The sequence below is a fragment of the Pristiophorus japonicus genome, chromosome 3 (genome assembly GCF_044704955.1).
Source record: "Pristiophorus japonicus isolate sPriJap1 chromosome 3, sPriJap1.hap1, whole genome shotgun sequence".
NCBI lineage: Eukaryota > Metazoa > Chordata > Chondrichthyes > Pristiophoridae > Pristiophorus > Pristiophorus japonicus.
The window spans coordinates 318,785,560-318,857,648 of NC_091979.1; the positions used below are offsets into that span (position 1 = coordinate 318,785,560).

General features: G+C 46.2%; 2 protein-coding genes across 2 annotated transcripts; both read left to right on the forward strand.

Annotated features, from left to right (window-relative positions):
* Positions 1 to 21,315: 21,315 nt before the first annotated feature.
* Positions 21,316 to 22,731, forward strand: LOC139259603 (interferon-induced protein with tetratricopeptide repeats 5-like). The gene has a single exon (XM_070875090.1). The coding sequence runs from the start codon at positions 21,373 to 21,375 to the stop codon at positions 22,729 to 22,731; it is 1,359 nt and encodes a 452-aa protein (XP_070731191.1). The 5' UTR covers positions 21,316 to 21,372.
* Positions 22,732 to 36,990: 14,259 nt separating this feature from the next.
* Positions 36,991 to 45,945, forward strand: LOC139259604 (interferon-induced protein with tetratricopeptide repeats 5-like). Its single transcript, XM_070875092.1, has 2 exons — positions 36,991 to 37,129; positions 43,288 to 45,945. Exons 1-2 carry the CDS (start codon positions 37,125 to 37,127, stop codon positions 44,738 to 44,740), a joined length of 1,458 nt encoding a protein of 485 aa, XP_070731193.1. The 5' UTR covers positions 36,991 to 37,124; the 3' UTR covers positions 44,741 to 45,945.
* The last annotated feature ends 26,144 nt before the right edge of the window (positions 45,946 to 72,089 follow it).

Below are 72,089 nucleotides of genomic sequence, written 5' to 3' on the forward strand. Positions count from 1 at the left end.
ATAGCGATAACAGCAGGAGCTCAAGTATATAAGACGGTAAAAGATATATAATGAACTGCAAGGTCACTGAGGAACATGTCATAATAGGAGCGGGACTCCGCGATGTTGGACCTAAAAAAATATGGACTGAATTGCAAGCCTTAATGTGTGCCTTCCAAGTTGTGCAACTGCCTCTCATTCAATGGCAGCCTTCCTGCACTGGTCCCCCTTATGTGATGCAGTGCAATCGCCTGATGACAGGACCCCTTAAAGAGACGCATCATATGTGGATGGCAAGATATTCCTCAGACAGCAGTACACCTGAAGGAGATTTGTCTGTTTCTCAGCAGGTACCCCAGACGATGTAAAAGTGAGACACTGACCAAGAGTTGGTGAACAATGTGACTGTATTGAATAGTGCAGCATGCCAAAGTGACAGAACATGCAAACAGTTGAATGCAACAAATGTACATTATCTCAGAAACCACTCAAGTCACATTCACAATGAACCATGTGAAACATCAGATACAACTTAATGAAGAGTTAACAACATCACCAGCACCAACAGCGAACCCTCTACCCACTACCACCACCTCTCCTTCCCCCCATCGATGCGAGGCCCATTGTCCTCTTGTCTTCACCATAGCGACACGCACCCCTGCCCCTCACCGCCTCTGCTGCATGACGTTGTGTAGGAGGTCAGCCGGAGCCCTGCTGCAGTGTTGGTCTTTGAGAGAATGTAGGGGGCGAGATGGAAGCCGCGGGCATCTCCGGCTCCTCGGGATCTGTCGGCCTCCATGGTGTGGGCTCGGGGTTTGCATGACATGTCCCGAGAGCAGCGATTGCCGCATGACCTCGACAGAGTCGGGGTTGTGTTCCACCGCACTAATGAGCTGCGACGTACTGGCAGTATGCTGTTCACCAAAGGTGGCGATGCTGGCAGCTTTCCCAGCCATGGTCTGCAGCACATCTCGAGCTAGGTCGACGCTTGTCCTCGACAGCTGGACCGTTTCCTGAATTGCTGCGAGCCATCCTCCATCCTCATCGGAGTGTTGCATTATCCTGGATGCTTGCGGCTTGGTGGCTTTTCCGGCTCGGCCTCTGCGCCTCCCAGCACTTGTTCCTTCTGCGTCCAATTCGAATCCCAAAAAGTCGGACCCCGAAACCAATGTTGGCCGAAAAGGTGCCACACATGTCAGGAGGCTGGAGTCCTCCTCTTGCAATTCCTCGAACTCAAGTGGTTCGAAGACTGGAACTTCTCCCTCCTCTCCCTCCTGGTCTTCATGTCTCTGGGTGGCGGAGGTGGATATGGGGGAGATGGGTGATCTGGGGGGGGGTGGGGTGGGGGGAGTGGGGGAAGGAGCTGGTGTGTTGAGCTGCTGACGGTGTCGAGGTGGAAGGCGGGTTGTTTGACACTGCCTTTGTGTATCAGAGGTGGATGGGGTGCATTGATCGGTGCTGTCCCAATCAACATCTGCAAGTAGAAGACAACATTTAGGTGTATAGCTGGAGGCTGGGCTTGCTCAAGCTGACATGTGGTCCATCACATTTTACATTCTTACTTCAAGGACTTCCATCGTAACATGAGCACATCATTAATGGCTGACACACTGTGTGTTAAAAGGCATTTGACTTAACATTGCATGACCTTGCATGACATGAGAATAACACACATTAGAGATTAGTATAAGCTTACCATGCTCCAGCACAGATCTGCAGCACCCTTTGTGGTGGCACAGGGGTGGTCACCCACCAATGCCAAAGTACGCTCCTCCAGGTTGCTCAACTCGATGACATCTGGTGGGCCCTCTCCCGTGCCACTCAGGCTTGATGCGTTGGCTGATCTTTTCTTCTGCAGAAAGAAACGTTGCAGCCTTTACCCATTTTGCTCCTGCAACACACACACACACCACACACACACACTCTCACACACACACTCTCACACGCGCACACACACACACACCACACACACACTCTCACACACACACACTCTCACACTCTCACACACACACTCTCATACACACTCTCACACACACACACACACACACACACCACACACACTCTCACACTCTCACACACACTCTCACACTCTCACACACACACTCTCACACTTTCACACACACACTCTCACACACACACACTCTCACACACACACACACACTCTCACACTCTCACACACACACACACACACACACATACACTCTCACACACTCTCACACTCTCACACACACACTCTCACACACACACACTCTCACACACACACACACACACACACTCTCACACTCTCACACACACACACACACACACTCACACACACACTCTCACACACACACCACACACACACAATCTCACACACACACACTCACACACACACTTTCACACAACACACACACACACTCTCACACACACTCTCACACACTCACACACACACTCTCACACTCTCACACACACACATACTCTCACACACTCTCACACACACTCTCACACACACACACAAAAACTCTCACACACACTTACACACACACACTCTCACACACTCTCACACACACACACACACACACTCTCACACACACACACAAAAACTCTCACACACACTTACACACACACACTCTCACACACACTCTCACACACACACACACACACACTCTCACACTCTCACACACACACTCTCACACACTCTCACACACACTCTCACAGACACACACACTCTCACACACACTTACACACACAGTTACACACTCACACACACACACACACACACGCACACTCTCACACACACACACTCACACACACACACACTCACACACACACACACTCACACACACTCACACACACACACTCTCACACACACACACACTCTCACACTCACACACACACACACTCACACACACACACTCTCACAGACATACACTCACACACACACTCTCACACACACACACTCACACTATCACACACACACACACACACTCTCACACACACACACTCTCACAGACACACACACACACACTCACACACTCACACACTCACACACACACACACTCACACACACACACACTCTCACAGACACCACACACCACACACACATACACACACATAGACACAACTGCCACAGAACCTTTTGGAGCAGTACTGGAGAGCAACAATAAATGTTTACTCACTCTTGTGACACCACCGTTCCATTGTTTCCGACACTGGTCTCCCTCCTGCACAATGTTATCCACTGAGGACACGGTCTCAGCAATCTCCCTCCAAAGGTGGGTGGTGGAGCTTGCCATGACCATCCCGGGCGAGGGCTTTATAACGGCGCTCCACCTCACATACCAGTTCCTGCAGCTCCTCCTCATTAAACCAGGAAGCTCTGGCCTTCCCTCCATCAGACTTCTTGGAAGCTTTTTTTGCACTCATAACTTCCCTCGGAGGATGGCTGATAATGATTTTGTTTCTCTCTCTCCAAATATGAGCCCTCTGCAACCGGCGGGCGCCAGTGAGTACAGAGCGTTTATGACCATGCGCAGCTGTGCAGTCAGCCCCAATTGCAGCAAAAGCGATGTCATCGCCCACAAAAAACGATTAAATAAATTGCAAATCTGGCACCTGCGCAGTGCACGGCCTCCGGTGTTTGCCGAGTCGAGAGACCTGCGCCTACTGCCCACTGCTGCCATGGCCCGTTCATGTCCACTCCCGCCCGCCGACTCCCACGACCTGCTGCTCCCGCTGCCGCTGACAGAACCGATGGGCGAAACTCCCACCCGACTGGCCCCAGCGGCAGCAGGAGGGCAAACGCTGAAGTTCCACCCGGGGACAACCGAGAAATGGGCGGGCCTTAGCTCTGAACAAGTTCGGGGCCCTTAATCTAGTTACTCAAGCGTGATCTATCTTGTATTTATGATTTTCTCATTGTTCGTGTTAGATACTAATAACATCACAAGTTCAGAAATACAGATTTAAAAAACAACAAACACTTGAGCAAAAGAACTGGATGTTTCATTCACGTTGCATCCTCTTTCCACCCTTCCCCCACCTTCACATGGTCCATCTCCAACTCTTCCCTTCCCTTCCTCAACTCTGTCTTCATTTCTGGGATAGTCTATTGACAAACATTCACTATAAGCCCACTGACTCCCATAGCTACCTGGACTATACTTCCTCCCACCCCGCATCTCCGTCGCGTCCGCTCTGACGATGCCACCTTCCATACTAGTGCCTCTGACATGTCTTCCCTTTTCCACAACCGAGGATTCCCCTCCACTGTGGTTAGCATGGCCCTCGACCGTGTCCATTCTATTTCCCACACCTCTGCTCTCACCCCTTCCCCTCCCTCCCAGAACCACGACAGGGTTCCCCTTGCCCTCACCTTTCACCCCACCAGCCTCCACGTTCAACGGATCATCCTCCGCCATTTCCGCCACCTCCAGTGTGACCCCACCACCCAATCATACCTTCCCCTCCCCTCGCAGCGTTCCGAAGGGACCGCTCCCTCCGCGACACCCTGGTCCATTCCGCAGTCACCCCCGGCATCCCCTCCCCTTCCCACGGCACCTTCCCGTGCAAGCGCAGGAGATGCAATGCCTGACATTTAACCTGCTCCCTTCCCACTGTCCAGGGCCCCAAATACTCCCTCCAGGTGAAACAGCGATTTACTTGTACTTCTTTCAATGTAGTATACTGTGTTCAGTGCTCACGGAGCGGTCTCCTCTACACTGGGGAGACCCAGCGTAGATTGGGTGACCGCTTTGCGGAACACCTCCATTCAGTCCGTAAGTGTGACCCCAAGCTTCCGGTCGCCTGTCACTTTTAATCTCCGCTCCATTCCCACTCTGACCTCTCCGTCCTCGGCCTCCTATACGGTTCCAATGAAGCTCAACGCAAGCTCGAGGAACAGCACCTCATCTTTTGTTTCGACACTTTACAGCCTTCTGGACTCAACATCCAGTCCCACAATTTCAGACCAGAACCTCTGCCCAGCTTTTGTTAACTTTCCTCCCTTTTTTTCTGAACCCCCTTTTTTCTCTTTTTCCCACGGCAGCTGGTGATGGCTCCACCATTCACACCCCATCTCGACTCATCTTTTGTTTCCTAACTTGTGCCATTACCATCTCAAGTCGGCCCATCATCCCTGTTGTCTCTCTAATCTCTCCTGCCTCCCACCCCATCACAGATCTTCCCTTTTGTTCCCCCTCCCCTCCCCCTTTCAGTGCCCCTGAAGAATCTGTTACATCGTGAACTTTCCGCTTCTGGCGAAGGGTCACAGACCCGAAACGTAAACTCGGTTCCTTTTCACAGACGCTGCCTGACCTGCTGAGATTTCTAGCATTTTCGGTTTTTATTTCAGATCCCAACATCTGCAGTATTTTGCTCTTTTATTGGCTGTTTTATTTGTTTCCCCTTGGAATCTGAAAAAATTCAGGTGTTTTCATACTTTCTACTCTCTCAACAGTTCAAGAGCAGTTCTCATAAATAGACCCTGCCCTTACGACGCATAATATGGAAATTTCCCATATAATGTCTTCACAGTGATGGCTAACAATGGGGGTAACAATAACCCCAGTTGCAGTAACCATATTCAATGGATTTACATGAGATAACTTTCAGCATCAAGAATGGGACATTTAAAACTGGGGACGTTGGATCAGCTGCACAATATATACACGTTCGATTTTCCTTTCCATTGAAGTCAGTAGAAAGGAAAATCAGGCAGAGTGCATAACAGGCCCCGATCCATTCGCACCTGCATTGCACCCCTGCTGAAGTTGAATGTTACCCCCACAGTCTCGTGCTACACTACAGGACTTGGTTAGGTTCAATGTGAAAATAGAAAAGGCTAATGAAGAGTGAAAGATGGGGTGCTGGACTGCAAAAAGGTAACGTTCAGCAAAATAAGAAGTGATCTGCTTTGAATTAACGAGACAGAAAGTTAACAAACAGTATGATGAAGCTACAGGCCAGTCAGCCATGGGTGGAGCGGAAGTTTTTGGAAATCATTATCGCAGACAAAATAAACTTTCGTTTGGAAAGGCCTGGTTTAATCAATATTAAAGGCAAATTGAGTCTGACTAACTAGAGTGATTTTGTTGATGCAGTAACAGAGAAGTTGATCAAGGTAGTGCAGTAGATGTTGCATAGATTGACTTTTGCATGGCATTTGACAAAGTGCCACATAGGAGGTTTGCTAAGAAGATTGAAGCCCATGGAATGGGGGGAAAGTGTCAGCATGGATGCAGAATTGGCTACGCAACAGGAAGCAGAGGGTGGTGGTGAATGGATATTTTTCAGACTGGGAGATGGTCTGCAGTGGTATTCCCCAAGGGTCAGTTTGGGGTCCATTCGTTTTTCAATTTTTATAAACGACCTAAACTCGGGTGTAAGAAGCAGCATTATAAAGTTCACCGATGATCTGAAACTTGGCAACGTAGTTGATAGCAATAAGGATAAGAACAGAAGAAATAGGATCAGGAGTAGGCCATACGGCCCCTCAAGCCTGCTCCGCCATTCAATAAGATCATGGCTGATCTTGACCTCAACTTCACTTTCCCACCCTATCCTCATATCCCTTGATTCCTTTAGTGTCCAAAAATCTATGCAAGGCTCTGCCTTGAATGTACTCAATTACTGCGCATCCTCTGAGGTAGACAATTCCAAAGATTTACAACCCTCTGAGTAAAGAAGTGTCTCCTCAATAGCCAACTCCCTCTCCTGAGTCGATGGGCTAGACTTTCCCTAAAGGCCCTCAACGCTGGATTGCCTGCTGAGAAGAACTGCTAACGTTTGGCAAGAAAAGCTGGTGAGAATTTCCATTTTTATGTTTAAAGTAAGTAAAACTAATCACCCGGCGAGAAAATGGGCATTGCACACTCATTGGCGGTGGTGTTCTCGGCGGGTAAGTGGAAAGCTAGCAACATGGGCGGTGGTTACCGGAATGGACGGGAAGTACTAAAATTTAGTCTGAGGCTGCGGTTGGGCCTAGGGGAGGGAGGAAATTTTTTTTTCAATTGTCATTAAAAAAAAATAGAAAAAATGTACAAAGCATTCCCAAGACAGTTTTAAACCTAATCGTCATTTTAAAAATTAAAAATAAATAAATAAATAACCTCTCACTTACCTTTCTGTGTAGGGTACCCCCTTACTGCCCTGTTTAAGCAGCTTTTACAGGGCGGTTCCCTCGGCGATCTGGACGTTGGCGGTTGAGGCCAAACTTACGCCCTGGCAGTTGTTCTTGGCATTGCATGTGGGCGGTTTGGTCCCGGCGGGCATTTTCAGATGTGGGCGATACCATGAAGAAACTTAAGTGGAAACTTTCGCCGGGCGGAAAAACAGCGGTACCACTGAAACAATCGCCGGCAATGAAGACGAGAGTCGAGCCCTATGACCCCTAATTCTAGACTCCAGCCAGCTTCCCAGCAACTACCTCTCAGAATCCTTATGTCTCAATGAGATCACCTCTCATTATCCTAAACTCCAGAGAATATAGCCCATTCTACTCAATCTCTCCTCATAAGCCAACCCTCTCATCCCAGGATTCAACCCAGTGAATATTTGTTGCACCCCCTGTAAGAAAGTATATCCTTCCTTAGGTATGGAGACCAAAACTGTATAAAGATGTGGTCTCACCAAAGTCCTTGCTCTTGTACTCCAACCCCTTGCAATGAAGGCCAACATTCCATTTGCCTTCCTAATTGCTTGCCACACATGCATGTTAACTTTCTGGTTTCGTGTTCAAGGACACCCAAATCTCTCTGAACACCAACATTTAATAGTTTCTCACCATTTAAAAAATATTCTGTCTTTTATTCTTCCTGCCAAAGTGAATAACCTCACATTTCCCCACATTAACTCCATCTGCCACCTTATTGCCCACTCACTTAACCTGTCTATATCCCTTTGCAGACTCTTTGTGCTGTTCTCACAGCTCACTTTCCCACCGAGCAAACTTGGATACACTACACTCAGTCTCTTCATCTAAGTCATTAATACAGATGGAAGACTTCAGGATGACATAGACGGGATGGTGAAATGGGAAGAAGCGTGGCAAATGGAGTTCACTGCAGAGAAGTGTGAAGTGATGTACATTGGGAGGACTAATATGGAAAGACAGAGCATCCGAAATCCGGAAACCTCGGGACCGAGGCCGTTCCTGATTTCGGATATTTCCGAATTTTGAAACGTCTTTCCGACGTCCCGAATCCGGAAACGCCCGGGCCAAGGTTCGTGTATTTCCGGATTTCGGAACGTCTTTCTGACTTCCCGAATCAGGAAACGCCTGGGCCGAGATAAGAGGGAAGTGGGGTGGAGGATAAACGGAGCGGGGATTGATGGAGCGGAGGGTCAGCAGTGAGGGATCGGCAGTGAGGGATCAGCAGTGAGGGTTCGGCAGCGAGGGATCGGCAGTGAGGGTTCGGCAGTGAGGGATCGGCAGTGAGGGTTCGGCAGCGAGGGATCGGCAGCGAGGGTTCGGCAGTGAGGGGTCGGCAGTGAGGGGTCGGCAGTGAGGGATCGGCAGTGAGGGGTCGGCAGTGAGGGGTCGGCAGTGAGGGATCGGCAGTGAGGGATCGGCGGCGGAGAGTGGGCGGTCGGGAGAAACCTGCGTTGAAGACCAGCTAAAAAGGTAAGTTAAAATGTTTATTTTTAAATTATCTTTCAGTGATTTAGTAGGTAAGGGTTTTGTGAATTTTTATTTTTTGTTTTTTGGAATTTTTGGGGGATGCTTTTCCCCCTTACAGCGGTAATCGGTTGAAAAAAATGCCTGGATTTCGGAACATTTTCCAGATTCCGGACGACCCCGCCACGGATTGGCCTGGTGTCCAGATTCCGGAACGTTTCGAATTTCGGAACTCCAGATTTCAGACGCTCAAATTGTACCAGGTAATGACTATCTCCTACAAGGGAGAGTTTAACCACATTCAACAGCATTGCCATCACTAAAACCCCATCAAGAAAAAAAATCAAATAGCAAGTTACTATTTAAATGGAGAAAGATTGCAAAGTGCTACAGTACAGTGGGACCTGGGGGGTACTTGTGCATGAAACACAAAAGGATAGTATGCAGGTACAGCAAGTGATCAGGAAGGCCAATGGAATCTTGGCCTTTATTACAAAGGGGATGGAGTATAAAAGCAGGGAAGTCTTGCTACAGCTATACAAGGTATTGGTGAGGCCACACCTGGAGTACTGCGGCAGTTTTGGTTTCCATATTTACGAAAGGATATACTTGCTTTGGAGGCAGTTCAGAGAAGGTTCACTCGGTTGATTCCGGGGATGAGAGGGTTGACTTATGAGGAAAGGTTGAGTAGGTTGGGCCTCTACTCATTGGAATTCAGAAGAATGAGAGGTGATCTTATTGAAACGTTTCAGATTATGAGGGGGCTTGACAAGGTGGATGCAGAGAGGATGTTTCCACTGATGAGGGAGACTAGAATTAGAGGTTTGTATCCTCTCTCTCTCTCTCTCTCTCTACTTCTCAATCTCTCTCTCTTTCTCTCTCGCTCTCTCTCTTAGGGCCCGAAATTGATGACCCTACCGCCGGGTACTGCCGGGTTGTTTGGCGGTATTTTTTGGTTTTGGTCTTCCATTCATTGGAAGTTTCATCAGGGCCTTTCGCCGGTGGTTTCAAAATACCGCTGGGGAGCAGACCGCCAGCGTGCAATGCTGGGAAAACTGCTCCCGTCCGAGTTTGGTGGGAGCGGTGCTCCGTACGTCTTGGAAAAAAAACGTCCAGTCGGACCAGCCTCTTGATGGATGGTAGGTATGAAACCCTGCCAAAAAAGGTAAGTGAACGTTTTTTTTTCTAATTCTTTTGCAGCTGTTCAGTGGGAAAGGGTCCTCGGCATGTTTTCCGATGTTTTATTTTTTGAAAAAATATTTTTTGTGTTTTCCCCCCCGCACCCCTCCCTAGGCCGACTCAACCCTCGGACTTAATTTGACCCAGACCGCCGAGAATCCACATGCAATGCCCATTTTTCCTGCTGGGCATTTTTTTTCCTATTTTTTTCACCAAACTTCCGCCCAAAGTACTGTCAAGATCATAGCGGTCTTTTTGACGGTAAATGGGCAGAACATGCCTCTGATCAATTTTGGGCCCATATGATTCTATGTCCAAAATTATAGCATTCATAATTCAAGATCAAATTAGTGTAAACTTGGAGCTGCATGGAACAATCAAGGACAGTCAGCCTGGATTTGTTAAAGGCAACTCAATTTGACAAATTTAATAGGTTTTGTTGAATAAAGTAATTGCATTAATAAAATAAATGGAGTAGTTGTACTTCATATGGATTTTCAGAAGCATTCATAGGATGCATGTTACTTAAGATGGAAGTGAAATAAATCATGTAAGATCCCAGAGGAACCCGAGTTCTGAATGATTCAAAGTTGACCCGTATTAGTGACAATGATTTCACTTTATTCAGCATAAGCAAGTATTCGAGCAGCAGTTTACAGAGTATAATTGAGATTTATATTATCCCGTTATGCTCTGGGTAGAAATTGCAGCTGTGAGCTGCACCCTGTGTCTCTTGTGTCTCACTTTATCTTTCGGGTGTCTTGTTGATTCCTCCTGAAATCTTCTACCCTTTGTGGCTGTCGAGACACCCTTCTTATACTCTCATTCAAAACCAATGGAGTCCTCCTGAATCAATCATTGGCTTCCACCCAATTCCTCAAAATCCAGTCATAAAGATGCCACGTCTCTGCTTACTCAGGTCCTGGTCTACGACCCCCTTATTTTTGACCACCAAGACTCATTTCTGGGGTAGTTATGGCACCCAAAAGAACAAGTCTGAAAACTGTAGAGATACTGCACCCTTGGTGGTCCTGTGAAAAGGCCTATGTTTTAGCTCACTGCCAGACATCATGACATTCCAGCATAGTTGCTTGCATCTGCAACTGACCTTGGTTCCCAGGCTAGCTCCAATCAATGCCTTATCTTCATTGTTGGCTAATATCCAACTTTCACCAACAGCTCCAAGCAGCCCACCAACTTTGCATTTCATGATGTTTTCTTACAGCATCTGATGCATAGCTTTGTGGCCTGTTCTGGCTCTATTTTAACCCACTGATTAGTTGCCCATTGATGGAAAGGTGTGCTTTACTCCATTTTAGGAATATCTTCCTCGTTCAAGGAGCATGTAAGGTTCATTCTCATCCCAGACCGCCTGGGTTGTGACTTAGTCACAGACTATTAATTATAAGCAGAAGTGTTACATGTCAAATATAATTCAAGTTATCATTGCATACAGTCGATGATCACAGATTTTTATAAATAATTCTTAAACACGATTATAAATTCGTTACTGATGATTATATGACACTGTTGTTTATAAGATAATTTTTATAAAATAATAAAACAAGCATTCTAAAAACTCAACTCATCCATCATAATCTTACAGTCTCCGGTTCAATGGGGAGGAGGTCCTGCTCCTGCAACTCACTTAGTTTCTTTTTTAAATATAAAAAAATATATGTCTTAGAACACTGTTCCCCCTTTAAGGACTCGAGACTGCTTTCTAAAATTGCAACCCTTAAGAAAAGGCTGCCTTGCTCCAGGGATGTTGCAGCCGCGTTACATTGGGCCACCTGCTGAGTGCATAGCCCGAGGCAGCGCGTTCCACACCAGGTTTATCACTGATCATTCATTTCAGCTCTCAGCACCAAAATAACGGTGCTGCCTGCGATCTTTTTACGGGTGTGAGTAAACCTTGCCCATGGTGACACCGCCTGTTTTCGGGCCTGATTGGATTTCTAGGCCTATGGGCTAGACTTTTCACTTTTGTGCAGATCGCCCAAAAATGGGCGTTATTTCCAGCGTGGGCGGAAAAATAGGTTTTGAGATCGCCGGATTATCGCCCATTTTCAAAACCCTAACTTTCCATTTTTTAAAACGGGCGTTACTGCGAGCGATCTGAAATGGACGTTAGCGTTAAATTTTTTTGACCTACTGTCGTAAAGTGTCACCGTCCATAGCAGCGGCATGGCAACACTCGTTTCCCGCGTTTACAGAGGTCAGGGGTCATCATTACATGCGCAGAAGAGGAGACAGAGATAGAGGGAGCAGAGAGGAACTGAAAGCATGTGTGGGTGTGGTGTGTGCTTGTTTGGCTGTTTTGGGAGGCTGGAGGGAGATTTTCGATCAGCAGAAAGAATTCTGAGCAAAAATTAAGTTGTTCCCACTGAGATATTTGCGGAAATGTAGTTGTTATAATGGAAGGGATTTAGCAGGCGAAAACAGTGAGCTGGGAGAAGAACAATTGGGAGGATGAAAAAGAATGAGGAGATTCTCGGACGAGGCAAATGTCTCCCTCATGCAGAGGTCGAGTCACGTTGGGGTCAATTGACCCAGGGTGGCCGTGGGAAACCCACCCCAAAGGCCTACCAGAAGATATGGGCTGACATAGCCGAGGTGGTCTCGTCGGCGACCAATGAGGTGCATGAGGGCAACCAGTGCCACAAGTGCTGGAATGACCTTGTTGGACCCGCCAGAGTATTACATTTATTTACATGTACTTATATATTTATATAGTTTGATATGTAAGTGTAATGAGTGATTAAAATCAGATGTGATGTCTTGCACTTATACCGAGAATGTTGTACTCAAAGCTTGCATTCACGTTGTAAGTCTTTAGCTAAAGAATGAAAAGATTCATTATAACCATGATTACATTTGTTGGTTATGTGTTGTATCAGTCTCTGTGATAGTACCTAGCAATGATATCACGCAATGATCTCACACCATGTCGTGCTGGTGTTACCTTTTACAGAAGGAGCTTTCCAAGAATAGGGCCAAGCAGAGGCGAACGGGTGGCAGGTCACCAGTCATCATCGAGCTGACAGACATCGAGGAGCGGGTGCTGGCACTAGTGGGGAGCCACCCCCGGTTGGCCATGCAAGCAGCAGCAGAACCTGATGTGATGCCACGTGAGTAAAGTATACACCATTGCGTAATGTAAAGTCAATAGATGCCACACCCATAGCCAACCAATAATATATGATAGATGATTGATAAAAGTGTTCTCTAAATAATGATGGCCTCATGAGAATCATTGCAATGCAGAATTTGGTGATGGTCATGAAATGTCTGTGATGATTTTGATAACAGTGATGCTTTTGTCACGCATATGCTGCATATGCACACCTTGTGACCCTAGCACCCCCTTCTCCTCTAATAACCTCATTTGTGTTTTGCAATTCAGCCAGCAGTGCGGCCCCAGGCAAGACCACCGAGGCCAGAAGCTGGGGGCCGGACTCGCCGGACGATTGGACACCTGGTGCTGAGGAGCACCGATTCTCGCCCATGGATCTGCTGGGTCCATTCTCCACAGACGATAGTGCAGACTTTGAGGAGCCTGCATTCCACCCCAAGGCCATCTAGTGCTCCTGCGGCTATTCCCAACTCCACGTGAAGGTACCGGGCCCAAGCACCTCGCCACAGGGCACCCGAGGCGTCCAGGACGGCGCCGACCAAGCGGAGGTTGGTTAGATGCGGCAGGTCTGCTCCACGGGCGGCAGATCTGAGTGGGGACATGGTAGACTTGTCCAGGAGGAGTGTTGACATATGTCAGCAGATCCAACAGTCAACGTGGGGCATATCCCAACAGCTGGCCAGCATGTCCGCCACCATGAAGTTCCGCGGATGGCGGAGGCCCTGGAGGCAATAGCCAGGAACACTGGTGGCAGAGGCCTTCCAGTGGTCCCGGAGCACGGCACTGCACCCCAAGGTGCCGCACCCCCATTGCCAACCACACATGCAAGGCAGGGGGAAGAGCTTGCTTCTGGCTCAGAGCATGTTCCCATCTTGGGACCGTCCTCTCCCGTATCCGTCCAACCACCAGATCTGCTGTCATTCCCCCCCCCTCCCCAATGAAGCAGTGCCTGAGGAGCTCCTCGGCCAGGCAGCATGGAGTCAGGAGGGGAAGGGGTAGAGGTGGGGAAAAGAAGGGGGGGAGAGGGAAAGTGAGGTGCATGGCCGCAGGTGATGGCTTGGTAATATTTCCAAGTTGTTGTAGCAATTTGGTTGGGAGGTTTGGGGGAAGGCGGGAGGGGCTACCTTGTTGGTTTGCATTTGCGTTCTGTGTTGCTGGAAATGTTGACCATTTGATTGATGTAAATGTGATAAATTTGTTGCGTGGTGGGGTGGGGTGGGGTGGTGTGGGTGTTTTTTACAGTTATAATTATGATTTCACACAAATGTATGGATTAAATTCTTTTTTATTTAACATAACCTTGTTGCGCATTGTCTCTGATAGGTGCACCGTTACACACTGGTGATTCCTTAACATGAAAGGGTATAATTAAACTTAACTTGAATCAACTTAAACTTTAACTGTCACCAAGGTGATGCTCACCATTGATGTATGAGCTGCACACACAGCAGTGTTGCAGCTTTGTAAACACCAACAACGTTCTTTTAAGCAAAGCTCTCATTTATGACGTAAGAGTCTTGCAGTATGTAGCTATGCGGTCTAGAGGGGAGCGGGGACATAGTTTCAGCATCAGCCTGATTGTCTGACCCGAGGTCAGCGTCCACCTCCTAGTCCTCCTCTTCCTCTCTCTCCTGAGGTGCACCATCAGTCCCTTCTGGCAAGTCTTGTCCCCTCCTGATAGCCAAGTTGTGCAACATGCACAACAGTGTGCACCACCACGAATTGAGCTACCTGATCAGGGTGGTATTGTAGCTCGCCTCCTGAGTGGTCCAGGCATCGAAAGTGCTGCTTAAGTACGCCAATGGTTTTCTCGATGATATTGCGTGTGGCTCTTTGGCTCTTGTTGTATTGCTTCTCAGCTTCTGTCTGGGTGTTACACAGGGGGGGTCATCAGCCAGGTGGCGAGGCCATATCCTTTGTCACCAAGCATCCAGCATTGACCTTGTGACTGATTGTTAAACATGTCAGATACAGTGCACTCATGCAGGATGTGAGCATCATGGATGCTGCCCGGAAATTTGGCATTCACTGCCAGAATAATTTGCTGGTGGTCGACAATGAGCTGCACATTCAGTGAGTGGAATCCCTTTCGGTTCCGACAAGCTTCTGCATCCTGAAAAGGTGCCCGCATTGCGATGTGCGCACAGTCTATTGCTCCCTGCACCTTGGGGAAGTTTGCAATTCGGTAGAATCCTAGAGCCCTCTCAGTCTGAGCCTCTGTGGTCAATGGGAAGCTGATAAAGTCCGTCCTGCATCCGTAAAGGGCTTCAATGACCTGTCGAATGCAGCAATGTGTGACATGCTGAGATATAAAGAAAATGTCGCCAGCTGAGGCCTGAAAGGAACCCGACGCGTAGAAAGAAAGTGCCGCAGTGACCTTTACCTCGACGGACAGTGCAGTCCTGATGGTGCTGGCGGGTTGCAGATCTCCCCTGATGAGCTGGCATACCTCACTGATAACCTCTTTGTGGAAGCGCAGTCTTCTAAAGCAGGTGTTATCAGACAAGTTGAGGTAAGACCGCTTCTCCCTGTAAGTGCAGGGGGTTTAAGGTCTCATCCTCCTCAGCAGTCTGGCACATCTTAGATTGGGCACATAATGCTGTTGAATATATCTTCTGCCAGCTCTAGTCTGCAGCATGTGCGTAGTCATCAAGACAGGCTGAGAAATGACAGGCCCCATTACAAGAACAATCAGTATTATATCTATTGTTCACAAACATTACATTTCCCACTAAGACACCTAAAGTAAACTCCAATCGTCCACAGTATGATAAGATGTTTGTTCAGATATTCACATCACCTTAAAAGAACTCCAGAGTACATCAAAACTCCCCAGAAGTTGAAGCAACCTTTTCAATGAAGCAACCTGCGATTTAAAAAATGGTATCCATACCGCTGTGTGAGAGCAATTTTTTCCAGCGTTTTTTTCGGTGAGCGAGATTTTTGGCGATATTTTGGCCGTTAGTTTCGGCAAATCTGATCTTTATGATTAAAAAAAAGTGGGCGGGCGGTATTATTAAATCTCATCGTTAATTATATGTTGAAAGTAACGCTGGCCGATATTATGGCCGTTGGTTTCGCCCATTCTGATCTTTCCGCCAAAAAAAAGTGGGCGGGCGGTATTATCTTTTATCGGCATTAAGTACATGCCGAAACTAACACTCGGCAATAAGTGACCGAGATAGGGGCGTTAGTTTCCATTTTGTGGCCAAATTGGCGATATGGGCATTATACCTCATTTCAGCGTTAAAATGAACGTTAACTGGGAGGTATGCATTCAAAAATAATGGCAGTCTCGCCCACAGTCTGTTGCAATGTGAATCGGCAATAATGACAGCAAAATACTACTGAAGATTAATTCTGATGAGATCATGTCTAATTTCCTGATTAGTGTACTGAAAAATAAATGCAGTCAATGTTTGAAAATACAGCATTCTAATTGGCTGATGCTCAGGTCTGAGTGAAGGGTACCTCAGATCTGAGGTACAGGTCATCAGCAGACTTCTTTGCCACAGCTTTGGGGCCAGTCAGTAAAAATGCTACAAAGACCCACAAAAACAAGGCTGTGATTATTTGAATAACAGAAGGGTGATTGTGCTATATTCATTAATAATACCGTGGGCCGCCCCGACTTGTGTGAGACCATCACCGCAGGTCGGGGCTATAAATAGAGCTGGAGCGCTGGGCCCTGGAACATCATGGCAGAGGTGCGGCGAATGAGGGTATGGGGCCCAGAAGAGCCCAGGGCCCAGGGCCCAGGGCCCAGGGGCAGCACGGACCTGCCCACACTGCGATATGTGTGCGCATTAGGTCCGTGCAGCAGAGCAGGTCTCCAGTCGTCCTGGTTAATCCTTGCCACTGTCAAGCCCGTGTGGTGGCTGATGTGCAATGGTCACGACACGTTAAAAAAATCCAGGCTCAGGCATCTTCCACCCCGCTCTAGAGTTCAGGACTGGAACATCGGGTCCTTCATTGAAACATCTGTGAACTCTCGTGGAAGCAGGGTAAGAGTCAATGCTGAAAATACCATTGTAATGGGCCTGCTTTTCAGTTTCTGCATGTTGAAGTGAGGAATGATCTAGGTCAGAGACAGCAGGGTCCCTGTGGAGGACCAGGTTAGAGATCCTATTTAGTAGTGAATTATTGGACTGCCAATGTGAGAGGGAGAGCGTTTTAGAATTAGCACTGACCTTTTTAGTGAGGTGAGTCCAATTGTGGAATGGAATACTAGAATGAGAAGGAGATGTAATTGGTGAACCAAGAGGCAGACCGAGTAGTTCAACCAATCCTACTGTTTGTTACAGTAATTAATTCAAATTCGATCCGTGGTCAGGTACAGGAGGATGTGACTACGAGTGAGGAAGGTATGAGGACTCAGGATGGAGTGATGGAGGAGCATCAGCCCATGCTCTTTTCCAACAGGTTCGAGGCTCTTACTCCCTGTATGGACATGAGCAGGGACTGCAGGAAGAATGAGCAAACTGACTACAGCACCGTGGTACAGGGGGAGTAAAAGAAATGTTGTAGTGGTGGGGACAGTATCATTAAGGGGACAGATAAGGTTCACTGCAGCCAAGAGCGTGAGTCCCGAAGGCTGTGTTGCCGGCCCGGTGTCAGGGTTAATGACATCTCCTCAGGGCTGGAGAGGAATTTGGAGTGGGAGGGGGAAGATCCAGTTGTCATGGTCCACTTGGGTACCAACGACATAGATAGGACCAAGACAGAGGTTCTGCTGAGAGAGTATGAGCAGCTAGGGGCCAAATTAAAAAGCAGAACCACAAAGGTAATAATCTCTGGATTAGGAAAAGGGGAGGTGCAACGAGACCTGGGTGTCATGGTACGTCAGTCATTGAAAGTTGGCATGCAGGTACAGCAGGCGGTGAAGAAGGCAAATGGTATGTTGGCCTTCATAGCGAGGGGATTTGAGTACAGGGGCAGGGAGGTCTTACTGCAGTTGTACAGGGCCTTGGTGAGGCCTCACCTGGAATATTGTGTTCAGTTTTGGTCTCCTAATCTGAGGAAGGACGTTCTTGCTATTGAGGGAGTGCAACAAAGGTTCACCAGACTGATTCCAGGGATGGCAGGACTGACATATGAGGAGAGACTGGATCAACTGGGCCTGTATTCACTGGCATTTAGAAGATTGAGAGGGGATCTCATAGAAACATATAAAATTCTGACGGGATTGGACAGGTTAGATGCAGGAAGAATGTCCCCGATGTTGGGGAAGTCCAGAACCAGGGGTCACAGTCTAAGGATAAGGGGTAAGCCATTTAGGACTGAGATGAGGAGAAACTTCTTTACTCAGAGAGTTGTTAACCTGTAGAATTCCCTACCGCAGAGAGTTGTTGAGGCCAGTTCATTGGATATATTCAAGAGGGAGTTAGATACAGCCCTTACAATTAAAGGGATCAAGGGGTATGGAGAGAAAGCAGGAAAGGGGTACTGAGGTGAATGATCAGCCATGATCTTATTGAATGGTGGTGCAGGTTCGAAGGGCTGAATGGCCTACTCCTGCACTTATTTTCTATGTTTCTATGTTTCTATTCCTACCCGAGCCATGAGCAAATTTATATAGGGTAAATAAGATCAGCGAGTTAAACACGTGGCTCAAAGACTGGTATGGGAGAAATGGGTTTTGGTTCATGGGACACTGGCACCAGTACAGTGGTCAGAGGGAGCTGTTCCATTGGGACGGGCTCCACACTTAGACTGTGCTGGGACTAGGGTCCTGGCAAATCAAATAACTAGGGCTGTAGAGAGGGCTTGAAGCTGATTCGGGTGAGCGAAAATTTAAAAAGTCAAAGAATAAGGAAAAGGCAATAGATCAAAGTTGCACTGGGGGAAATGAAAACCAGAGAGTGCCAGGAAGGGACAGAATGCATAAACATAAAGGTGTATCAGAAAGTGGGGTCAAAGTTGGAAAAAATGGTAATTTAACAAAAGAGATGGGGTGATGGCATAAATAGATACAAATGCAAATGATATGATAGCCATTTCAAAACCGTGGTTGCAAGGTGACCAAGACTGGGAACTAGATGTTCAGGGGTATTTGACAATTTGGAAGGATAGACAGAAAGGAAAAAGCCGTAGAGTGGCTCTATTAATAAAGGCTGAGATCAGTGCATTAGTGAGAAACGATATTGGCACAGAAGATCAAGGTATTGAATCAGTTTGGGTGGAGAGAAGGAATAATAAGGAGAAAAAGTCGCTGGTGGGTGTAGTCTATAGGCCCCCTAACAGTAGCTACACTGTTGGATGCAGCATAAATCAAGAAATAATGGAGGCTTGTAATAAAGGAACGGCAATAATCATGGGTGATTTTAAAGTTCATATTGATTGGACAAAGCAAATTGGCCAGGGTAGCCTAGAGATAGAGTTCATAGAGTGTATCCAGGATGGTTTCCTTGAACAGTACATTGCGGAACCAACCAGGGAGCAGGCTATCTTAGTTCTGGTACTGTGTAATGAGACATGATTAATAAATGATCTCATAGTAAAGGATCCTCTAGGAATGAGTGACCATCAATCAATTGAATTTCAAATTCAGTTGGAGGGTGAGAAAGTTGGTTCTCAAACCAGAGTCCTTAGCATAAATAAAGGAGACTACAAAGGTATGAAGGCAGAGTTGGCTAAAGTGGACTGGGAAAATAGATTAAAGTATGGGACAGTTGATGAGCAGTGGCAGACATTTAAGGAGATATTTCATAACATGCAACAAAAATATATCCCAATGAGAAGGAAAGACTGTAAGAGAAGGGGTAACCATCCGTGGCTAACTTAGGAAATAAGGAATGGTATCAAATTGAAAAGAAGGGCATACAATGTGGCCAAGGTTAGTGGGAGGCCAGAGGACTGGGAAACTTTTAAAATCCAGCAAAGAAGGTCTAAAAAAATGATAAAGAGAGGGAAGATAGATTATGAAAGTAAAATAGCACGAAACATAAAAACAGATAGTAAGAGTTTCTACAGGACCATAAAAAGGAAAAGAATGGCTAAAGTAAATGTTGGTCCCCTAGAAGATGAGACGGGGGAATTAATAATGGAGAACAGGGAAATGGCAGAGACGTTGAACAAATATTTTGTATTGGTATTCAAGGTAGAAGACACTAAAAACATCCCAATATTGGATAATCAAGGGGCTATAGGGAGGGAGGAACTTAATACAATCACTATCACTAATGAAGTCGTACTTGGTAAAATAATGGGACTAAAGGCAGACAAGTCCCCTGGACCTGATAGCTTACAGCCTAGGGTCTTAAAAGAAGTGGGCAAAAATTTTGCAGATCGAGTATAATGTGGAAAAATGTGAGGTTATCCACTTTGGCAGAAAAAATGGAAAAGCAAATTATAATTTAAATGGAGAACAATTGCAAAGTGCTGCAGAACAGGGGGATCTGGGGGTCCTTGTGCATGAAACACAAAAAGTTAGTATGCAGATACAGCAAGTAATCAGGAAGGCAAATGGAATGTTGGCCTTTATTGCAGGGGGGATAGAGTATAAAAGCAGAGAAGTCCTGCTATGGATGTACAGGTATTGGTAAGGCCATACTTGGAGTACTGGAGTGCAATTTTGGTCTCCGTATTTAAGGAAGGATATACTTGCATTGGAGGTTGTTCAGAGAAGGTTCACTCGGTTGATTCTGGAGATGAGGGGGCTGACTTATGAAGAAAGGTTGAATAGGTCGGGCCTATACACATTGGAGTTCAGAAGAATGAGAGGTGATCATATCGAAACATGTAAGATCATGAGGGGGCTCGACAAGATGGATGCAGAGAGGATAGTTTCACTCTTCGGGGAAACTAAAACTAGGGGACATAGTCTCAGAATAAGGGGCCGCCCATTTAAAACAGAGATGAGGAGGAATTTCTTCTCAGAGGGTTGGAAATCTATGGAATTCTCTACACCAGAGAGCTGTAGAGGCTGGGTCATTGAATATATTTAAGATGGAGATAGACAGATTTTTGAGCGATAAGAGAATAAAGGTTTATGGGCAGTTGGCAGGGAAGTGGAGCTGAGTCCATGATCAGATCAGCCATGATCTTATTAAATGTTGGAGCAGGCTCAAGGGGACATGTGGCCTACTACTGCTCCTATTTGTTATGTTCTTGTATCATTGGGAGTGGAGGTGTTTGAGGTGATGCTGCACATTGGGTGAGAAGTCTAAATGGCCACGAGCTGGTACATCAGCCAGCATGAAGGAGACCAGTGTAAGTACAGCTGAGATTTGCAGTCATCCCTTTACCGTTAGCAGTGGTTTTTGCAGAGATTTCATGGTCAGTGGGTCCAGGAGTCGGGAGAAGGCTTTAGTTAAAGAAACCGGAGAGAGGGGAGGGGGTGACACAGCCAGTCTGAGATGGGTTTTGATGAATTTTGTTCTCTTGCAGCAACACACAGAAGGATTTGTTGAAAGTGAGTCTCGATTGGCTTCAATGTCACTTCACATGGGGCCCACAGAAAGAAAACATTGACTTGGACGACATGAAGTATAGATTGCAAGATTCAATACAGGCTGGTGTGAAATATCAGGCCAGGTCTTACAACCACCTCGCTTTTGTAAACTGTCTGCAAGGCAACTGTGAAGAGGCAATTCAAAACTTAAAGGAAGCTGAAAAGATTCTGAGGGAGAACCATGAACATGAATTTGAAAGAAGAAGCATCATCACCTATGGAAACTATGCCTGGGTATATTATCACATGGGCCAACTGACAGAGGCCCAGTCCTACCTCGACAAGCTGGAGATGATCTGTAAACAATTTACTGATGGCTCTCGGTATACAGCACTGATACCTGAAGTATACGGGGAGAAGGGTTGGTCACTGTTGAAATCTTCCAGGAAATATTATGAAGAGGCAAAGGAATGTTTTGAGAAGGCTCTGGAGGAAGATCCTGATGACACTGAATGGAACGTTGGCTATGCGACTGTTCTGTTCCGTCTGGAAGGGTTTTCTAGTACCCCAGAGAGTGGTGACCGCAGCCAATCAGTGAAGCGGTTACAACGTGTGCTGGAACTTGATCCAGATGACTCTGTAGCCATGGTGATGTTGGCTCTAAAACTACAAGAGTTCAATCAAAAGGAGGAAGCACTGAAATTAGTTGAACAAGCATTGCAGAAGTCCCCTGATCTTCCATATGTAACTCGTTACGCAGCAAAATTTTACAGAAGAGAAGGAGATGTGGAAAAAGCTGTGGAGCTATTGAAGAAAGCATTAGAAATTAGCCCAAACTCAACCTTCATACACCACCAAATAGGTCTGTGTTACAGAAAAAAACTATTTCAACTGATCAAATATCCAGGCAGCAAAGACCCTCGCAATGCTGCTTTTCAACAGAAAGCTGAGTTGATCAAACTATGCAAGTACCATTTTGAAAAGGCATTTGAGCCCCGCCCATTAACATTTATTTGTGCACAACTGGATTTTGCAGAAATCTGTTCATTAAATGGAGAATATCTCAAAGTAGAGGAGATTTACAGTAATCTACTGAAATTAGATGATTTTCATCCTGATAATAAGCAGGCAGTATATGCGCAGTTTGGGTTATATGAACTGCATCACAAAAGATCTGAATCAAATGCCATCAGCTATTTTCTGGAAGGACTTAAAATCCAACGTGACACAGTGGAATGGCAATTGTGTCGCGAAAACTTGAGAAAGATTGCAACAAAACAAATTGACAGGAATCCCAGAGACAGCAAGGCCTTTGGTGTTCTTGGGTTACTGCACCAGCTGGATGGGGAGAAGTGTGAAGCTATTGAGTGCTTTGAAAAGGCCTTGGAGTTTGATTGTGACAATGAAGAATATCTAAGTGCTCTTTGTGAATTACGTCTTTCAATCTAAATCAACGACGACTCTCCCAGCTAAAACTAAACACAGCGGGTAGAGTTTCTGCTTTGGGTGCAAATTGCACTTGAAGTTACGCTGGTTAGCTTACAGTTTAAGTTTCCACTAAATGCATTTGCTTAATCAGAAACGTAAAATCTTCCAAGAACCAGTGCAGTCAGTCAGTGTAACAGAATATAATCAGTTATTTTTTGCATTCAAAATATTCATTGATATATTTAAGAGTGGCAATTGGTGCAGCTTTATTGATACAGCTGAAAATGGATGTAACCTGCAAAATTAAATATTTTTAGTAAGTCTTTCAGCTGTGCTTTACCTGATTTAAGATGATGAAAATGGCTTTAAAATCTACACTGAACCAGTTATAAGTTTTATTGTTGTACACTAGTCAGACTTTTAATAATTTAAATATTTTTAAGATGTAAAACCTATTAAATTGTGCCTACTAGTGCCTGGGCACCTCAGAAAACCAGCTCAATTTGAAAACGCTCCTCGAAAGGTTGCAAATGGACGCAATGGGCGGAAACTCACCATCCTCGTTATTTCTATCTGGGGGTGTGGCCAGTTTTGTGGGCGGCGCCAGCTTCGGACAGAAAGCTTTTTAAACCAGGGTTAAAGATCACGGAAATCTCGGTTGATGCTTGACAGAACTTATGCTCGAGTTTCTGCGATCTTTTACACTGGTTCGGCCGATTTCACCCGGATTGTGCAATTTCCCTGCTACACGGGATGGCCGGTATCATGCCTGAAGAAAGATTAATTTCTCTCTCTCTCTGTGTAACGAGCCGCCCGCAGCTCCCTGATTTGCAGCCTCTTCAATGGATGGGGAACAACAGCCTGTCGGGTGAAGCAACAACCGCGGGCCCTTTGCTCAATAAAACCTGGCGGGACAGCATCAGAGTCCTGAATAAGAGATGAATTATTTTTTGGTGGGGGACAGGATGAGTGCCAGTGCTCCTTCAGAATAATGTGGGCTTAATTTTATTCATCCCACTGCTGACAAGGAGCCTCAGTCACTGACATTGTTAAAACGGGATGGTCGGTATCACGCCTGAAGAAAGATTATGTTCTCTCTCTCCCTGTAACGAGCCGCCCGCAGCTCCCTGATTTCCTGCCTCTTCAATGGAAGCGGTTAATTTCCACCACGGCTAAGGGATATAAAAAATAAGTTAAAATGATGAAAAATAATAAAGCTTTATAGTTGCAGATACAGATTTCCCAATGAGAAATGTTAATTTGCTGTAATATCAGAGATTGAGTGTTAAAATAACCAATAAAAAGATACTATAACTACAATTTTATTTGTGTCATTGATCTGTGCTAATGCTGACAGTAAGTGTCACTCATAATCCACACTTTGTGATGGTGAACTGTACCAGCTCTGTAAGGAACATTCAGACCAGCCTTTAACACAGGCAGTAAACTAAACAGCTGTTGATTGTGGAGTGAAACATGGCCCTTACACTGCTAGCTGTAGCCACAGTGCTATTAGAGAAAGGTGAGGGAGGAATGGTTGGGAAGATCCAGAGGAATGGGACAATGGAAGAATCTAACATTGGGAGAGGCTGCAGACGCCTCACATCATATTTAGACCTATTGGAAAAGCAGCCCCTGGAAGGGTTCAGCTTTTCTGTGGAGGTATTGTCCCAGGTCTGTGCAATGCTGGAAACTAGTTTTAAGGTATTGGAGGGGCTGCACAGACACCTGTGTGTGGGAGGGCGGAGGGGGGGGGGGGCTAAATTGGACAGCCCCGAAGACATAAGAACATTCAAAATCAGAGCAGGAGGAGGCCATTTGGCCCTTCGAGCCTGCTCCGCCATTCAATGAGATCATGACTGATGTACCTCAATTCCACCTTCCCGCACTATCCCCATATCCTTTAATTCCCTTTGTTCCCAAAATTTTATCGGCCTCTGTCTTGAATATACTCAACGACTGAGCATCCACAGCTCTCTGGGGTAGAGAATTGCCAAGGTTCACACCCCTTTGAGTGAAGACATTTCTCCTCATCTCAGTCCTAAATTGCCTATCCCTTATTCTGTGACTGTGACCCTGTGTTCTAAATTCCCCAGACAGGGAAAACATTTACCCAGCATTAACCCCCCAGCATTAACCCTGTCAAGCCCCGTAAGAATTTTATATCTTTCAATTTTTCAATTGTGTTAAAACAAATTATCTTTTTTTCACGGGGAACTCTTTTTGGAGCAAGGGAAGAACATTTCCGGTCAAAAGGACTGCTCCTCCCGCTACAATCCCCGGCCGAAAGGACTGTTCCCCACTGGCTGGACCCACTACAATCTCCCGAAAGGACTTTTCCCCACCGGCTGGACCCACTACAATCTCCCGAAAGGACTGTTCCTCACCGGCTGGACCCACTACAATCTCCCGAAAGGACTGTTCCCCACCGGCTGGACCCACTACAATCTCCCCGAAAGGACTGTTCCTCATCGGCTAGACCCACTACAATCTCCCGAAAGGACTGTTCCTCACCGGCTGGACCCACTACAATCCCCCCGAAAGGACTGTTCCTCACCGGCTGGACCCACTACAATCCCGGACTGAATGGCCCCCCCGGTCACCCTGCGAGTTGAAGTTCAGGAGCCGGAGGGCCATTCGGCCGGAGATTGCACCGGGTCCCGCCGGTGGGGAGCAGTCCTTTCAGGGGAGTGGGTTTCAGCTTGCATCAGCGTCTCTGGTTGTCCTGGCAACTTCAGCTTTTCGCGCATGCCCAGAGAGTTTTTACCGTAGACTTGTAGCTCCGCCCCAAACTAACTTCGGAGAGCGTTGCACCAATTCAAATATTTCTTTGACGAAAGTCCCAATTTTTTTTCTCTGCCGCAAACGCACAGAAAAAAATCATACATTAACATGTGTGGGCATCAAAAATCCAGCAAATAGAAAAGAGGGGCCTTTATCTCTCTGCAGCCTCTTTGTGTGCTCCTCTCAGCTTGCTTTCCCACCTAACTTTGTATCATCAGCAAAGTTGGATACGTTTTACACCGTCCCTTCATCGAAGTCATTAATATAGATTGTAAGTAGCTGAGGCCCAAACACTGAACCTTGAGGTACCCCTCTAGTCACAGCCTGCCAAACTTAAACATTCTTGTTTATTCCTACTCTCTGTTTTCTGTCCATTAACCAGTTTCAATCCATGCTAATATATTACCCCCAATACCATGAGACGTAATTTTGTGTAATAACCTCTTGTGTGACACCTTATCGAATGTTTTTTGAAAATCCAAATACACTACACCCACTGGTTTTCCCCTTATCCATCCTGCAAGTTACATCTTCAAAAAACTCAAAACAGATTTGTCAAACACGATTTCCCATTCATAAAAGATGGATGCAGGGATCATGAAGTGCGATTAACCTGTGGCTGTTAATTGCAATGCAGGCAGCAAGTCAACTTTGTGCTGCATGTTCAGCCATGAACTCATTGAATGGCGGTGCAGGCTAGAAGGGCCGAATGGCCTACTCCTGCACCTATTTTCTATGTTTCTATGTCTATGTCTGACTTCCTCTTTCATAATTGTCAAGAATTAATTCATTCACTCAATAGCTCATGCAGATCCTCATTGGAGGTTGATAGTGTAAATGCTAATACATTCTGAACTAGTTAATGTTAGTTTTGTGAGTTAAATTCTAATCAGCAGCAGCATTGGAGGAGAGGCAAGATTTAAACAGCAGAGGAGAGACCAGTGTAGACCTAATCAGCAGCAGCATTGGGGGAGGGACAAGATTTGATCAGCAGAGGAGAGACCAGCGTAAACCTAATCAGCAGCAGCATTGGAGGAGCAGAGAGGAGAAAAATCCAGCAGTGACATCACAGGACAGCTGGTAAATGATTGGAGCTGAGGCGGACCAGAGCGAGAGCGAGAGCGAGTGCTGAGCAACTCAACACAGGCTGAATTTGAAATAGTGACGTCAGAGTAAAAAAGCCAAAATGACATCGGCACAAAGGTGAGTAGCTGGTGAGTGTTTTTTTTAAATTTAAAGTTTATTTCTCCCAGGTTAGTTCATAGTCTATTAAATATGTCTGTACAAGATGGTTTTTTAGACCAGTATGTTGAGCAGTCTATGAGGGAACAGGCTATCCTAGATTGAATATTCTGCAATGAGATGACATTAATTAATAGTCTTGTTGCGCGCGGTCCTTCAGGGAAGAGTGACCATAACATGATAGAATTCTTTATTAAGATAGAAAGTGAAGTAGTCCAATCCAAAACAAGTATCCTAAATCTAAACACAGGAAACTACGAAGGTATGAGGAATGAATTGGCTATGATAGATTGAGAAGATTCATTAAAAGGCATGATGGTGGATAGGCAATATCTAACATTTAAGGAACGAATGCATGAAATGCAACAGTTATACATTCCTTTCTGGTGCAAAAACACAAAAGGAAAAGTGGCCCGACCATGGCTAGCAAAAGAAATTAAGGATAGTAATAAGTGAGGTTATCCACTTTGGTTGCAAAAACAGGAAGGCAGAATAATATCTGAATGGTGACAGATTAAGAAAAGGGTAGGTGCAACGAGACCTGGGTATCATGTTACATCAGTCACTGAAGGTCGGCATGCAGGTACAGCAGGCAGTAAAGAAGGCAAATGGCATGCTGGCCTTCATAGCAAGGGGATTTGAGTATAGGAGCAGGGAGGTCTTACTACAGTTGTACAGGGTCTTGGTGAAACCACACCTTGAGTATTGTGTGCAGTTTTGGTCTCCTAATCTGAGGAAGAACATTCTTGCTATTGAGGGAGTGCAGTGAAGGTTCACCAGCTTGATTCCCGGGATGGCAGAACTGACATATGAAGAAAGACTGTATCGACTAGGCTTATATTCACTGGAATTTAGAAGTATGAGGGGGGATCTCATAGAAACATATAAAATTCTGACAGGATTGGACAAGTTAGATGCAGGAAGAATGTTCCCGATGTTGAGGAAGTCCAGAACCAGGGGTCACAGTCTAAGGATAAGGATTAAGCCATTTAGGACCGAGATGAGGAGAAACCTCTTCACCCAGAGAGTGGTGAACCTGTGGAATTCTCTACCACAGAAAGTTGTTGAGGCCAGTTTGTTAGATATATTCAAAAGAGAGTTAGATGTGGCCCTTATGGCTAAAGGGATCAAGGGGTATGGAGAGAAAGCAGGAATGGGGTACTGAAGTTGCATGATCAACCATGATCATATTGAATGGTGGTGCAGGCTCGAAGGGCCGAATGGCCTACTCCTGCATCTACTTTCTATGTTTCTATGTTTCTATTCACAGAGGGGTCATACAAAGTTGCCAGAAAAAGTACGAAGCCTGAGGATTATTGGGAGCAGTTCAGAATTCAGCAAAAAAGGACCAAGAGATTGATTAAGAAAGGAAAAATAGAGTATGAGAGTAAACTTGCAAGAAACATAAAAACCGACTGCAAAAGTTTCTACAAGTATGTAAAAAGAAAAAGATTAGTGAAGACAAATGTAGATCCTTTACAGTCAGAAACGGGAGAATTTATAATGGGGAACAAGGAAATGGCAGAACAATTAAATAAATACTTTGGTTCTGTCTTCACGCAAGACGACACAAATAACATCCCAGAAATGCGAGGGAACCAAGGGTCGAGTGAGCAAGAGGAATTAAAGGAAATGATTATTGGTAAGAAAATAGTGCTGGAGAAACTACTAGGACTGAGGGCCGATAAATCCCCAGGGCCTGATAATCTGCATCCCAGAGAACTAAAAGAGGTAGCCATGGAAATAGTGGCTGCATTGGTTGTCATTTTCCAAAATTCTATAGATTATGGAACAGTTCCTGCAGATTGGAGGGTGGCAAATGTAACCCCATTATTTAAAAAAGGAGGGAGCGAGAAAACAGGGAACTACACACCGGTTAGCCTAACATCAGTAGCAGGAAAAATGCTAGAGTCTATTATGTAGGATGTGATAACGGCACACTTAGAAACTATCAAAAGGATTAGACAAAATCAACATGGATTTGTGAAAGGAAAATTGTGTTTGACAAACTTACTGGAGATTTTTGAGGATGTAACTGATAGAATAGATAAGGGAGAACCAGTGGATGTAGTGTATTTGGATTTTCAGAAGGCCTTTGGTAAAATCCCACATAAGACATTAGTGTGCAAAATTAAAGCACATAGGATTGGGGGCAATATACTGGCATGGGATTGAAAATTGGTTAACTGACAGGAAACAGAGAGTAGGAATAAACGGGTCTTTTTCGGGGTGGCGGGCAGTGACTAGTGGGGTACCATAAGGATCCGTGCTTAGGCCTCAGCTATTCAAAATATATATATAAATGATTTGGATGAGGGAACCTAATGTAATATTTCCAAGTTTGCTGACGACACAAAACTAGGTGGGATTGTGAGTTGTGAGGAGGATGCAAAGACTCTGCAAGGTGATTTAGATAGGTTGAGTGAGTGGGCAAACACATGGCAGATGCAGAATAACGTGGATAAATGTGAAGTTATCCACTTTGGTAGAAAAAACATAAAGACAAAGTATTATTTAAATGGTGATAGCTTGGGAAATGTCGATGTACAAAGAGACCTGGGTGTCCTTGTACACCAGTCATTGAAAGCAAACATGCCGGTGCAGTCAGCAGTTAGTAAGGGAAATGGTATGTTGGCCTTCATTGCAAGAGGATTTGAGTACAGGAGCAAGGATGTCTTACTACAGTTATACAGAGCCTTGGTGAGACCATACCTGGAATATTGTGTGCAGTTTTGGGCTCCTTACCTAAGAAAGGATATACTTGCCATAGAGAGAGTGCAGCGAAGGTTCACCAGACTGATTCCTGGGATGGCAGGACTGTCGTATGAGGAGAGATTGGGTCAACTCGGCCTGTCTTCATTGAAACGTATAAAATTCTGATGGGGTTGGGCAGACTGGATGCGGGGAGGATCTTTCCGGTGACTGGGAAGTCTGGAACAAGAGGTCACAGTCTCAGGATACAGGGTAGGAAATTTCGGACTGAGATGTGGAGAAATTTCTTCACTTGACACAAAAGGCATCAAGGGGCATGGGGAGAAAGCGAGAATATGGTGTTGAGATAGAGGATCAGCCATGATCATATTGAATGGTGGTGCAGGCTGGAAGGGCCGAATGGCCTACTATTGCTCCTATTTTCTCAATAGAGGCATGACAGGGCAGCTCAGTCCCGTGGTATGCACACTCTGCCATGTGGGAACTCCAGGACACTTCCCGTGTCCTGGACAAACACATGTGTAGGAAGTGTCGTCAGCTGGAGGAGCTCGAGCTCCGGGTTTTGGAGCTTGAGTAGCAACGGGCATCACTGCGGTGCATCCGTTAGGCTGAGAACTTCGGGAATAGCATGTTTCAGGAGATGGTCACTCAGCACCCTAGGAGTGAGCAGCCAGGGAGGAAATGGGTGACTGCCAGACAGAAGAGGAGGACCAGGCATGTAGTGCAGGACTCTCCTGTGTGCATCTCGCTTTCCAATCTGGGTTCTGTTCTGAGTACTGGTGAGGGCGATGGCTCCTCTGGGTTCCAGAGCAAAGTACACAGCACCACGGGTGGCTCAGCTGTACAGGGGGGAGAAAGGAGAGAGGGAGAGTAATAGTAGTAGAGGATTCGATCATTACAGGAGCAGAGAGGCATTTCTGCGGCTGCAGGCGGGACTCCAGGATAAAGTGTTGCCTCCCTGTAGCCAGAGTTAAGGATGTCTCTGAGCGACTGCAGAACATTCTGAGAGGGGAGGGTGTAAGTATTTCTAAATCTAGTTCCCCATTATACACAGTTCTTTGACTTCAGGATTTATAAAGAACAAAATACACACGGCTCAGAGTTTTGGATCAACGAAGATTTGTTCGTTTATTGAACATACACACAATTACTGCCCAGTATAAATCCCTACGATTTTTATTGGACGGATTAACCCCAAAATACAAACCCCTATGAAAGGGTAATTTGCATCAGCACATGATTTGACTGGAAACGTACAATCACCAATTCCCCTGCTGTCTGCTGAGGTTGACTGTAGGCCCAGATCTTAGTTGCAGCTTGAGTCCCGAAGACACACTGCTGTCTGTTGCTGTTTCGATACTGTTCCTGTACTGGCTTTCCCCTCGGAAATGGCTCTTCTTTATACCAAAGACCAACTTGCAACCTCAAAACAGATTTCCTTTCCCTCCTGTGAAGACAATGGCAGCATCAAATGTGTGAATGTCTCTCGCAGGGAATTCTTGGTGGCTAATTGTCCCTCATTTAGGGTCATTGTCCATGATTACTCTGGCCACCGCCTGTCTGTCGTGTGAAGTCCTTTCTGACAATATAACCTTCCCAAGGTGACTTCATTGTTGGTTTCCAGTCGCATTCTTATTCAAATGGTTCAGGGCCCAGTCTCGGCCTGCACTGATACCAGCCTTTCTGGGACCATGGTCTAAGGTACGCCTCTTTAACAATGTAACCCCTGAAGGTAAATGAATATGTGAATGGTCCTGTATCTTTTCAGACAGAAACCATTGAAGGTGTGAATGTCTCTCTTCTGGTGCTATTGTCTGTGTTGATTAGATGAAATGGCAGTTAGCCTGCATCATTGTCTCTGATGGTGTCTCATGGTTTTGCTGCAATGTTAGAATTAACCCTTTGCTGCCCAACTCTTTTTGTGGGCTGTAATGCAGTTCTGAGTTTTTATATTTAATAGTCCAATTTTTAGCGTTGGGGGGTGAGGGGGGAGGAACGGAGCCTACAAGGGTGAACAGCCAGAGGTCATGGTCCATATTGGTAAATGATAAACCCAGCAATTACAGGCCAGTGAGTTTAACCCCGGTAGTGTGAAGCTTTGAGAAACAGTGATCAGGGACAAAATGAACAGTCACTTGGATAAGTGTGGATTAATTAAAGATAGCCAGCATGGATTTTTTAAAGGCAAATAGTGTTTCATTAACTTGATTAAGTTTTTTGATGAGGTGACAGAGAGCGTTGATGAGGGTAATGCGATTTCCAAAAGGCGTTCGACAAACTGGCTCAAAATAGACTTGCCAGGAACGTTGAAGCCCATGGAATAAAAGGGGCAGTGGCAGCATGGTTACAAAATTCGCGAAGGGACAGGAAACAGATTCCATAAAATTGCCACTCGTCCTGATTGGGGGCGGTAACCTTCTGGGGCTGGGACTCCTTGTGCCCGGCTCGGGAGTCCCACCCGGGGTGTGGAATTTGGCCCTTCCGCCCCTCAACAGAGGTGGAGCGCCATTGGAGATTGTTCGTGTCCGTGGAGGGGCGCTCCCGGGGCAGTAGGATGGCCCTGACTTCGGAGCCCAGCGCACTGCTGGCAGCATCAGCGTCTCATGTCTGCTCCGTTAGCACTGATGTGGCAGAATGTCCCTCAGGTTCAATTAAAGGGGAGGGCTGCTGTGTGCTCTGCAGTCCCGTTGGTGGCTGCCACTGGGCCAACAGGGACACCCTCGACTGGGCCAACAGTGCGGCTCTCATAACAGAGCGCCGGGCTGCAGGATTGCGGTTCTGTCGAGGCGAGGACCACCATTGTCGGGCTGACAGGGAGTCGGGTAACAGAAAAATAAAGCGGCCCACGGCGCAAACGGCCTCCCCATTCGGGTGTAGTGTCGGCGGTGGATGTCCGCGGGTTCGCGACTCGTGAAGCTGGCGGTGATATCGGCCGACGCCATCCTCGCCGCCCGCTGAGTATTTTCCTCCGCCGGGCGCAAAGGGGTCAGCGCGGGGTGGTGACGGGTCCGTGTGCACGCCGATGGTATCATCGTCGTGAATGCGCCAGCCCGGGGCACAAATCGTGGGGTGCGGCGTTAACGGTACAACACCCCCAAAACCTCCGGGGCAATTTCCACGGGGGCACTATCGTCCTCTTCCCCCGGGCGATAACCTCGTTGCGTCCCATTAGTGTCCATTAGCGCGAATGGAGCTATAAAAATGGGCAATTTGGCCCTCAGAGATTAGTGGTTAACGGTTGTTTTTAGGACTGGTGGAAGGTACACAGTGCTGTTCCCCGGGGATCACTTCTGCGACCACTGCTTTTCTTGATATATAATAATGACGTGGACATGGATGCACAGGGCACAATTTCAAAATTTGCAGATGAGACAAAATTTGGAAGTATAGTGAACAGTGAGCAGGAGAGTGATCGATTTCAGCAAGTCATAGACGGGCTGGTGAAATGGGCGGACACGATGCAGATGAAATTTAATGCAGAAAAGTGTGAAGTGATACATTTTGGTCGCAAGAATGAGGAAAGGACATATAAACTAAATGGTACAATCCGAAACAGGGTGAATGAATAGTGGGTATGTGTGCACAAATTGTTGAAGGTGGCAGGGCAGGATGAGAAAGCAGTTACAAAGGCTTATGGGATCCTGGGCTTCATAAATAAAGGTAGAGAGTACAAAAGTGTGTAAATTATGATGAACGTGTATAAAACACTGGTGTGGCCCCAACTGGGGCATTGTGTCCAATTTTGGGCACCACACATTACGAAGGATGTGAAGGCCTTAGAGAAGCTGCAGAAAAAATGAACAAGAATGATTCCAGGAATGAGGAACTTCAGTTATGTTGGTCAACTGGAGAAGCTGGGGCTTTCTCCTTGGAGCAGAGAAGATGGAGATGGAGCTTTGATAGAGGTGTTCAAAATAATGAGGGGTCTGGACAAAGTAGCTAGAGAGAGAAACTGTTCCCATAGGCAGAAGAGTCAAGAACCAGAGGAATCAGATTCAACGTGATTGGCAAAAGAACCAAAGGTGATGTAAGAAAAAATGTTTGTACGCAGCGAGTGGTTGGGTTCTGAATGCACTGCCTGAAAGGGTGGTGGAGGCAGACTCAATCTTATCTTTCAAAAGGGAATTGGATAAGTATCTGAAGGAAAAACAAATTGACGGTTATACCGGGAAAGGGCAGGGGAGTGGGACTACCTGAGAGTCGCCACAGGCTCGACGGGCTGAATGGCCTTCTTCCATGCTGTAACCATTCTATGGTTCAATGAATTCAGGCATAGACTGGGTGGTAAATGACAGGAGTTAATGTGAAGAGTCGAGGATTTGTCTGGTGCCTTTGGTTCGTATCCCTGTCAGGGTATATATATATTTTTTTATTCGTTCATGGGATGTGGGCATTGCTGGCAAGGCCAGCATTTATTGCCCATCACTACTTGCTCTTGAGCAGGTTATTGTGAGCCGCCATCGTGAACCGCCGCAGACCCTATGATGAAGGTGCTCCCACAGTGGTTAGGGCGTGAGTTCCAGGATTTTGACCCAGCAATGATGAAGGAACGACGATATATTTCCAAGTCAGGATGGCGTGTAACTTGGAGATGATGGTGTTCCCATGTACCTGCTGCCCTTGTCTTTCTAGATGGTTGGGGGCGCGTGTTTGGGAGGTGCTGCCAAAGAAGCCTTGGCGAGTTGCTGCAGTGCATCTTGTAGATGGTACACACTGCAGCCACGGTGAGCTAGTGGTGGAGGGAGTGAATGTTTAAGGTGATGGAAGGGCTGCCAATGAAGCAGGCTGCTTTGTCCTGGATGGTGTCAAGCTTCTTAAGTGTTTTTGCACAGAGTCCGCTCCGTCGAGCAGGATGAGACGTGTTCGCGTTTCTTCTTCCAAAAGGTACACAGCGGGAGCTCTGTGATCACCAGCGACGTCTTCACAGCCTGACATGCTGAGGATCAGCAAATCCTTCTCTGCCGGGCTGTACAACGTCAAGCCCACAGACCGCGCGGCCTCGCAGTCTTTCCTGTCGTCTATCTCAGAGGTCTTAGACCACAGCGAGCGGGAGAGTCTCGATCACCCACTAACTCTGGACGAGCTGACAAAGGCCGTCCCGTCCCTCATGATGAGTAAAACTCCCGGAAGCGACGGTTTAACGGTCTAGTTGTATTCGGCTCTGTGGGACTGGATAGGCCCAGGCCTGCTGGAAGTGTACGGGGGTATGCTTCTGGCCGGCAGCATGTCAGAATCAATGAGGAAAGGCATCATCACCCTCATCTACAAGCAGAAGTGGGAGAGGGAGGAAATCAAAAACTGGCGGCCATTTCGCTGCTCAATGTGGTCGACAAGATCCTGTCAAAGGTCATCGCAAACAGGGTCAAGTCTGCTCGGGAGCTGGTGATCCGGCAGGAAGATCTCTGATAGCCTCGCGCTACTCAGGGATACGATCGCCTACGTGCGGGACAGGAGGGTGGACACCTGTTTAATCAGCTTGCCTTTGACAGGATATCGCACACGTACCTGATGGACGTGCTCTCCAAATGGGGTTTGGGGAGGGTATCCGCAATTGGATCCAACTGCTCTACACAGACATCAGTAGCACAGTTCTAATCAATGGGCGGGAAACTGGAAGCTTTCCAATCAGGTCTGGAGTCAGGCAAGGCTGTCCCCTCTCCTCTGTCTTGTTTGTGTGTTGTATCGAGCCCATTGCCGAGTCCATCAGGAAGGATGCGGGCATTAGGCGGGTGACAATCCCAGGCAGCGGAGGCGTTCAGGTCAAGACCTCCCTGTACATGGACGACGTCACCATCTTTTGCTCGGATCCGCAGTCAGTCCGCGGATTGCTCACAATCTGTGACCAGTTTGAACTGGCCTCGGGGGCGAAGGTCAGTCGCAGCAAAAGCGAGGCCATGTTCTTTGGAAGCTGGTCTGACCGATCCTTTATTCCCTTCACCGTGAAGTCAGATTACCTGAAGGTGTTGGGAATATGGTTCGGAGCGGACGGGTCGTGCGTGAAAAACTGGAAGGAGCGTATCGCTAAAGCCAAACATAAACTGGGATGGTGAAAGCTGTGCTCACTTTCCATTGCAGGAAAGAACCTGGTCACGAGGAGTGAGGTGCTCTCGGTGTTGTACGTGGTGCAGGTCTGCCCCATACCCCACTCCTGTGCCGTGGCAGTCACCCGAGTCATCTTCCATTTCATCTGGAGATCGAAAATGGACCGTGTCCGCAGAGACATGATGTACAAATCTCTAGACAAGGAGGGAAAGGACGTTCCAAACGTGGCCCTCATCCTGATGGCCACCTTTGTGTGCGGCTGCATTAAGCTGTGCATTGACCCTTCGTACGCAAACACCAAGTGTCAGTACGTGCTGAGATTCTATCTGTCCCCGGTGTTGCGAAGGATGGGTCTGGCCAGGCTGCCACGGAACGCTCCGACCAGTTGGACCATGCCTCAGCACCTGTCCTTCGTGGAAAGGTTTTCAAGAAAAACACCTTTGACCACAAGGCCATAAAGCAGTGGTCAGCACGCAAGGTCCTGGACGCCCTACAAAAGAAGGAGATGATGGATCCTGTCGGACGGTTCCCCGAGCAGGCTGTCGAACTCGTTTGGCAGAATGTCTCATCGGCAGAGCTTTCATACAAGCACCAAGACATAGCTTGGTTGACGGTGAGATGGGCCCTACCCGTCAGGTCCTTCATACACAGCCGGGGTTTCAGAGACACGGCACTCTAGCCCTGAGCCGGCTGTGGTGCGGACGAGACTGACATCCATCTCTTTCGGGATTGCCCCTTTGCAAGGCAGGTCTGGAAGGAGATGCAGTGGTAGCTGTCGCGGTTCATCGCAAGCAGCTCCGTAACACAGGACTCTGTGCTCTACGGACTGTTCCCCGGGACACACACCGAGACAGACATCATCTGCTGCTGGAGAGCCATTAACTCGGTGAAAGACGCACTTTGGTCTTCCCAAAACTTGCTGGTCTTCCAGAGCAAGGAGATGTCCACGGCCAAGTGTTACAGACTGGCCCAATCCAAGATCCAGGAGTACGTACTGAGGGTCACACTAAAGATTGGTGCAGTTGCCGCAAAGACATGATGGAGAAGAGGCACAGTTTAAGGCCCTTCCGCCACGGTAAACCCAGGGTATGAAATCAGACCCCCCTCGGGCTGTACTTGTTAATCTGCTTGTATACACAGAGCATCATGGACTGAAAAACACCTGTGTTGTGCCATGTATAATGAAAGTCTCTGCACTCTTTAGTAACTTGTAAAAAAATGTAAATGTATCCCCATCCGTTCCATGTACTGTTTTTTCTGCATAGTGCTACATGTAACGTGATTGGTGATCGGTATTGAAATGTATCCTGGAATCAAACAGGTTCGACCTTTTGGGCCAAGTGGTCTTTTTCAGTTGCTGAACCGGCCTATGTTTATAATAGGCTCCATGGGGTTCTGTGTCAGCACACAATGTTACTGTGTGACACCAGAATTTCCTGAACAGGAATGTTGCTTCTGAGTTTCCATTTCTCGGTTTAGTTTCTATTCACTTTCAGGAAATGATTCATAGCGATTAATGACTGAACGGTATAAATGAGCTGAAAAACAACACTCCAAACATTCGGTCAACTCACCATTGGAAGGACAGTTGGAGCTGACGAAAAAATTCAACACATTGTCCATCGATCAGCATTATGAGGTAAAGATCATTATAATAACTTCTGTATTTAATTTTACATGTAGACTATCGATCAAGGAACTCGTTTTCAGAAATAAAGTAGCTTACATTACAAAGCAGTTGAAATGCAGAGAGCTGGGATTAGTGGCTCACAGTGAGACACACAGATAAGGGAACACTGCTGCACCAAGACTGGTGATAGTCAGTAAACATGAGGCAAAAGGCAGACCTGTTCATAGGATTATAACTCAAACAACAATTTACATTATTTTTGACTTGGCTCTGTTGAAAGTACAAAGTTAAACTTGAATATTATACTGTCGTGGAAAGGCGTATTCTGTAAGTGCCCTCAGGTCATATCCAGAGTTTGAAGAAAGAAAGTTTCACTTTGTGTTCCATGGGAATCTAGAAGGGATCTACTAATGTAAAATAGTGATTTCCAGCACTTTCATATATCCAAACTAAAGCAACCTGAACTATAAAGCAAAGGGAGAGTACAGCATGGACTGGGATGGGGGGATGGACACAGCATGAAATGCAGGAGGAGAGTGCCAGCTTAAAGTGTGTAGGAGAAGGAAAAGTGCTGACTTACATTGAGAATGTGGGCGGGGGAGAAGAGTGCTGACATGAACTGGGGGAAAGGACAGGTGCAGCAGTTTGAACGGAGCAGCAAAGGGAGGAAAGCCACCATGAACTGGGGCAGGGGTAAGAATGACAGCTTGGATTGTGGGGGGAGGGAGACGAGAGCCAACAGGAACAAGAGGCCGGCGGAGTAGAGTGCAAGGAGAAGCTGGGATGGCTGGGGGATGAAATGTATCGACGTGAGTTTAACAGCAAGGAAGAAAGAATTTGTGTTGATGTAACACCTTATCACACCTCTCAGAAATGTCCCAAAGTAGTTCACATTCAGTGAATTATTTTGCAGTGTAGTCAGTTGTTTTGTCGGGAAATGTGACAGCTCAGTTTGCACAATAACAACAACTGGCATTTATATAGCGCCTTTAACCTCGGAAAACATTCCAAGGCGCTTCACAGCAACGTAATCAGACAACAATGGACACCGAGGTAAAGAAGGAGATACTTAGAGGGTGGGGTAGATTTTAAGGAGATCTTAAAGGAGGAGAATGAGGTGGAGAGGTTCAGCGAGGGAATTCCAGAGTACCGGGCCTGTCTGGGCTGATGGCTCAGCCACCATCGGTGGGTGCAGTGGGGGATGGACACGAGCCCGAGTTAGAGGAACACAGAATTCACAGAGGATTATAGAACTGAAGGAGGTTACGGGGATACGGAGGGGTGAGGCTGTGAAGGGATTTGAACACCAGGATGAGAATTTTAAATGTGAGACATTGGTGGATCAGGACCCAATGTAGGTCAGCGAACACATGGATGGGTGAGCGGGACTGGTGCAGCTAGCAGAGTTTTAGATGGGCTGACATTTATGAAGGGTGGAAGTTGGGAATCCGGCCAGGAAAACATTGGAGTATCCGAGTCAGGTGGTGAAATTAAATGGATGAGCCAGGGGTGGATCAGGTGATTGGGTGGATGTAGACGGTCTTTGCGATGGAGAGGTTTTGGGCTCGGAAGCTCAGCACACAGCATGTTCCCAAAAATAGCAACAAGATGAAAGACCACCCAATCTGTTTCTGGTGGTGTTGCTCCAGGGAAGAATATTGGAAAATACAACTCCCTGCCTTTCTTCAAATAGTGCCATAGAATCCTTAATGTCCCCCTGAACCACTGGGACAGGCAGATGCTGCCTTGGTTTAACATCTTGCCTGGACGATGGTGTAGTGGAAGATTTGCAGCAGGGTAAGAGTCAATGCTGAAAATACCATTGTAATGGGCCTGCTTTTCAGTTTCTGCATGTTGGAGTGAGGAATGATCTAGGTCAGAGACAGCAGGGTCCCTGTGGAGGACCAGGTTAGAGATCCTATTTAGTAGTGAATTATTGGACTGCCAATGTGAGAGGGAGAGCGTTTTAGAATTAGCACTGACCTTTTTAGTGAGGTGAGTCCAATTGTGGAATGGAATACTAGAATGAGAAGGAGATGTAATTGGTGAACCAAGAGGCAGACCGAGTAGTTCAACCAATCCTACTGTTTGTTGCAGTAATTAATTCAAATTCGATCCGTGGTCAGGTACAGGAGGATGTGACTACGAGTGAGGAAGGTATGAGGACTCAGGATGGAGTGATGGAGGAGCATCAGCCCATGCTCTTTTCCAACAGGTTCGAGGCTCTTACTCCCTGTATGGACATGAGCAGGGACTGCAGGAAGAATGAGCAAACTGACTACAGCACCGTGGTACAGGGGGAGTAAAAGAAATGTTGTAGTGGTGGGGACAGTATCATTAGGGGGACAGATAAGGTTCACTGCAGCCAAGAGCGTGAGTCCCGAAGGCTGTGTTGCCGGCCCGGTGTCAGGGTTAATGACATCTCCTCAGGGCTGGAGAGGAATTTGGAGTGGGAGGGGGAAGATCCAGTTGTCATGGTCCACTTGGGTACCAACGACATAGATAGGACCAAGACAGAGGTTCTGCTGAGAGAGTATGAGCAGCTAGGGGCCAAATTAAAAAGCAGAACCACAAAGGTAATAATCTCTGGATTAGGAAAAGGGGAGGTGCAACGAGACCTGGGTGTCATGGTACGTCAGTCATTGAAAGTTGGCATGCAGGTACAGCAGGCGGTGGTATGTTGGCCTTCATAGCGAGGGGATTTGAGTACAGGGGCAGGGAGGTCTTACTGCAGTTGTACAGGGCCTTGGTGAGGCCTCACCTGGAATATTGTGTTCAGTTTTGGTCTCCTAATCTGAGGAAGGACGTTCTTGCTATTGAGGGAGTGCAACAAAGGTTCACCAGACTGATTCCAGGGATGGCAGGACTGACATATGAGGAGAGACTGGATCAACTGGGCCTGTATTCACTGGCATTTAGAAGATTGAGAGGGGATCTCATAGAAACATATAAAATTCTGACGGGATTGGACAGGTTAGATGCAGGAAGAATGTCCCCGATGTTGGGGAAGTCCAGAACCAGGGGTCACAGTCTAAGGATAAGGGGTAAGCCATTTAGGACTGAGATGAGGAGAAACTTCTTTACTCAGAGAGTTGTTAACCTGTAGAATTCCCTACCGCAGAGAGTTGTTGAGGCCAGTTCATTGGATATATTCAAGAGGGAGTTAGATATAGCCCTTACAATTAAAGGGATCAAGGGGTATGGAGAGAAAGCAGGAAAGGGGTACTGAGGTGAATGATCAGCCATGATCTTATTGAATGGTGGTGCAGGTTCGAAGGGCTGAATGGCCTACTCCTGCACTTATTTTCTATGTTTCTATGTTTCTATTCCTACCCGAGCCATGAGCAAATTTATATAGGGTAAATAAGATCAGCGAGTTAAACACGTGGCTCAAAGACTGGTATGGGAGAAATGGGTTTTGGTTCATGGGACACTGGCACCAGTACAGTGGTCAGAGGGAGCTGTTCCATTGGGACGGGCTCCACACTTAGACTGTGCTGGGACTAGGGTCCTGGCAAATCAAATAACTAGGGCTGTAGAGAGGGCTTGAAGCTGATTCGGGTGAGCGAAAATTTAAAAAGTCAAAGAATAAGGAAAAGGCAATAGATCAAAGTTGCACTGGGGGAAATGAAAACCAGAGAGTGCCAGGAAGGGACAGAATGCATAAACATAAAGGTGTATCAGAAAGTGGGGTCAAAGTTGGAAAAAATGGTAATTTAACAAAAGAGATGGGGTGATGGCATAAATAGATACAAATGCATATGATATGATAGCCATTTCAAAACCGTGGTTGCAAGGTGACCAAGACTGGGAACTAGATATTCAGGGGTATTTGACAATTCGGAAGGATAGACAGAAAGGAAAAAGCCGTAGAGTGGCTCTATTAATAAAGGCTGAGATCAGTGCATTAGTGAGAAACGATATTGGCACAGAAGATCAAGGTATTGAATCAGTTTGGGTGGAGAGAAGGAATAATAAGGAGAAAAAGTCGCTGGTGGGTGTAGTCTATAGGCCCCCTAACAGTAGCTACACTGTTGGATGCAGCATAAATCAAGAAATAATGGAGGCTTGTAATAAAGGAACGGCAATAATCATGGGTGATTTTAAAGTTCATATTGATTGGACAAAGCAAAATAGCCAGGGTAGCCTAGAGATAGAGTTCATAGAGTGTATCCAGGATGGTTTCCTTGAACAGTACATTGCGGAACCAACCAGGGAGCAGGCTATCTTAGTTCTGGTACTGTGTAATGAGACATGATTAATAAATGATCTCATAGTAAAGGATCCTCTAGGAATGAGTGACCATCAATCAATTGAATTTCAAATTCAGTTGGAGGGTGAGAAAGTTGGTTCTCAAACCAGAGTCCTTAGCATAAATAAAGGAGACTACAAAGGTATGAAGGCAGAGTTGGCTAAAGTGGACTGGGAAAATAGATTAAAGTATGGGACAGTTGATGAGCAGTGGCAGACATTTAAGGAGATATTTCATAACATGCAACAAAAATATATCCCAATGAGAAGGAAAGACTGTAAGAGAAGGGGTAACATCCGTGGCTAACTAAGGAAATAAGGAATGGTATCAAATTGAAAAGAAGGGCATACAATGTGGCCAAGATTAGTGGGAGGCCAGAGGACTGGGAAACTTTTAAAATCCAGCAAAGAAGGTCTAAAAAAATGATAAAGAGAGGGAAGATAGATTATGAAAGTAAAATAGCACGAAACATAAAAACAGATGGTAAGAGTTTCTACAGGACCATAAAAAGGAAAAGAATGGCTAAAGTAAATGTTGGTCCCCTAGAAGATGAGACGGGGGAATTAATAATGGAGAACAGGGAAATGGCAGAGACGTTGAACAAATATTTTGTATTGGTATTCAAGGTAGAAGACACTAAAAACATCCCAATATTGGATAATCAAGGGGCTATAGGGAGGGAGGAACTTAATACAATCACTATCACTAATGAAGTAGTACTTGGTAAAATAATGGGACTAAAGGCAGACAAGTCCCCTGGACCTGATAGCTTACAGCCTAGGGTCTTAAAAGAAGTGGGCAAAAATTTTGCAGATCGAGTATAATGTGGAAAAATGTGAGGTTATCCACTTTGGCAGAAAAAATGGAAAAGCAAATTATAATTTAAATGGAGAACAATTGCAAAGTGCTGCAGAACAGGGGGATCTGGGGGTCCTTGTGCATGAAACACAAAAAGTTAGTATGCAGATACAGCAAGTAATCAGGAAGGCAAATGGAATGTTGGCCTTTATTGCAGGGGGGATAGAGTATAAAAGCAGAGAAGTCCTGCTATGGATGTACAGGTATTGGTAAGGCCATACTTGGAGTACTGGAGTGCAATTTTGGTCTCCGTATTTAAGGAAGGATATACTTGCATTGGAGGTTGTTCAGAGAAGGTTCACTCGGTTGATTCTGGAGATGAGGGGGCTGACTTATGAAGAAAGGTTGAATAGGTCGGGCCTATACACATTGGAGTTCAGAAGAATGAGAGGTGATCATATCGAAACATGTAAGATCATGAGGGGGCTCGACAAGATGGATGCAGAGAGGATATTTTCACTCTTCGGGGAAACTAAAACTAGGGGACATAGTCTCAGAATAAGGGGCCGCCCATTTAAAACAGAGATGAGGAGGAATTTCTTCTCAGAGGGTTGGAAATCTATGGAATTCTCTACACCAGAGAGCTGTAGAGGCTGGGTCATTGAATATATTTAAGATGGAGATAGACAGATTTTTGAGCGATAAGAGAATAAAGGTTTATGGGCAGTTGGCAGGGAAGTGGAGCTGAGTCCATGATCAGATCAGCCATGATCTTATTAAATGTTGGAGCAGGCTCAAGGGGACAGGTGGCCTACTACTGCTCCTATTTGTTATGTTCTTGTATCATTGGGAGTGGAGGTGTTTGAGGTGATGCTGCACATTGGGTGAGAAGTCTAAATGGCCACGAGCTGGTACATCAGCCAGCATGAAGGAGACCAGTGTAAGTACAGCTGAGATTTGCAGTCATCCCTTTACCGTTAGCAGTGGTTTTTGCAGAGATTTCATGGTCAGTGGGTCCAGGAGTCGGGAGAAGGCTTTAGTTAAAGAAACCGGAGAGAGGGGAGGGGGTGACACAGCCAGTCTGAGACGGGTTTTGATGAATTTTGTTCTCTTGCAGCAACACACAGAAGGATTTGTTGAAAGTGAGTCTCGATTGGCTTCAATGTCACTTCACATGGGGCCCACAGAAAGAAAACATTGACTTGGACGACATGAAGTATAGATTGCAAGATTCAATACAGGCTGGTGTGAAATATCAGGCCAGGTCTTACAACCACCTCGCTTTTGTAAACTGTCTGCAAGGCAACTGTGAAGAGGCAATTCAAAACTTAAAGGAAGCTGAAAAGATTCTGAGGGAGAACCATGAACATGAATTTGAAAGAAGAAGCATCATCACCTATGGAAACTATGCCTGGGTATATTATCACATGGGCCAACTGACAGAGGCCCAGTCCTACCTCGACAAGCTGGAGATGATCTGTAAACAATTTACTGATGGCTCTCGGTATACAGCACTGATACCTGAAGTATACGGGGAGAAGGGTTGGTCACTGTTGAAATCTTCCAGGAAATATTATGAAGAGGCAAAGGAATGTTTTGAGAAGGCTCTGGAGGAAGATCCTGATGACACTGAATGGAACGTTGGCTATGCGACTGTTCTGTTCCGTCTGGAAGGGTTTTCTAGTACCCCAGAGAGTGGTGACCGCAGCCAATCAGTGAAGCGGTTACAACGTGTGCTGGAACTTGATCCAGATGACTCTGTAGCCATGGTAATGTTGGCTCTAAAACTACAAGAGTTCAATCAAAAGGAGGAAGCACTGAAATTAGTTGAACAAGCATTGCAGAAGTCCCCTGATCTTCCATATGTAACTCGTTACGCAGCAAAATTTTACAGAAGAGAAGGAAATGTGGAAAAAGCTGTGGAGCTATTGAAGAAAGCATTAGAAATTAGCCCAAACTCAACCTTCATACACCACCAAATAGGTCTGTGTTACAGAAAAAAACTATTTCAACTGATCAAATATCCAGGCAGCAAAGACCCTCGCAATGCTGCTTTTCAACAGAAAGCTGAGTTGATCAAACTATGCAAGTACCATTTTGAAAAGGCATTTGAGCCCCGCCCATTAACATTTATTTGTGCACAACTGGATTTTGCAGAAATCTGTTCATTAAATGGAGAATATCTCAAAGCAGAGGAGATTTACAGTAATCTACTGAAATTAGATGATTTTCATCCTGATAATAAGCAGGCAGTATATGCGCAGTTTGGGTTATATGAAATGCATCACAAAAGATCTGAATCAAATGCCATCAGCTATTTTCTGGAAGGACTTAAAATCCAACGTGATACAGTGGAATGGCAATTGTGTCGCGAAAACTTGAGAAAGATTGCAACAAAACAAATTGACAGGAATCCCAGAGACAGCAAGGCCTTTGGTGTTCTTGGGTTACTGCACCAGCTGGATGGGGAGAAGTGTGAAGCTATTGAGTGCTTTGAAAAGGCCTTGGAGTTTGATTGTGACAATGAAGAATATCTAAGTGCTCTTTGTGAATTACGCCTTTCTATCTAAATCAACGACTCTCCCAGCTAAAACTAAACACAGCGGGTAGAGTTTCTGCTTTGGGTGCAAATTGCACTTGAAGTTACGCTGGTTAGCTTACAGTTTAAGTTTCCACTAAATGCATTTGCTTAATTACAAACGTAAAATCTTCCAAGAACCAGTGCAGTCAGTCAGTGTAACAGAATATAATCAGTTATTTTTTGCATTAAAAATATTCATTGATATATTTAAGAGTGGCAATTGGTGCAGCTTTATTGATACAGCTGAAAATGGATGTAACCTGCAAAATTAAATATTTTTAGTCAGTCTTTCAGCTGTGCTTTACCTGATTTAAGGTGATGTAAATGGCTTTAAAATCTATACTGAACCAGTTATAAGTTTTATTGTTGTACACTAGTCAGACTTTTAATAATTTAAATATTTTTAAGATGTAAAACCTATTAAATTGTGCCTACTAGTGCCTGGGCACCTCAGAAAACCAGCTCAATTTGAAAACGCTCCTCGAAAGGTTGCAAATGGACGCAATGGGCGGAAACTCACCATCCTCGTTATTTCTATCTGGGGGTGTGACCAGTTTTGTGGGCGGCGCCAGCTTCGGACAGAAAGCTTTTTAAACCAGGGTTAAAGATCCCGGAAATCTCGGTTGATGCTTGACAGAACTTATGCTCGAGTTTCTGCGATCTTTTACACTGGTTCGGCCGATTTCACCCGGATTGTGCAATTTCCCTGCTACACGGGATGGCCGGTATCATGCCTGAAGAAAGATTAATTTCTCTCTCTCTCTGTGTAACGAGCCGCCCGCAGCTCCCTGATTTGCAGCCTCTTCAATGGATGGGGAACAACAGCCTGTCGGGTGAAGCAACAACCGCGGGCCCTTTGCTCAATAAAACCTGGCGGGACAGCATCAGAGTCCTGAATAAGAGATGAATTATTGTTTGGTGGGGGACAGGATGAGTGCCAGTGCTCCTTCAGAATAATGTGGGCTTAATTTTATTCATCCCACTGCTGACAAGGAGCCTCAGTCATTGACATTGTTAAAACGGGATGGTCGGTATCACGCCTGAAGAAAGATTATGTTCTCTCTCTCCCTGTAACGAGCCGCCCGCAGCTCCCTGATTTCCTGCCTCTTCAATGGAAGCGGTTAATTTCCACCACGGCTAAGGGATATAAAAATAAGTTAAAATGATGAAAAATAATAAAGCTTTATAGTTGCAGATACAGATTTCTCAATGAGAAATGTTAATTTGCTGTAATATCAGAGATTGAGTGTTAAAATAACCAATAAAAAGATACTACAACTACAATTTTATTTGTGTCATTGATCTGTGCTAATGCTGACAGTAAGTGTCACTCATAATCCACACTTTGTGATGGTGAACTGTACCAGCTCTGTAAGGAACATTCAGACCAGCCTTTAACACAGGCAGTAAACTGAACAGCTGTTGATTGTGGAGTGACACATGGCCCTTACACTGCTAGCTGTAGCCACAGTGCTATTAGAGAAAGGTGAGGGAGGAATAGTTGGGAAGATCCAGAGGAATGGGACAATGGAAGAATCTAACATTGGGAGAGGCTGCAGACGCCTCACATCATATTTAGACCTATTGGAAAAGCAGCCCCTGGAAGGGTTCAGCTTTTCTGTGGAGGTATTGTCCCAGGTCTGTGCAATGCTGGAAACTAGTTTTAAGGTATTGGAGGGGCTGCACAGACACCTGTGTGTGGGAGGGCGGAGGTGGGGGGGGGTAAATTGGACAGCCCCGAAGACATAAGAACATTCAAAATCAGAGCAGGAGGAGGCCATTTGGCCCTTCGAGCCTGCTCCGCCATTCAATGAGATCATGACTGATGTACCTCAATTCCACCTTCCCGCACTATCCCCATATCCTTTAATTCCCTTTATTCCCAAAATTTTATCGGCCTCTGTCTTGAATATACTCAACGACTGAGCATCCACAGCTCTCTGGGGTAGAGAATTGCCAAGGTTCACACCCCTTTGAGTGAAGACATTTCTCCTCATCTCAGTCCTAAATTGCCTATCCCTTATTCTGTGACTGTGACCCTGTGTTCGAAATTCCCCAGACAGGGAAAACATTTACCCAGCATTAACCCCCCAGCATTAACCCTGTCAAGCCCCGTAAGAATTTTATATCTTTCAATTTTTCAATTGTGTGAAAACAAATTATCTTTTTTTCACGGGGAACTCTTTTTGGAGCAAGGGAAGAACATTTCCGGTCAAAAGGACTGCTTCTCCCGCTACAATCCCCGGCCGAAAGGACTGTTCCCCACTGGCTGGACCCACTACAATCTCCCGAAAGGACTGTTCCCCACCGGCTGGACCCACTACAATCCCCCCGAAAGGACACTTCCCCCACCGGCTGGACCCAGTACAATCCCCTGAAAGGACTGTTCCCCACCGGCTGGACCCAGTACAATCCCCTGAAAGGACTGTTCCCCACCGGCTGGACCCAGTACAATCCCCTGAAAGGACTGTTCCCCACTGGCTGGACCCACTACAATCCCCCCGAAAGGACTGTTCCCCACCGGCTGGACCCACTACAATCCCCTGAAAGGACTGTTCCTCACCGGCTGGACCCACTACAATCCCCCCGAAAGGACTGTTCCTCACCGGCTGGACCCACTACAATCCCCCCGAAAGAACTGTTCCCCACCGGCTGGACCCACTACAATCCCCTGAAAGGACTGTTCCCCACCGGCTGGACCCACTACAATCCCCTGAAAGGACTGTTCCTCACCGGCTGGACCCACTACAATCCCGGACTGAATGGCCCCCCCGGTCACCCTGCGAGTTGAAGTTCAGGAGCCGGAGGGCCATTCGGCCGGAGATTGCACCGGGTCCCGCCGGTGGGGAGCAGTCCTTTCAGGGGAGTGGGTTTCAGCTTGCATCAGCGTCTCTGGTTGTCCTGGCAACTTCAGCTTTTTGCGCATGCCCAGAGAGTTTTTACCGTAGACTTGTAGCTCCGCCCCAAACTAACTTCGGAGAGCGTTGCACCAAATTCAAATATTTCTTTGACGAAAGTCCCAATTTTTTTTCTCTGCCGCAAACGCACAGAAAAAAATCATACATTAACATGTGTGGGCATCAAAAATCCAGCAAATAGAAAATAGGGGCCTTTATCTCTCTGCAGCCTCTTTGTGTGCTCCTCTCAGCTTGCTTTCCCACCTAACTTTGTATCATCAGCAAAGTTGGATACGTTTTACACTGTCCCTTCATCGAAATCATTAATATAGATTGTAAATAGCTGAGGCCCAAGCACTGAACCTTGTGGTACCCCTCTAGTCACAGCCTGCCAAACTTAAACATTCTTGGTTATTCCTACTCTCTGTTTTCTGTCCATTAACCAGTTTCAATCCATGCTAATATATTACCCCCAATACCATGAGACGTAATTTTGTGTAATAACCTCTGGTGTGACACCTTATCGAATGTTTTTTGAAAATCCAAATACACTACACCCACTGGTTTCCCCCTTATCCATCCTGCAAGTTACATCTTCAAAAAACTCAAAACAGATTTGTCAAACACGATTTCCCATTCATAAAAGATGGATGCAGGGATCATGAAGTGCGATTAACCTGTGGCTGTTGATTGCAATGCAGGCAGCAAGTCAACTTTGTGCTGCCTGCTCATTTGAATGATCTGTGTATCCAACTAGTGCTAACCACACAACAGGGGAGCTAGCGGGCACCAAGTTTGTCGGATGGAGAACTGGAGGTCTTGTTGGAGGAGGTGGAAAGGAGGCGAGATGTTCTGTATCCACAGTGGGGCCGGAGGCCCTCCAGACACACGGTCAAAAGGAAGTGGAAGCAGATAGTCGTGGCAGTCAGTGCCCGGAGTCAAGCCCCGAGGACCTGGATACAGTGCTGCAAGAAGTTCAATGACCTCACATGAGTGGTCAAGGTCAGTGAATGCATCTTCAAATGCCATGTCTTCCCAACTGCAACACGAGCCACACCCACTGCTCAATTCACCACATCCCCATCACTCACCTACCAACAATCTCTCCAACAACCAACAGGCCTCATACCTCACATCCGTAGCTTCACTTCGCCCTCACACACTGAACTCCGACATCTCACAGCTTGCACACTCAGCCAGCTATTCAACCATGACAGCCACATCAGCCAAACAGTTTGCACGAAAGTCACTGACACGCTTCCCTCTCTCTCACTGGACAAGGTGGCATACAACCAAATGCAGCAGGTGCTAACTGGAGGGGACAGGCGCGTCTACATGTCCTCACACCCGTGGAGGAGATGGTGCTGGCCTTTATTGAGATGCCCAAAGTTGAACAAGTGGCCAGCGACAGGGCTAAAACCATCCCATTTTCCTCTCATCCCACAAGCTGATTTACAAGCTGCAGATGGTGTAAGCACGTACCTCTTACTTTCCCCTCACTTCCTTGCACCACAACTTATTCTTGTGCCTTTTTCCTTTCAGATACACAAGAGTTGCAATCTGCCCAGGCAGTGGAGGAACAGCAAGAAGAGAGTGACCGTCACTTGATTTCACACTCACAGCCACCGGCTCAGACACTGACACTGCTATGTTAGAGGATAGATTAGAGGCGGGATCTGCACGTGGTGAGACACCGGGCACGTGTGGGTTGCAGCCAGGGCAGGTGGCAAGGATAGCACAGGTGCCAGCTCACCGGAGGGCGAGGGCACAGACAGGTTTCGTTGCCGAGGACTCAGATACGGAGTTCGATGGGGCAGCCTACAGAGGAACGCTGATGGGTTTGCACAATGAAGGCTTGGTGCATTGGCAGGCCTGCCAGAAAGCCTGCAGTCAATGTCACGGAGCATGGAGGGGTCTTCACCAGCTTGGCACAGGGCATGGAAGTGGTGGCAAACTCTGTTCGCACACTTGTGGACCCAACCATGATGCAGCATCTGATGGCCAGTGTCACCATTTCCATTGCAGCAGAAGCAGCTATCCATCCTCTGAACTGTGCAGCCAACTAACCCGCCTCTGCTCGGGCCCACAAAGACCCCAGAACATCCTGACTATACTCCTCCCGCACCCTGTCTCAGGTGATAGCCTCCTAAATGAATGTTAATTGGGATCCTATTATGTAGACTTTATTGTCTGGAATGGGGTACTGAAGTTGCATGTTCAGCCATGAACTCATTGAATGGCGGTGCAGGCTAGAAGGGCCGAATGGCCTACTCCTGCACCTATTTTCTATGTTTCTATGTCTATGTCTGACTTCCTCTTTCATAATTGTCAAGAATTAATTCATTCACTCAATAGCTCATGCAGATCCTCATTGGAGGTTGATAGTGTAAATGCTAATACATTCTGAACTGGTTAATGTTAGTTTTGTGAGTTAAATTCTAATCAGCAGCAGCATTGGAGGAGGGACAAGATTTAAACAGCAGAGGAGAGACCAGTGTGGACCTAATCAGCAGCAGCATCTGAGGAGGGGCAAGATTTGATCAGCAGAGGAGAGACCAGCGTAAACCTAATCAGCAGCAGCATTGGAGGAGCAGAGAGGAGAAAAATCCAGCAGTGACATCACAGGACAGCTGGTAAATGATTGGGGCTGAGGCGGACCAGAGCGAGAGCGAGAGCGAGTGCTGAGCAACTCAACACAGGCTGAATTTGAAATAGTGACGTCAGAGTAAAAAAGCCAAAATGACATCGGCACAAAGGTGAGTAGCTGGTGAGTGTTTTTTTTAAATTTAAAGTTTATTTCTCCCAGGTTAGTTCATAGTCTATTAAATATGTCTGTACAAGATGGTTTTTTAGACCAGTATGTTGAGCAGTCTATGAGGGAACAGGCTATCCTAGATTGAATATTCTGCAATGAGATGACATTAATTAATAGTCTTGTTGCGCGCGGTCCTTCAGGGAAGAGTGACCATAACATGATAGAATTCTTTATTAAGATAGAAAGTGAAGTAGTCCAATCCAAAACAAGTATCCTAAATCTAAACACAGGAAACTACGAAGGTATGAGGAATGAATTGGCTATGATAGATTGAGAAGATTCATTAAAAGACATGATGGTGGATAGGCAATAGCTAACATTTAAGGAACGAATGCATGAAATGCAACAGTTATACATTCCTTTCTGGTGCAAAAACACAAAAGGAAAAGTGGCCCGACCATGGCTAGCAAAAAAAATTAAGGATAGTAATAAGTGAGGTTATCCACTTTGGTTGCAAAAACAGGAAGGCAGAATATTATCTGAATGGTGACAGATTAAGAAAAGGGTAGGTGCAACGAGACCTGGGTATCATGGTACATCAGTCACTGAAGGTCGGCATGCAGGTACAGCAGGCAGTAAAGAAGGCAAATGGCATGCTGGCCTTCATAGCAAGGGGATTTGAGTATAGGAGCAGGGAGGTCTTACTACAGTTGTACAGGGCCTTGGTGAAACCACACCTTGAGTATTGTGTGCAGTTTTGGTCTCCTAATCTGAGGAAGAACATTCTTGCTATTGAGGGAGTGCAGTGAAGGTTCACCAGCTTGATTCCCGGGATGGCAGAACTGACATATGAAGAAAGACTGTATCGACTAGGCTTATATTCACTGGAATTTAGAAGTATGAGGGGGGATCTCATAGAAACATATAAAATTCTGACGGGATTGAACAGGTTAGATGCAGGAAGAATGTTCCCGATGTTGAGGAAGTCCAGAACCAGGGGTCACAGTCTAAGGATAAGGATTAAGCCATTTAGGACCGAGATGAGGAGAAACCTCTTCACCCAGAGAGTGGTGAACCTGTGGAATTCTCTACCACAGAAAGTTGTTGAGGCCAGTTTGTTAGATATATTCAAAAGAGAGTTAGATGTGGCCCTTATGGCTAAAGGGATCAAGGGGTATGGAGAGAAAGCAGGAATGGGGTACTGAAGTTGCATGATCAACCATGATCATATTGAATGGTGGTGCAGGCTCGAAGGGCCGAATGGCCTACTCCTGCACCTACTTTCTATGTTTCTATGTTTCTATTCACAGAGGGGTCATACAAAGTTGCCAGAAAAAGTAGGAAGCCTGAGGATTATTGGGAGCAGTTCAGAATTCAGCAAAAAAGGACCAAGAGATTGATTAAGAAAGGAAAAATAGAGTATGAGAGTAAATTTGCAAGAAACATAAAAACCGACTGCAAAAGTTTCTACAAGTATGTAAAAAGTAAAAGATTAGTGAAGACAAATGTAGATCCTTTACAGTCAGAAACGGGAGAATTTATAATGGGGAACAAGGAAATGGCAGAACAATTAAATAAATACTTTGGTTCTGTCTTCACGCAAGAGGACACAAATAACATCCCAGAAATGCGAGGGAACCAAGGGTCGAGTGAGCAAGAGGAATTAAAGGAAATGATTATTGGTAAGAAAATAGTGCTGGAGAAACTAATAGGACTGAGGGCCGATAAATCCCCAGGGCCTGATAATCTGCATCCCAGAGAACAAAAAGAGGTAGCCATGGAAATAGTGGCTGCATTGGTTGTCATTTTCCAAAATTCTATAGATTATGGAACAGTTCCTGCAGATTGGAGGGTGGCAAATGTAACCCCATTATTTAAAAAAGGAGGGAGCGAGAAAACAGGGAACTACACACCGGTTAGCCTAACATCAGTAGCAGGAAAAATGCTAGAGTCTATTATGTAGGATGTGATAACGGCACACTTAGAAACTATCAAAAGGATTAGACAAAATCAACATGGATTTGTGAAAGGAAAATTGTGTTTGACAAACCTACTGGAGATTTTTGAGGATGTAACTGATAGAATAGATAAGGGAGAACCAGTGGATGTAGTGTATTTGGATTTTCAGAAGGCCTTTGGTAAAATCCCACATAAGACATTAGTGTGCAAAATTAAAGCACATAGGATTGGGGGCAATATACTGGCATGGGATTGAAAATTGGTTAACTGACAGGAAACAGAGAGTAGGAATAAACGGGTCTTTTTCGGGGTGGCGGGCAGTGACTAGTGGGGTACCATAAGGATCCGTGCTTAGGCCTCAGCTATTCAAAATATATATATAAATGATTTGGATGAGGGAACCTAATGTAATATTTCCAAGTTTGCTGACGACACAAAACTTGGTGGGATTGTGAGTTGTGAGGAGGATGCAAAGACTCTGCAAGGTGATTTAGATAGGTTGAGTGAGTGGGCAAACACATGGCAGATGCAGAATAACGTGGATAAATGTGAAGTTATCCACTTTGGTAGAAAAAACATAAAGACAAAGTATTATTTAAATGGTGATGGCTTGGGAAATGTCGATGTACAGAGGGACCTGGGTGTCCTTGTACATCAGTCATTGAAAGCAAACATGGTGCAGTAAGCAGTTAGTAAGGGAAATGGTATGTTGGCCTTCATTGCAAGAGGATTGGAGTACAGGAGCAAGGATGTCTTACTACAGTTATACAGAGCCTTGGTGAGACCATACCTGGAATATTGTGTGCAGTTTTGGGCTCCTTACCTAAGAAAGGATATACTTGCCATAGAGTGAGTGCAACGAAGGTTCACCAGACTGATTCCTGGGATGGCAGGACTGTCGTATGAGGAGAGATTGGGTCAACTCGGCCTGTCTTCATTGAAACGTATAAAATTCTGATGGGGTTGGGCAGACTGGATGCGGGGAGGATCTTTCCGGTGGCTGGGAAGTCTGGAACAAGAGGTCACAGTCTCAGGATACAGGGTAGGAAATTTCGGACTGAGATGTGGAGAAATTTCTTCACTTGACACAAAAGGCATCAAGGGGCATGGGGAGAAAGCGAGAATATGGTGTTGAGATAGAGGATCAGCCATGATCATATTGAATGGTGGTGCAGGCTCGAAGGGCCGAATGGCCTACTATTGCTCCTATTTTCTAAATAGAGGCATGACAGGGCAGCTCAGTCCCGTGGTATGCACACTCTGCCATGTGGGAACTCCAGGACACTTCCCGTGTCCTGGACAAACACATGTGTAGGAAGTGTCGTCAGCTGGAGGAGCTCGAGCTCCGGGTTTTGGAGCTTGAGTAGCAACGGGCATCACTGCGGTGCATCCGTTAGGCTGAGAACTTCGGGAATAGCATGTTTCAGGAGATGGTCACTCAGCACCCTAGGAGTGAGCAGCCAGGGAGGAAATGGGTGACTGCCAGACAGAAGAGGAGGACCAGGCATGTAGTGCAGGACTCTCCTGTGTGCATCTCGCTTTCCAATCTGGGTTCTGTTCTGAGTACTGGTGAGGGCGATGGCTCCTCTGGGTTCCAGAGCAAAGTACACAGCACCACGGGTGGCTCAGCTGTACAGGGGGGAGAAAGGAGAGAGGGAGAGTAATACTAGTAGAGGATTCGATCATTACAGGAGCAGAGAGGCATTTCTGCGGCTGCAGGCGGGACTCCAGGATAAAGTGTTGCCTCCCTGTAGCCAGGGTTAAGGATGTCTCTGAGCGACTGCAGAACATTCTGAGAGGGGAGGGTGTAAGTATTTCTAAATCTAGTTCCCCATTATACACAGTTCTTTGACTTCAGGATTTATAAAGAACAAAATACACACGGCTCAGGGTTTTGGATCAACGAAGATTTGTTCGTTTATTGAACATACACACAATTACTGCCCAGTCAAAAGCCCAGCGGGAGATCGAGCCAGCGGCAGTTGGTGAGAGGGGAGCGACCTGTCAAAAGCCCAGCGGGAGATCGAGAGCCAGCGGCAGTTGGTGAGAGGGGAGCGACCTGTCAAAAGCCCAGCGGGAGATCGAGAGCCAGCGTACCGGTTCAGCTACAGCGGGAGAGAAAGCAAAATAGAAGTAGAAAGTAATCAAAAAGTGACGTCACAGCCAATGGGGTAAGTGATTGGCTGGTGTTGGGTGAGTAGCTTTTCTTTTATTTTTTATATCAGTAAGTGAACTATAACATTGTTATTACCAATTTAAGGGTATCTAAGGTTAAGACATGGCAGGAGAGCTCAGTCATGTGATATGCTCCTCCTGTACCATGTGGGAACTCGGGGACACTTCCGGTGTCCCTGACGACTACGTGTGTGGGAAGTGTATCCGCCTCGAGCTCTTGACGGTCCGCGTTGCAGAATTGGAGCTGAAGGTGGATTCACTCTGGAGCATCCACGATGCTGAGAATGACGTGAGTATCACGTGTAGTGAGTTGGTCTTACCGCAGGAGAAGGGTCCACAGCCAGATATGGAATGGAAGACCAACAGGAAGAGCAGTGCAAGAAAGATAGTGCAGGAGTCCCCTGTGGTCATCCCCCTGCAAAACAGATACACTGCTTTGAGTACTGTTGGGGAGGATGACTCATCAGGGGAGGGCAGCAGCAGCCAAGTTCATGGCACCGTAGGTGGCTCTGCTGCAAAGGAGGGCAGGAAAAAGAGTGGGAGCGCGATAGTGATAGGGGATTCGATGGTGAGGGGAATAGATAGGCGTTTCTGCGGACGCAACCGAGACTCCAGGATGGTATGTTGCCTCCCTGGTGCAAGGGTCAAGGATGTCTCGGAGCGGGTGCAGGACATTCTGAAATGGGAGGGAGAACAGCCAGTTGTCGTGGTGCACATTGGTACCAACGACATAGGTAAAAAAAGGGATGAGGTCCTACGAAAAGAATTTAAGGAGCTAGGAGCTAAATTAAAAAGTAAGACCTCAAAAGTAGTAATCTCGGGATTGCTACCAGTGCCACGTGCTAGTCAGAGTAGGAATCGCAGGATAGCGCAGATGAATACATGGCTTGAGCAGTGGTGCAGCAGGGAGGGATTCAAATTCTTGGGGCATTGGAACCGGTTCTGGGGGAGGTGGGACCAGTACAAACCGGACGGTCTGCACCTGGGCAGGTCCGGAACCAATGTCCTAGGGGGAGTGTTTGCTAGTGCTGTTGGGGAGGAGTTAAACTAATATTGCAGGGGGATGGGAACCTATACAGGGAGACAGAGGGAGACAAAAAGGAAGCAAAAGCAAAAGACAAAAAGGAGATGAGGAAAAGTGGAGGGCAGAGAAACCCAAGGCAAAGAACAAAAAGGGCCACTGTACAGCAAAATTCTAAAAGGACAAAGGGTGTTAAAAAAACAAGCCTGAAGGCTTTGTGTCTTAATGCAAGGAGTATCCGCAATAAGGTGGATGAATTAATTGTGCAAATAGATGTTAACAAATATGATGTGATTGGGATTACGGAGACGTGGCTCCAGGATGATCAGGGCTGGGAACTCAACATCCAGGGGTATTCAACATTCAGGAAGGATAGAATAAAAGGAAAAGGAGGTGGGGTAGCATTACTGGTTAAAGAGGAGATTAATGCAATAGTTAGGAAAGACATTAGCTTGGATGATGTGGAATCTATATGGGTGGAGCTGCAGAACACTAAAGGGCAAAAATCGTTAGTGGGAGTTGTGTACAGACCTCCAAACAGTAGTAGTGATGTTGGGGAGGGCATCAAACAGGAAATTAGGAGTGCATGCAATAAAGGTGCAGCAGTTATAATGGGTGACTTTAATATGCACATAGATTGGGCTAGCCAAACTGGAAGCAATACGGTGGAGGAGGATTTCCTGGAATGCATAAGGGATGGTTTTCTAGACCAATATGTCGAGGAACCAACTAGGGGGGAGGCCATCTTAGACTGGGTGTTGTGTAATGAGAGAGGATTAATTAGCAATCTCATTGTGCGAGGCCCCTTGGGGAAGAGTGACCATAATATGGTGGAATACTGCATTAGGATGGAGAATGAAACAGTTAATTCAGAGACCATGGTCCAGAACTTAAAGAAGGGTAACTTTGAAGGTATGAGGCATGAATTGGCTAAGATAGATTGGCTAATGATACTTAAGGGGTTGACTGTGGATGGGCAATTGCAGACATTTAGAGAACGCATGGATGAATTACAACAATTGTACATTCCTGTCTGGCGTAAAAATAAAAAAGGGAAGGTGGCTCAACCGTGGCTATCTAGGGAAATCAGGGATAGTATTAAAGCCAAGGAAGTGGCATACAAATTGGCCAGAAATAGCAGCGAACCTGAGGACTGGGAGAAATTTAGAACTCAGCAGAGGAGGACAAAGGGTTTGATTAGGGCAGGGAAAATGGAGTACGAGAAGAAGCTTGCAGGGAACATTAAGGCGGATTGCAAAAGTTTCTATAGGTATGTAAAGAGAAAGAGGTTAGTAAAAACAAACGTAGGTCCCCTGCAGTCAGAATCAGGGGAAGTCATAACGGGGAACAAAGAAATGGCAGACCAATTGAACAAGTACTTTGGTTCAGTATTCACTAAGGAGGACACAAACAACCTTCCGGATATAAAAGTGGTCAGAGGGTCTATTAAAGAGGAGGAACTGAGGGAAATCTTTATTAGTCGGGAAATTGTGTTGGGGAAATTGATGGGATTGAAGGCCGATAAATCCCCAGGGCCTGATGGACTGCATCCCAGAGTACTTAAGGAGGTGGCCTTGGAAATAGCGGATGCATTGACAGTCATTTTCCAACATTCCATTGACTCTGGATCAGTTCCTATCGAGTGGAGGGTAGCCAATGTAACCCCACTTTTTAAAAAAGGAGGGAGAGAGAAAGCAGGGAATTATAGACCGGTCAGCCTGACCTCAGTAGTGGGTAAAATGATGGAATCAATTATTAAGGATGTCATAGCAGCGCATTTGGAAAATGGTGACATGATAGGTCCAAGTCAGCATGGATTTGTAAAAGGGAGATCATGCTTGACAAATCTTCTGGAATTTTTTGAGGATGTTTCCAATAAAGTGGACAAAGGAGTACCAGTTGATGTGGTATATTTGGACTTTCAGAAGGCTTTCGACAAGGTCCCACACAGGAGATTAATGTGCAAAGTTAAAGCACATGGGATTGGGGGTAGTGTGCTGACGTGGATTGAGAACTGGTTGTCAGACAGGAAGCAAAGAGTAGGAGTAAATGGGTACTTTTCGGAATGGCAGGCAGTGACTAGTGGGGTACCGCAGGGTTCTGTGCTGGGGCCCCAGCTGTTTACATTATACATTAATGATTTAGACGAAGGGATTAAATGTAGTATCTCCAAATTTGCGGATGACACTAAGTTGGGTGGCAGTGTGAGCTGCGAGGAGGATGCTATGAGGCTACAGAGTGACTTGGATAGGTTAGGTGAGTGGGCAAATGCGTGGCAGATGAAGTATAATGTGGATAAATGTGAGGTTATCCACTTTGGTGGTAAAAACAGAGAGACAGATTATTATCTGAATGGTGACAGATTAGGAAAAGGGAAGGTGCAACGAGACCTGGGTGTCATGGTACATCAGTCATTGAAGGTTGGCATGCAGGTACAGCAGGCGGTTAAGAAAGCAAATGGCATGTTGGCCTTCATAGCGAGGGGATTTGAGTACAGGGGCAGGGAGGTGTTGCTACAGTTGTACAGGGCCTTGGTGAGGCCACACCTGGAGTATTGTGTACAGTTTTGGTCTCCTAACTTGAGGAAGGACATACTTGCTGTTGAGGGAGTGCAGCGAAGATTCACCAGACTGATTCCCGGGATGGTGGGACTGACCTATCAAGAAAGACTGAATCAACTGGGCTTGTATTCACTGGAGTTCAGAAGAGTGAGAGGGGACCTCATAGAAACGTTTAAAATTCTAACGGGTTTGGACAGGTTGGATGCAGGAAGAATGTTCCCAATGTTGGGGAATTCCAGAACCAGGGGTCACAGTCTAAGGATAAGGGGTAAGCCATTTAGGACCGAGATAAGGAGAAACTTCTTCACCCAGAGAGTGGTGAACCTGTGGAATTCTCTACCACAGGAAGTAGTTGAGGCCAATTCACTAAATATATTCAAAAGGGAGTTAGATGAAGTCCTTAGTACTCGGGGGATCAAGGGGTATGGCGTGAAAGCAGGAAGTGGGTACTGAAGTTTCATGTTCAGCCATGAACTCGTTGAATGGCGGTGCAGGCTAGAAGGGCTGAATGGCCTGCTCCTGCACCTATTTTCTATGTTTCTATGTTTCTATTAACCCCAAAATACAAACCCCTATGAAAGGGTCATTTGCATCAGCACAATATGACATGGTTAAACCCGTCCGCGGTTTGACTGTTACCTGTAAACTTACCCAGATTAAATCACAAAACCCTTCTATGATTTGACTGGAAACGTACAATCACCAATTCCCCGGCTGTCTGCTGAGGTTGACTGTAGGCCCAGATCTTAGTTGCACCTTGCGTCCCGAAGACATACTGCTGTCTGTTGCTGTTTCGATACTGTTCCTGTACTGGCTTTCCCCTCGGAAATGGCTCTTCTTCAGACCAAAGACCAATTTGCAACCTCAAAACAGATTTCCTTTCCCTCCTGTGAAGACAATGGCAGCATCAAATGTGTGAATGTCTCTAGCAGGGAATTCTTGGTGGCTAATTGTCCCTCATTTAGGGTCATTGTCCATGATTACTCTGGCCACCGCCTGTCTGTCGTGTGAAGTCCTTTCTGACAATATAACCTTCCCAAGGTGACTTCATTGTTGGTTTCCAGTCGCATTCTTATTCAAATGGTTCAGGGTCCAGTCTCGGCCTGCACTGATACCAGCCTTTCTGGGACCATGGTCTAAGGTACGCCTCTTTCACAATGTAACCCCTTAAGGTAAATGAATATGTGAATGTTCCTGTATCTTTTCAGACAGAAACCATTGAAGGTGTGAATGTCTCTCTTCTGGTGCTATTGTCTGTGTTGATTAGATCAAATGGCAGTTAGCCTGCATCATTGTCTCTGATGGTGTCTCATGGTTTTGCTGCAATGTTAGAATTAACCCTTTGCTGCCCAACTCTTTTTGTGGGCTGTAATGCAGTTCTGAGTTTTTATATTTAATAGTCCAATTTTTAGCGTTGGGGGGTGAGGGGGGAGGAACGGAGCCTACAAGGGTGAACAGCCAGAGGTCATGGTCCATATTGGTAAATGATAAACCCAGCAATTACAGGCCAGTGAGTTTAACCTCGGTAGTGTGAAGCTTTGAGAAACAGTGATCAGGGACAAAATGAACAGTCACTTGGATAAGTGTGGATTAATTAAAGATAGCCAGCATCGATTTGTTAAAGGCAAATAGTGTTTCATTAACTTGATTAAGTTTTTTGATGAGGTGACAGAGAGCGTTGATGAGGGTAATGCGATTTCCAAAAGGCGTTCGACAAACTGGCACAAAATAGACTTGCCAGGAGCGTTGAAGCCCATGGAATAAAAGGGGCAGTGGCAGCATGGTTACAAAATTCGCGAAGGGACAGGGAACAGATTCCATAAAATTGCCACTCGTCCTGATTGGGGGCGGTAAACTTCTGGGGCTGGGACTCCTTGTGCCCGGCTCGGGAGTCCCACCCGGGATGTGGAATTTGGCCCTTCCGCCCCTCAACAGAGGTGGAGCGCCATTGGAGATTGTTCGTGTCCGTGGAGGGGCGCTCCCGGGGCAGTAGGATGGCCCTGACTTCGGAGCCCAGCGCCCTGCTGGCAGCATCAGCGTCTCGTGTCTGCTCCGTTAGCACTGATGTGGCAGAATGTCCCTCAGGTTCAATTAAAGGGGAGGGCTGCTGTGTGCTCTGCAGTCCCGTTGGTGGCTGCCACTGGGCCAACAGGGACACCCTCGACTGGGCCAACAGTGCGGCTCTCATAACAGAGCGGCGGGCTGCAGGATTGCGGTTCTGTCGAGGCGAGGACCACCATTGTCGGGCTGACAGGGAGTCGGGTAACAGAAAAATAAAGCGGCCCACGGCGCAAACGGCCTCCCCATTCGGGTGTAGTGTCGGCGGTGGATGTCCGCGGGTTCGCGACTCGTGAAGCTGGCGGTGATATCGGCCGACGCCATCCTCGCCGCCCGCTGAGTATTTTCCTCCGCCGGGCGCAAAGGGGTCAGCGCGGGGTGGTGACGGGTCCGTGTGCACGCCGATGGTATCATCGTCGTGAATGCGCCAGCCCGGGGCACAAATCGTGGGGTGCGGCGTTAACGGTACAACATCCTCAAAACCTCCGGGGCAATTTCCACGGGGGCACTATCGTCCTCTTCCCCCGGGCGATAACCTCGTTGCGTCCCATTAGTGTCCATTAGCGCGAATGGAGCTATAAAAATGGTCAATTTGGCCCTCAGAGATTAGTGGTTAACGGTTGTTTTTAGGACTGGAGGTAGGTACACAGTGCTGTTCCCCGGGGATCACTTCTGCGACCAATGCTTTTCTTGATATATAATAATTACTTGGACATGAATGCACAGGGCACAATTTCAAAATTTGCAGATGAGACAAAATTTGGAAGTATAGTGAACAGTGAGCAGGAGAGTGATCGATTTCAGCAAGTCATAGACGGGCTGGTGAAATGGGCGGACACGATGCAGATGAAATTTAATGCAGAAAAGTGTGAAGTGATACATTTTGGTCGCAAGAATGAGGAAAGGACATATAAACTAAATAGTACAATCCGAAACAGGGTGAATGAATAGTGGGTATGTGTGCACAAATTGTTGAAGGTGGCAGGGCAGGATGAGAAAGCAGTTACAAAGGCTTACGGGATCCTGGGCTTCATAAATAAAGGTAGAGAGTACAAAAGTGTGTAAATTATGATGAACGTGTATAAAACACTGGTGTGGCCCCAACTGGGGCATTGTGTCCAATTTTGGGCACCACACTTTACGAAGGATGTGAAGGCCTTAGAGAAGCTGCAGAAAAAATGAACAAGAATGATTCCAGGAATGAGGAACTTCAGTTATGTTGGTCAACTGGAGAAGCTGGGGCTTTCTCCTTGGAGCAGAGAAGATGGAGATGGAACTTTGATAGAGGTGTTCAAAATAATGAGGGGTCTGGACAAAGTAGCTAGAGAGAAACTGTTCCCATAGGCAGAAGAGTCAAGAACCAGAGGAATCAGATTCAACGTGATTGGCAAAAGAACCAAAGGTGATGTAAGAAAAAATGTTTGTACGCAGCGAGTGGTTGGGTTCTGAATGCACTGCCTGAAAGGGTGGTGGAGGCAGACTCAATCTTATCTTTCAAAAGGGAATTGGATAAGTATCTGAAGGAAAAACAAATTGACGGTTATACCGGGAAAGGGCAGGGGAGTGGGACTACCTGAGAGTCGCCACAGGCTCGACGGGCTGAATGGCCTTCTTCCATGCTGTAACCATTCTATGGTTCAATGAATTCAGGCATAGACTGGGTGGTAAATGACAGGAGTTAATGTGAAGAGTCGAGGATTTGTCTGGTGCCTTTGGTTCGTATCCTTGTCAGGGTATATATATATTTTTTTTATTCGTTCATGGGATGTGGGCATTGCTGGCAAGGCCAGCATTTATTGCCCATCACTACTTGCTCTTGAGCAGGTTATTGTGAGCCGCCATTGTGAACCACCGCAGACCCTATGATGAAGGTGCTCCCACAGTGGTTAGGGCGTGAGTTCCAGGATTTTGACCCAGCAATGATGAAGGAACGGCGATATATTTCCAAGTCAGGATGGCGTGTAACTTGGAGGTGATGGTGTTCCCATGTACCTGCTGCCCTTGTCCTTCTAGATGGATGGGGGCGCGTGTTTGGGAGGTGCTGCCAAAGAAGCCTTGGCGAGTTGCTGCAGTGCATCTTGTAGATGGTACACACTGCAGCCACGGTGAGCTAGTGGTGGAGGGAGTGAATGTTTAAGGTGATGGAAGGGCTGCCAATGAAGCAGGCTGCTTTGTCCTGGATGGTGTCAAGCTTCTTAAGTGTTTTTGCACAGAGTCCGCTCCGTCGAGCAGGATGAGACGTGTTCGCGTTTCTTCTTCCAAAAGGTACACAGCGGGAGCTCTGTGATCACCAGCGACGTCTTCACAGCCTGACATGCTGAGGATCAGCAAATCCTTCTATGCCGGGCTGTACAACGTCAAGCCCACAGACCGCGCGGCCTCGCAGTCTTTCCTGTCGTCTATCTCAGAGGTCTTAGACCACAGCGAGCGGGAGAGTCTAGATCACCCACTAACTCTGGACGAGCTGACAAAGGCCGTCCCGTCCCTCATGATGAGTAAAACTCCCGGAAGCGACGGTTTACCGGTCTAGTTGTATTCGGCTCTGTGGGACTGGATAGGCCCAGGCCTGCTGGAAGTGTACGGGGGTATGCTTCTGGCCGGCAGCATGTCAGAATCAATGAGGAAAGGCATCATCACCCTCATCTACAAGCAGAAGTGGGAGAGGGAGGAAATCAAAAACTGGCGGCCATTTCGCTGCTCAATGTGGTCGACAAGATCCTGTCAAAGGTCATCGCAAACAGGGTCAAGTCTGCTCGGGAGCTGGTGATCCGGCAGGAAGATCTCTGATAGCCTCGCGCTACTCAGGGATACGATCGCCTACGTGCGGGACAGGAGGGTGGACACCTGTTTAATCAGCTTGCCTTTGACAGGATATCGCACACGTACCTGATGGACGTGCTCTCCAAATGGGGTTTGGGGAGGGTATCTGCAATTGGATCCAACTGTTCTACACAGACATCAGTAGCACAGTTCTAATCAATGGGCGGGAAACTGGAAGCTTTCTGATCAGGTCTGGCGTCAGGCAAGGCTGTCCCCTCTCCTCTGTCTTGTTTGTGTGTTGTATCGAGCCCATTGCCGAGTCCATCAGGAAGGATGCGGGCATTAGGCGGGTGACAATCCCAGGCAGCGGAGGCGTTCAGGTCAAGACCTCCCTGTAAATGGACGACGTCACCATCTTTTGCTCGGATCCGCAGTCAGTCCGCGGATTGCTCACAATCTGTGACCAGTTTGAACTGGCCTCGGCGGCGAAGGTCAGTCGCAGCAAAAGCGAGGCCATGTTCTTTGGAAGCTGGTCTGACCGATCCTTTATTCCCTTCACCGTGAAGTCAGATTACCTGAAGGTGTTGGGAATATGGTTCGGAGCGGACGGGGCGTGCGTGAAAAACTGGAAGGAGCGTATCGCTAAAGCCAAACATAAACTGGGATGGTGAAAGTTGTTGAACCGGCCTATGTTTATAATAGGCTCCATGGGGTTCTGTGTCAGCACACAATGTTACTGTGTGACACCACAATTTCCTGAACAGGAAATGTTGCTTCTGAGTTCCACATTCAGGAAATGATTCATAGCGATCAATGACTGAACGGTATCAATGAGCTGAAAAACAACACTCCAAACATTCGGTCAACTCACCATTGGAAGGACAGTTGGAGCTGACGAAAAAATTCAACACATTGTCCATCGATCAGCATTATGAGGTAAAGATCATTATAATAACTTCTGTATTTAATTTTACGTGTAGACTATCGATCAAGGAACTAGTTTTCAGAAATAAAGTAGCTTACATTACAAAGCAGTTGAAATGCAGAGAGCTGGGATTAGTGGCTCACAGTGAGACACACAGATAAGGGAACACTGCTGCACCAAGACTGGTGATAGTCAGTAAACATGAGGCAAAAGGCAGACCTGTTCATAGGATTATAACTCAAACAACAATTTAAATTACTTTTGGACTGGGCTTTGTTGAAAGTACAAAGTTAAACTTGAATATTATACTGTCGTGGAAAGGCGCATTCTGTAAGTGCCCTCAGGTCATATGCAGAGTTTGAAGAAAGAAAGTTTCACTTTGTGTTCCATGGGAATCTAGAAGGGATCTACTAATGTAAAATAGTGATTTCCAGCACTTTCATATATCCAAACTAAAGCAACCTGAACTATAAAGCAAAGGGAGAGTACAGCATGGACTGGGATGGGGGGATGGACACAGCATGAAATGCAGGAGGAGAGTGCCAGCTTAAAGTGTGTAGGAGAAGGAAAAGTGCTGACTTACATTGAGAATGGGGGCGGGGGAGAAGAGTGCTGACATGAACTGGGGGAAAGGACAGGTGCAGCAGTTTGAACGGAGCAGCAAAGGGAGGAAAGCCACCATGAACTGGGGCAGGGGTAAGAATGACAGCTTGGATTGTGGGGGGAGGGAGATGAGAGCCAACAGGAACAAGAGGCAGGCGGAGTAGAGTGCAAGGAGAAGCTGGGATGGCTGGGGGATGAAGTGTATCGACGTGAGTTTAACAGCAAGGAAGAAAGAATTTGTGTTGATGTAACACCTTATCACACCTCTCAGAAATGTCCCAAAGTGCTTCACATTCAGTGAATTATTTTGCAGTGTAGTCAGTTGTTTTGTCGGGAAATGTGACAGCTCAGTTTGCACAATAACAACAACTGGCATTTATATAGCGCCTTTAACCTCGGAAAACATTCCAAGGCGCTTCACAGCAACGTAATCAGACAACAATGGACACCGAGGCAAAGAAGGAGATACTTAGAGGGTGGGGTAGATTTTAAGGAGATCTTAAAGGAGGAGAATGAGGTGGAGAGGTTCAGCGAGGGAATTCCAGAGTATCGGGCCTGTCTGGGCTGATGGCTCAGCCACCATCGGTGGGTGCAGTGGGGGATGGACACGAGCCCGAGTTAGAGGAACACAGAATTCACAGAGGATTATAGAACTGAAGGAGGTTACGGGGATACGGAGGGGTGAGGCTGTGAAGGGATTTGAACACCAGGATGAGAATTTTAAATGTGAGACATTGGTGGATCAGGACCCAATGTAGGTCAGCGAACACATGGATGGGTGAGCGGGACTGGTGCAGCTAGCAGAGTTTTAGATGGGCTGACATTTATGAAGGGTGGAAGTTGGGAATCCGGCCAGGAAAACATTGGAGTATCCGAGTCAGGTGGTGAAATTAAATGGATGAGCCAGGGGTGGATCAGGTGATTGGGTGGATGTAGACGGTCTTTGCGATGGAGAGGTTTTGGGCTCGGAAGCTCAGCACACAGCATGTTCCCAAAAATAGCAACAAGATGAAAGACGACCCAATCTGTTTCTGGTGGTGTTGCTCCAGGGAAGAATATTGGAAAATACAACTCCCTGCCTTTCTTCAAATAGTGCCATAGAATCCTTAATGTCCCCCTGAACCACTGGGACAGGCAGATGCTGCCTTGGTTTAACATCTTGCCTGGACGATGGTGTAGTGGAAGATTTGCAGCAGGGTAAGAGTCAATGCTGAAAATACCATTGTAATGGGCCTGCTTTTCAGTTTCTGCATGTTGGAGTGAGGAATGATCTAGGTCAGAGACAGCAGGGTCCCTGTGGAGGACCAGGTTAGAGATCCTATTTAGTAGTGAATTATTGGACTGCCAATGTGAGAGGGAGAGCGTTTTAGAATTAGCACTGACCTTTTTAGTGAGGTGAGTCCAATTGTGGAATGGAATACTAGAATGAGAAGGAGATGTAATTGGTGAACCAAGAGGCAGACCGAGTAGTTCAACCAATCCTACTGTTTGTTGCAGTAATTAATTCAAATTCGATCCGTGGTCAGGTACAGGAGGATGTGACTACGAGTGAGGAAGATATGAGGACTCAGGATGGAGTGATGGAGGAGCATCAGCCCATGCTCTTTTCCAACAGGTTCGAGGCTCTTACTCCCTGTATGGACATGAGCAGGGACTGCAGGAAGAATGAGCAAACTGACTACAGCACCGTGGTACAGGGGGAGTAAAAGAAATGTTGTAGTGGTGGGGACAGTATCATTAGGGGGACAGATAAGGTTCACTGCAGCCGAGAGCGTGAGTCCCGAAGGCTGTGTTGCCGGCCCGGTGTCAGGGTTAATGACATCTCCTCAGGGCTGGAGAGGAATTTGGAGTGGGAGGGGGAAGATCCAGTTGTCATGGTCCACTTGGGTACCAACGACATAGATAGGACCAAGACAGAGGTTCTGCTGAGAGAGTATGAGCAGCTAGGGGCCAAATTAAAAAGCAGAACCACAAAGGTAATAATCTCTGGATTAGGAAAAGGGGAGGTGCAACGAGACCTGGGTGTCATGGTACGTCAGTCATTGAAAGTTGGCATGCAGGTACAGCAGGCGGTGAAGAAGGCAAATGGTATGTTGGCCTTCATAGCGAGGGGATTTGAGTACAGGGGCAGGGAGGTCTTACTGCAGTTGTACAGGGCCTTGGTGAGGCCTCACCTGGAATATTGTGTTCAGTTTTGGTCTCCTAATCTGAGGAAGGACGTTCTTGCTATTGAGGGAGTGCAACAAAGGTTCACCAGACTGATTCCAGGGATGGCAGGACTGACATATGAGGAGAGACTGGATCAACTGGGCCTGTATTCACTGGCATTTAGAAGATTGAGAGGGGATCTCATAGAAACATATAAAATTCTGACGGGATTGGACAGGTTAGATGCAGGAAGAATGTCCCCGATGTTGGGGAAGTCCAGAACCAGGGGTCACAGTCTAAGGATAAGGGGTAAGCCATTTAGGACTGAGATGAGGAGAAACTTCTTTACTCAGAGAGTTGTTAACCTGTAGAATTCCCTACCGCAGAGAGTTGTTGAGGCCAGTTCATTGGATATATTCAAGAGGGAGTTAGATATAGCCCTTACAATTAAAGGGATCAAGGGGTATGGAGAGAAAGCAGGAAAGGGGTACTGAGGTGAATGATCAGCCATGATCTTATTGAATGGTGGTGCAGGTTCGAAGGGCTGAATGGCCTACTCCTGCACTTATTTTCTATGTTTCTATGTTTCTATTCCTACCCGAGCCATGAGAAAATTTATATAGGGTAAATAAGATCAGCGAGTTAAACACGTGGCTCAAAGACTGGTATGGGAGAAATGGGTTTTGGTTCATGGGACACTGGCACCAGTACAGTGGTCAGAGGGAGCTGTTCCATTGGGACGGGCTCCACACTTAGATTGTGCTGGGACTAGGGTCCTGGCAAATCAAATAACTAGGGCTGTAGAGAGGGCTTGAAGCTGATTCGGGTGAGCGAAAATTAAAAAAGTCAAAGAATAAGGAAACGGCAATAGATCAAAGTTGCACTGGGGGAAATGAAAACCAGAGAGTGCCAGGAAGGGACAGAATGCATAAACATAAAGGTGTATCAGAAAGTGGGGTCAAAGTTGGAAAAAATGGTAATTTAACAAAAGAGATGGGGTGATGGCATAAATAGATACAAATGCATATGATATGATAGCCATTTCAAAACCGTGGTTGCAAGGTGACCAAGACTGGGAACTAGATATTCAGGGGTATTTGACAATTCGGAAGGATAGACAGAAAGGAAAAAGCCGTAGAGTGGCTCTATTAATAAAGGCTGAGATCAGTGCATTAGTGAGAAACGATATTGGCACAGAAGATCAAGGTATTGAATCAGTTTGGGTGGAGAGAAGGAATAATAAGGAGAAAAAGTCGCTGGTGGGTGTAGTCTATAGGCCCCCTAACAGTAGCTACACTGTTGGATGCAGCATAAATCAAGAAATAATGGAGGCTTGTAATAAAGGAACGGCAATAATCATGGGTGATTTTAAAGTTCATATTGATTGGACAAAGCAAATTGGCCAGGGTAGCCTAGAGATAGAGTTCATAGAGTGTATGCAGGATGGTTTCCTTGAACAGTACATTGCGGAACCAACCAGGGAGCAGGCTATCTTAGTTCTGGTACTGTGTAATGAGACATGATTAATAAATGATCTCATAGTAAAGGATCCTCTAGGAATGAGTGACCATCAATCAATTGAATTTCAAATTCAGTTGGAGGGTGAGAAAGTTGGTTCTCAAACCAGAGTCCTTAGCATAAATAAAGGAGACTACAAAGGTATGAAGGCAGAGTTGGCTAAAGTGGACTGGGAAAATAGATTAAAGTATGGGACAGTTGATGAGCAGTGGCAGACATTTAAGGAGATATTTCATAACATGCAACAATGAGAAGGAAAGACTGTAAGAGAAGGGGTAACCATCCGTGGCTAACTAAGGAAATAAGGAATGGTATCAAATTGAAAAGAAGGGCATACAATGTGGCCAAGATTAGTGGGAGGCCAGAGGACTGGGAAACTTTTAAAATCCAGCAAAGAAGGTCTAAAAAAATGATAAAGAGAGGGAAGATAGATTATGAAAGTAAAATAGCACGAAACATAAAAACAGATAGTAAGAGTTTCTACAGGACCATAAAAAGGAAAAGAATGGCTAAAGTAAATGTTAGTCCCCTAGAAGATGAGACGGGGGAATTAATAATGGAGAACAGGGAAATGGCAGAGACGTTGAACAAATATTTTGTATTGGTATTCAAGGTAGAAGACACTAAAAACATCCCAATATTGGATAATCAAGGGGCTATAGGGAGGGAGGAACTTAATACAATCACTATCACTAATGAAGTAGTACTTGGTAAAATAATGGGACTAAAGGCAGACAAGTCCCCTGGACCTGATAGCTTACAGCCTAGGGTCTTAAAAGAAGTGGGCAAAAATTTTGTAGATCGAGTATAATGTGGAAAAATGTGAGGTTATCCACTTTGGCAGAAAAAATGGAAAAGCAAATTATAATTTAAATGGAGAACAATTGCAAAGTGCTGCAGAACAGGGGGATCTGGGGGTCCTTGTGCATGAAACACAAAAAGTTAGTATGCAGATACAGCAAGTAATCAGGAAGGCAAATGGAATGTTGGCCTTTATTGCAGGGGGGATAGAGTATAAAAGCAGAGAAGTCCTGCTATGGATGTACAGGTATTGGTAAGGCCATACTTGGAGTACTGGAGTGCAATTTTGGTCTCCGTATTTAAGGAAGGATATACTTGCATTGGAGGTTGTTCAGAGAAGGTTCACTCGGTTGATTCCGGAGATGAGGGGGCTGACTTATGAAGAAAGGTTGAATAGGTCGGGCCTATACACATTGGAGTTCAGAAGAATGAGAGGTGATCATATCGAAACATGTAAGATCATGAGGGGGCTCGACAAGATGGATGCAGAAAGGATATTTTCACTCTTCGGGGAAACTAAAACTAGGGGACATAGTCTCAGAATAAGGGGCCGCCCATTTAAAACAGAGATGAGGAGGAATTTCTTCTCAGAGGGTTGGAAATCTATGGAATTCTCGACACCAGAGAGCTGTAGAGGCTGGGTCATTGAATATATTTAAGATGGAGATAGACAGATTTTTGAGCGATAAGAGAATAAAGGTTTATGGGCAGTTGGCAGGGAAGTGGAGCTGAGTCCATGATCAGATCAGCCATGATCTTATTAAATGTTGGAGCAGGCTCAAGGGGACAGGTGGCCTACTACTGCTCCTATTTGTTATGTTCTTGTATCATTGGGAGTGGAGGTGTTTGAGGTGATGCTGCACATTGGGTGAGAAGACTAAATGGCCACGAGCTGGTACATCAGCCAGCATGAAGGAGACCAGTGTAAGTACAGCTGAGATTTGCAGTCATCCCTTTACCGTTAGCAGTGGTTTTTGCAGAGATTTCATGGTCAGTGGGTCCAGGAGTCGGGAGAAGGCTTTAGTTAAAGAAACCGGAGAGAGGGGAGGGGGTGACACAGCCAGTCTGAGACGGGTTTTGATGAATTTTGTTCTCTTGCAGCAACACACAGAAGGATTTGTTGAAAGTGAGTCTCGATTGGCTTCAATGTCACTTCACATGGGGCCCACAGAAAGAAAACATTGACTTGGACGACATGAAGTATAGATTGCAAGATTCAATACAGGCTGGTGTGAAATATCAGGCCAGGTCTTACAACCACCTCGCTTTTGTAAACTGTCTGCAAGGCAACTGTGAAGAGGCAATTCAAAACTTAAAGGAAGCTGAAAAGATTCTGAGGGAGAACCATGAACATGAATTTGAAAAAAGCATCATCATCACCTATGGAAACTATGCCTGGGTATATTATCACATGGGCCAACTGACAGAGGCCCAGTCCTACCTCGACAAGCTGGAGATGATCTGTAAACAATTTACTGATGGCTCTCAGTATACAGCACTGATACCTGAAGTATGCGGGGAGAAGGGTTGGTCACTGTTGAAATGTGGCAGGAAATATTATGAAGAGGCAAAAGAATGTTTTGAGAAGACTCTGGAGGAAGATCCTGATGACACTGAATGGAACGTTGGCTATGCGACTGTTCTGTTCCGTCTGGAAGGGTTTTCTGGTACCCCAGAGAGTGGTGACCGCAGCCAATCAGTGAAGCAGTTGCGACGTGTGCTGGAACTTGATCCAGATGACTCTGTAGCCATGGTGCTGTTGGCTCTAAAACTACAAGAGTTCAATCAAAAGGTGGAAGCACTGAAATTAGTTGAACAAGCATTGCAGAAGTCCCCTGATCTTCCATATGTAACTCGTTACGCAGCAAAATTTTACAGAAGAGATGTGGAAAAAGCTGTGGAGCTGTTGAAGAAAGCATTAGAAATTACCCCAAACTCTACCTTCATACACCACCAATTAGGTCTGTGTTACAGAAAAAAACTATTTGAACTGAACAAAAATCCAGGCAGCAAATACCCTCGCAATGCTGCTGTACAGCAGAAAGCTAAGTTGATCAAACTATGCAAGTACTATTTTCATAAGGCATTTGAGCACCGCCCATTAACATCTATTAAGGCACAACTGGATTTTGCAGCAATTTGTTCATTTAACAGTGAATATCTCAAAGCAGAGGAGGTCAACAGAAATCTACTGAAATTAGAAGATATTCGTCCAGAAAATAAGCAGGCAATATGTTTAGCGGCTGGATTATTTGAACTGCACCAGAAAAGTTCTGAATCAAATGCCATCAGCTATTTTCTGGAAGGAGTGAAAGTCAAATATGACTCAATAGATTGGACTAGGTGTCACGAAAACCTGGAGACGATAGCAGAGAGACGACTTTGCAGGAATTCAAGAGACAGCAAAGCCCTTGGTATTCTTGGGTTACTGCATCAGCGGGATGGAAGAATTGTGAAGCTATTGAATGCTTTGAAAAGGCCCTGGAGTTGGATTGTCACAATGAAGAATATCTAAGTGCTCTGTGTGAATTACGTCTTTCTATATCGGCAATGCTGACTTTCCCAGAAAAACCAACACATTTTTGAATGATGCATTATTACTTTCTGATGCATGAGTAGGTTTGGTTGGGTACTTGTTTCACTTATTATATTTTGCTGACAATTTCTTTCGAATAAGCATTTTACACCTGTGTATAATTTTCAAATGATAATCTTATTGTAATTATGCTAAATCCCTGTGCACTAACCAAATACAATTTGTTTCCGTATCCTTAGACCTTTTACTATGTGTGGAATGAATCAAAATAACATGGGTTTTGGGGAATTAGAGTTAAATGAGCCAATGAAATAGAGCCAAAATAGTTAGTCATGAATTATAGGAACTGTTTTTAAAACAATAATACACATTACATGGTCCCGATCGTAACTCCAGACGGATTTTGTGTGGGTCAGTGGCGAGGGGAGTGGGAAACTCACCCGTTGCTGCCGATATTTGCCCGGGGTATTTTAAATCCGGAACTTCATTATTGTGCGACCAATTCACTTCCCGCCCATACGGAAAGCAGGTAGGCGCATTGAGGGAGGGTCTCTGGGGATGGAAGGGGGGATGTGGGGAGTCCGGGGCAGTGGAGCCCTAAACTTTCATTTTGGGGCCTGG

Excerpts from the sequence above, each read along its gene's own strand:
- LOC139259603 (XM_070875090.1), top strand. The coding sequence starts at position 21,373 with ATGAAGTATAGATTGCAAGATTCAATACAGGCTGGTGTGAAATATCAG.